The sequence below is a fragment of the Emydura macquarii genome, unplaced genomic scaffold, assembly GCF_026122565.2.
Source record: "Emydura macquarii macquarii isolate MOO-44397 ecotype Brisbane River unplaced genomic scaffold, CSIRO-AGI_Emac_v2 contig_2897, whole genome shotgun sequence".
Taxonomy (NCBI): domain Eukaryota; kingdom Metazoa; phylum Chordata; order Testudines; family Chelidae; genus Emydura; species Emydura macquarii.
This window is the reverse complement of record NW_027133034.1, coordinates 38501969-38574057: the sequence shown is the minus strand read 5'-3', so window position 1 is coordinate 38574057 and position 72089 is coordinate 38501969. Positions and strand designations below refer to the sequence as shown.

General features: G+C 38.8%; 1 long non-coding RNA gene across 2 annotated transcripts; it reads left to right on the top strand.

Annotated features, from left to right (window-relative positions):
- The first annotated feature begins 57866 nt into the window (after positions 1-57866).
- Positions 57867-65051, top strand: LOC137167172 (uncharacterized). Of its 2 annotated transcripts, none has more exons than XR_010924035.1 (3): positions 57867-57977; positions 58237-58379; positions 64882-65051. It is a non-coding gene; the product is annotated as an uncharacterized lncRNA (long non-coding RNA). The 2 variants fall into 2 exon arrangements; XR_010924037.1 differs by lacking the exon at positions 57867-57977 and adding an exon at positions 58013-58082.
- The last annotated feature ends 7038 nt before the right edge of the window (positions 65052-72089 follow it).

Below are 72089 nucleotides of genomic sequence, written 5' to 3'. Positions count from 1 at the left end.
ATTTTGGCAATGCACCTATTAAAGTTCTTTCTCTGTTTTGATGAACTCATGAGCAGGTTTAATAGCCGGAAACACTCCAAAATGTGACTTTCGTCCAGAACCTAGAAGTGATGCATGCTATCCCCACTGTATTCCTAGCCCAGAAAGTATTTATGCTGCCCTTGACTTAGAAGTCCTCTGCACCGCTTGAGGCATCCAATCTGAAGAATGGTTGGCAGTGTTGCCCCTGGCTACTCTCCCTTGGGATTTTTATGGGGAGAGGGCAGACAGACAACTTTACCTTGAAAATCATCTCTACTAGATGGATGTTGAGTGGCTAACCTGGCTACACTCTGTATGTACAGTGACACCCACTCTGAGTCATGCTAGCTCTCTTCCATTCCTTTTGTGCAAGGGATGTTGCTCTGCTTTGCACCACTGTAACCTTTCCCCACACTGACCTTCTGCCTTGGGAGTCCTTAGTTGAATTTTTACACTGGCATAATCAGCATAAATTCTAGGTGAATGTGGCTAATAGCATAACTGATGTCCTCAGTGTTTAAAATCAGATTGTTTTAAATGGCTAAATTCGTAGAAGCTAGCAATGACAAAATCATATTATGTCATCTGGTTAGTCTCCCTGATAATGTGGGATTGCCTTTTACAGTGCTGTCATTGTCTCAGCTAGTACAAAATCTGTGGTGGGAGACAGAGAGACTTATTTTGGGGTGGAAAATGGAAAAGAGGATACTGTTTCAGAGGGTAGGGCTGAAATGAGGAACTAAGAACCTCTGGATGGAGAGGCAACTAGGAAAAATTCATAGCTATAGTATATAGAAAAAAGTCATGGGTCAAACAAGACATGAGCCAATCATCACCTGGATCATTTTACTTGTACATCATATCCCTTTCCCCCAGGATTTATGTACTTCGTTATCTTTTTCCTATATGTCTATTTGGCATATTTTGCATGGTGGTGTAACAGTCATAAAAATAATAATACAGTAAGTTTTCTGTTGCTTCGGTCAATTCTAGCTTTTAAATGACAAAAGCTGTGTTCAGTTTCCAAGAATTCTAAGAAGAAAACAGAACTCGTATATTTTAGCTTTGCTGTCTAACTATTTCAGCTGAATGATAGAAATTCAGATCTGATAATAAAGTGCATCTCACACTGGCACAAAAGTCAGTTTATGCAGGATATAGCTGGTTTAAGAAACCTCTGAACTGTCAAATACCATCTGAATTAATGAGACCATACAGGTCTAAGGTCTCTAAAAAGACCCATCTAGATCAGGGTCCATTAATCCTTTGGTGGCTGCTCAGTACTGTAAAGGTGACAACACATGTGGGTTTTGTTTAAACCTAATTTCATAGAGTTCATCAACTATTTTCTTAATCAATAGTGATCGCACATATCTTGAGTATGGCAAATACTTTTATCTAAAATATTAATCTACAATTAGATGTTTTCTGAAATGAAATTTTGGGAATTAAAAATCCAAGCCAGAAATATAATATGAATAGAGAACAAATGTATTCAGAGGAGGGAAATCTACAACATGCCTTGTAGATTTAAGTCAAATATAAATTTCTTCAAATATTTGAATTACTGACAGAATTGATATTATTTCTGTATTCCCCATGCATTTCCAGTTACATATTGAAGAAGGCAGTACTTTTTCACTTGTGTGAAATAATATCAAACATCTGACAGTTCTAGTGAGTGAGAAAGAATATAGCTATTATATAGACATGAGCACAAACCAAAGCTCCAGGTCTGAACCTTCCTAAGCTTTGGAGAAGTTCAGAGACATTATGGATCAGATTTTTTGTCTGTAATGGGCTGAAACAAAACCAAGATCCAAACACTGCTGAATGAGGGAATTTTTTTTTTCTGATTACATAAACTTTGAAGCCAAGATCATCTCTGCTGTATACACAGCAGAGAGGAGGAAAAAAGGGGAGCATGTTAATGTGGAAAACCAGTAAAAAGAAAAAATGAAGGAATCAACACTAGCTTGTGTTAAATATCAAATGTCATATAACACTAAATAAATAATTCCATAAAATAAATTAATCACTTGCTAAAATGCCATCTCAATTCTTTGTCATCCTTTTGCTTAATATTAGCGTAATTTTTAAAATTATGCTACAAGTTAATGTATTTCAGTTGAACAATGAATATTACTCAATTAATAGAATTTTTTAAATGTTTGTTTTTCTTTGCATGGTGCAATTGATCACAAAATCTATTAGGTACCTAACCTTTAATTTGCTGCACATTAACATTAAACGCTCAGAATAAGAGGTTAGTTTGAAGTGATTATTATGATTGTAATAAGACCTGACACTTGTGACACTTCAAACACGCAACCACCAACAGTTCCATTACAACAAAAGAGCTCCCAGCACAACACATTTTAATAGTCAGAAGAGTTGTGAATTCACAGCTTTGCACAGCAGGTGTGGCAACACATCTTTGCACCCCTAAATACACATGCTCATCTAATCTGACAGATTAGACAATGGCACAAAAACCCCATCCCTGATGTTTAAACAAAGACTTCATCTGTGAAAAGTCAAAGCTCTGCGCTGAATGTGTTGCCACTAATAATTTTTCCAAGCTGAAAGCAATATATATTTTATTAATGAAAAACAAACTGAGGAAGGAACATTGGCTTTTCTCACATTTTAAAAACTTTGTTTTCTTTTCCCCTTTAACATTTACCTTAATATCATCCTGTAAATTATTTTGTTAATTAGTTGCATCTTGTGTATGCTGCATACAACAAAGGCAAGGAAGCTAGGAGACTACACTAGAGGGGATTAAAAATCCATCAACCAAGTGAAATATAATTTTCCTATTTTTAGTGCTTTATTTTTTTCCCTCCAAAATGCTCCATATTTAGAGAGAAGCATTAATGTTTATAGGGAATTCTTTTATAGTCACCCCCACTTATGAGCTTGAAAAATGTATTTTGGGAGTGTGTGTGGAAATAGAAAACCTAATTTTCTATTTAGCATAACAGCAACTGAGCATCAAAAAGTGAGGCTAGAGATGTGCATATTTACCATGAGGGAATGAACTGGGCATTAATGGACTCTTGAGGTAAATTTGGAGACAGCTGCACTTATCATGAATCAGGAAAGGGAAATAGCAGCCCTGGTGTGCTGTAGGTCAGTCACAAATGTCGACTTCAGAGAGCTATAAATCTCTAGCATTACTTCAGCAGCCGACTCTTAGAACATCCTTCTAGCAGTTTCCTATAATTTAAAGATTATGTAAGGTGTATAGTGAGTGTGTTCGATGAAAATATTAATTTAGAGATAAATCCTGTAAATGCTCTAAAGCAGCAGCTTCTGCCGAGCAGGATCGTCTTTTGGTACACTTCAAATAGGAATTGCTGCTAGTTTTGTCAACAGTAGGAGGTCGTGGAATTCTGCCAAATACAACAAGGCCATTTTCAGTAAAATGCTTTCAGTTCTAAGGAGACAAAATATCTTCCTGTACTGTTTTATTACTGATATTTAAACTTTGATATATTATCTTATACTGACAATTCCTTGAGTCAGAAATCTTAATCATGAAATGAATTAGAGTAAAAAAGCAATTAATCTCAGTTAACTCCTTCTGGCAGGTCCAAAAACATATTTGTGTTGTTGATTCTGAGTGTTTTAAAGGCATTATCCAGTCTTCCAGATTTTTTTCTCCCACTGTGAGACTGCTGGTTTTCAAAATCCAATGTTTACATGTTGAAATTTTAAGCTTTTAAGAAAAGTGACAAAACTTCTCAGACTAATTAACATTTTAATTACTATGAAATATGAGGGAATACCGTTGTTTTCATTTTCTTTTCATTCAATAGAAATTGAACTTTTATATCTTGAAAATTGAGCCTTGTTGTGAATAGATGTGCACAATACTTGGTCTCTAACTAGTTGGTCTGAAGAACTTTTAAAAATATTGAAACAGAAAAAAAAAGATTTCAAAAGAAGTTCTGTTATTTTTTCACAAGATAAAATGAAAGCTATGCTTTTACTAACTTGGACTCACTTGTGCCAGCTATATTCTATATATATATATTCTGCATTGATTTCAATAGGACTTTTTATAAAATTGCTACTCATCTTGAGTAAAGGGGCACAATTGGCCCTCAGTGAGGTAATAGGAAGCTTTTTGCATTTTCATAAAAAGAAAACGTTAAAACCCTCATTTCCGCAATTCCAAACAAATATACTGATGATCATATGGTATATTTGACTTGTAATTTTCTTGGAAGTCCACACAGATTTAGGTGCATCTACTGTACTTTTTAACAAACCAGGTCAAATGTGTTTCAGAACGTCACTGTTCCAATGAACTACTGCCCCCAAAATGGTACTTTATAGAGTAATATTACAGTTTTGGGGAAAACTAATAGGCTGTAGCTGTGATGACTGCTAGAAGTGCTACCTTCTAGAGGTAGTGGTAGATGAATTGACCTTTAACATTAGAGCTCCTTCATGTTCAATATAAACAATTGAATCAACCAGCTATCGAGTGAGAACTCATGGAACTCTGTGTAGGTTGAGTATTTTATTTCCTAACCATGTTTAGTTACTGTATTTTCATTTTAGATTAATCCTTTTTATTTCTGTAGGAGTTCAACCTTCAGTGCTTCTAATCAAGCATCGATAGAGGGAAATGTATACTATATACAGCTATCTGTCTGATCTCAAAATTTCAAGGAACATTTTAAAAAGTAACTGAGTTGTGTGATTTTAAAAAGCAGATTAAAAATTTACATTCTGACTAAAGCGTGTCTGTTTAAAACAAAACATAACACCTGGGTACTGCTAGAGAGGAAGATATTTGAGGGAAAATATTTTTTCTGTATATTATCAGTGTCTTTGACCACGCTTTACACAAAATCAGTTTCACTGTTCATTTGTTACCTGTACATCATCAGTCAGACCCCTATGCTGCAATGAGCTCCACAAAAGCAGCCCCTCAGCGGAGCCAAGGGAGCAATATAATTGTAAACCTAAACATTTGTAGGGAGTGTCAGGACAGTAATTTTGTGTATACAGGCACTTTTAATTAAAACAAAAAACAAAACAAAAACAAAAATCCTGGCTGGATACCCCGTTAGCAATGTCCCTATAAGCAATGAAATTTGATCAACCAAAATTATGATTGTTCTATAAATCATTTTATTTAATGCTTATTCACTAGTATTTTAGTTTGCTTTATTTTTGTTTTTAAGCCATTTTATATGAATATCTCATTGGGTTTAAGTCCCTGTAGACCCCTAAGGGCCATTGCAGACTATAGCACACCAGCTTAGATTCAGTGTGGTTATCGCCAACATGTCAGCAGAGTATTTGAAGCTGATACAGTTTGGGGAGAAGCTGATCTTCTCGGAGAAGTCTGATTTTTGGAAAGGATGCCATTTTTGCTCATTGCAGCCGAGAACTAAAGACATGAAAATGTTGCTATGTTAAGGAAAAAAGAGTCCAGCATTTTCTTCCTAAAATTATTGTTGGTAAGATCAGTTACTTTAGTATTCTACAGGTTCCTTCAAGGTCCTAGAGACTGTAGTGTTTAGCTGTTTAAAATTAAAGAAACTATTTAAAAAATGTTTACCCATTATTTTTCTTAGACTTAAGAAACCCTGCCATGTTTTGAATCAATCCACAGCCACTCAGTAGCATCCCTTAATTCTTCTTATTTAAAGTCTGTGTATGTACACATTTATAGTATATTACACACACACACACTCTTAATAATAAATAATTTATAATAAATAAATTATATATATACATACAAGTAATATACTTTTTATTATCCCCTGGCACATCCAATGTACATCTTCCAACATGTTCCATCTGAAACAAATAAGGCAGGGACCTATGTTACTATATAACCCTGATTCATCCCCTGAGCAAGTCCATCTTGTGCACTGAAAGTGTCAGGATTCCTGTGGAAAAAAATACTATGTGATCATGTAATTAAAGGCTGTATTGTAGTGCACACGCACAAGGGAGCTAACTTAATATTGCACAGGCACCCACATGTTTCATTAGCAGAGTTGGAGCCTTCACATCCACCTCATAGATCTCTGCCACTGGAGCAGCGGATGATAGCAGTAATAGATTGTCTTTCTGTGTGTGGAGCTGTGCTAAAAGGAGATTTTTGCAGGGCTGGTGCACCCCATCCCCTTTTTGGGGGGTGGGGTAAGGGCTATTGCAGTCCTGCATCTGAATCTGTTCGTGTCCCCCCTTAGCTTCGGCGGGAGTGTGGCCTAATGGCCAGAGTCAATCTGACTACCCCAAGTTTTCAGATAGGGTTGAGTACCAAATAGTCTGGAAAGCTCAAGCCCTCAGGTAGGGCGGAGTAGTGAGCAGTCTAAGGGGCTCCAGCCCTCAAGTAGGGCACAGCAGTAGGCAGTTTGAAGGGCTCTGACCATCTGGGCAGGGCAAAGCGATATGTTGTCTTTTGCCTGGCCTCCTGACTCAGGCAGACTGCGGACAAGGGCAGGCCTCTTGGCCTAAGGTGGGTAGATGGCCATCCCAGAGGTGGGGTTGCTGCAGGGTGTAAGGGGCTCAGGCCCACCCTACTCCACCGGATTCCAACCCAGGACCCTGACAGTGGCAGAACCCTCTGCCACTGGGTTAGTGAGGATCTGAACGCAGCACACTGACAGTGTCCGTCCAGCCCTATGGGTCATCTCCCTGGGCCACTTCCTAGCCCATCTCCTTATGTGGTGGTCGGCATCCCTGGCATCTTCATGTTCCTCAGCTTGGATGGCTACCAGCAGCCTCTCAGACACCTTCAGTCATGGTCTTCACCTGGTTCTTGGCACATTTGGCTTCCTGAGTCTCGAAGTTTGGTGGCTAGAGCCAGCATTCTGCATCTTCCCTCTTCAGAAGTAAGCCCTGACTGAGCTGAGCTGGTCTCTTTTATACTTGAGTCCCAACCAGAGCATGCCCAACAGGGCCTTGGGGGTGTGGCCTCGTCAGTCCATAGTGTGGGGTTAATCCCGGCTGGACCAGTGTAGGGCTGATGCACCCTGTCACAGGGGTTGAGAGACTTTGCCAGTGAGTTTCACAGATATTTACTGACAGCAGAGGAATGCTGAGATTCAGGAATCTTAGGTTCCATTCCAGGATCTGGAGGAGGAATGGACTCTAGTAGTCATAAAACCTTCTGCTTGTTGCCTTCCAAGCTTATTCCTTTCTGTCCCATCCCTTCTAATCTGACCCAGTCCTGTCTCTTCCCTACTTCTGGCTCCTTGTCTTAGTCTCATTCTACTTTCCTACCCAGTCTCCAATCCTCTCCTCCCTGTCCCAGTCTCCTTGTCAGTCCTAGAACCCTGCTTCAGGCTCTCCGTCCAGCTCTCTCCTTACCCAGCCACTCCCAGTTCTCTTTTCACTGACTTCTTGTCCCCTGTTTCCAGTCTTTTTGCTCAGCCAGTCCCAATTCTCCCCCACAGCTGGCTCCTTGTCATATCTGTCTCCCTTCCTTTCCCACCCTCCTCCTTCCTGTTCCCCACCCACTGGTTCCTAGTCCCAGTCTCCTTGCTCAGCTACTTTCAGTCTCCCTCTCACCAACTCCTCATCCAATCTCAGTGCCCCCTCTCCCTCACCAACTGATTCTAACTTCCACTGGTTCCCAATCACCTTGCCTAATCACTACCAAGTCCCTCTCCCCTGGTGTCAATCTCCTTTCCCAACCTTATAACCTTCCATCCCCCAACTGCAAGGCTCCAGTCAGTCCCAATCTCTGCCCTCTCTAGCTTCCAGCCTCTGCTTCCCCAATTTCTAGCCATAGTTTCTCTCTTTCTGCCCCGCCCCCTCCCCCCCCCCCCCCAGTCCTAGTCTCAGCAAACTCCCTTTCCTAATCTACTACTCCCACATCCATCCCTGTCTAGTTCTTGTCCCCTCTGCATTCGAGTCAGGTGGATACATCTTCCATGCTGCCTGGGTCCAACCGGTGGTCATTGTGAGCACAGGTGAGATGGGCTCCCTGCTTTCATTTCTGGTGGTTGGCCCTAGCTTGGCTTGGAACTACTGGGAGCTGCAATTACAGGGGAAGTCTAGCTTTGCCCAGGTAACTCTGGGCACAAGCGTGTTCACTCACTGAGGGGGTAGCACACAGGCAGTCTGCTCAGGACTGAGAGCTGTGAGGGGATGGAGTGTGCTCAGTGTGCGTGAAATCCTCAGAGATTTTAATTGCTAAGGAGTCTCTACCGATCACGTGCATGAGTTTTTCAATGATTTAATACTTGGCTGAAATTTGGCAGGTTTTCACAAAAACAGCAAAAGATGCCTCCTCAATACAAACATTACCTTCCTATCAAATTCCTTATCCCAGTTCCAAAGAGCTAGCCTTTCTCAAAGAAAAGGTAGCCATAATACTTTAACATTGCAAAACAATGTAAGTGTCCCTAACCTCATTATTAGAAACATTTGAACCATCTTGGCTGAAGCTTTCCCTAAACATTCAATCTGAGGCAGACACCTGGCATGGAAAATTTTAGTCTGAATGGTAAAAATGTGCAAAGTTATGGGCAACTGAAAAAAGGTCTGATATTGGGAAGTGTCTGGCAGCCTTATGGGGTAGGCAATGTCACCAGCCCTGCCTATTATATATAAATGTGTGAATACATGTATTCATGAATAAGATACAGGATAGAGGTAGATATTAAGCAGATTACTAACATATGCCGGTGGTATCTGTAGCTCATTTCTCTTATAAAATTTTATACTCTTTGCAATTGTATCATCTCCAAAATTTTTGCTGACTATATAAAGACTAATAGTAAACTTTTCTAAAGTGCCTAAGTCTCTCCAAAGGGACTCAGAGCTTGTCTACAGTACAGGTTATGTCAGTATAACTCAGGGGTGTGGATAAGCCATCCCCTGGGCGATGTAAATTACACTAACCTATGCACCGGTGTGGATAGCACTATGTTAGGAAGAGAGCTTCTCCTGTCAACATAGCTACCACCTACCACCTGATGTCAGCATAGAGCATCTTCACGAGACCTGCTCCAGCAGCACAGCTGTAGCACTTCTAGTGTAGATTAGCCCTTTGACTCCTAAATGACCTAGAAGTTTATGAGAATCTTACTCCAAATAAGCATTCTGACAGGGAGGACAAAATCCTCCTGCTCACCATGCCCAAGTAGCAATGCTGGTCTCCAATTCAAGGAGTGGAGATAGGAATCTATTCCCTCTCCCAGACTGTAAAGGTGTTATAAAACCCCTCGGTAACTGCTAATGCACCAGTCCTGCTCCAAAAAGGACAATAGCTAATAGATCCTTGTATTGTCAGATTCACCTGCCTGTAATGTTTGTATCAGTTCCTATAGTGCAATGCTTCCATCTTTATACTGCCAACCTCTGGTTATCCACAGTGAATACAGTATTATTAGTGTAATGTCAATGTGACTATCAAATAAAGTTGTGGAAATGCTCCCAGAACATCACAGTTGATGGCTGTCTGCTCTCAGCTGTCTTTTACTTATGTCAAGTAAACACTGCACTGCCCCTTTGATCCACCCATTCTATTCCTACAGTCCTCAAATTCTGCTACTGGGGGAGTCCTGGTGGTTCTGGGACTTGTAGTTTGCAGACTATATGGACCCAATATTAGTAACCTCAAGTATTCAAAAATAATGAGTCAGGCTCCAAAATATCATGAGATTTAAAAAAAAGATGATAAATGCTGAGTCTTCGTAGTTTAAGGTTCACATTTTCCAGCATTTTTCCACAAGCAAAAGGGCTAGAAGCTTACTTTTTAAAAAAATAAAAGCTAAAAGTCTCAATAAATACAAGACTCCAGAAGCAGGGACTTTAAGAAAAATATCAAATATCCCAAGGCTCCCAGTGAAGTTGTGAGAATTGACAACATTGTGGACTCCCCAAATCTTGTTCTCCTCACACTGCAGAACAAGCATCCTACCATAATTGTGGCTCTAAAGGGTCAGAATGGGTAAATTAAGCAAATTATTAGGCACATGCAATATACTTTAGACCACAACTGAGGGGAAAACCCAGGTAGTTTAAAGTGAGCTCTAGAGCAAAGAGGTGGTTAGTGCTGCTCTTAAGTCTCACTAGTCTTCAGACATAGATGGCTGGATGTGTATGTTGGAAATTGTGTGGAGGAATGGCTGGGTGCTTCTCTGCTGGCAGCATAGAAGTAACCAAAGGTCGTTGGGAAGGGCTTAGGGTGGTGTGATGTTAGCCAGATGTCTCTGGGACAATGTAAGGTTGACTCAAAAGATATAGAGGTTAAATTGAAGTTTGAATAAGCATCCAAATGTTTATGTTCATTTGAATCAAAGTACCAGGCCTTTTGAAGTTCATCCAGAAACAACTGAGATTCATTTCACATAGGCTACTGGACAGCCTTCAGATGGCAATAACACACTGTCAATACTGATCTGGTGAGGATTTGAACCCCTGACCTAGAGGTGAAAGGTTCTATATTTCTATATGAGTCCCAGGCTCTGCTAATGTTGCTGAAACCATTTAAATTATGGTGATGTGGAGTAATAATGGAGGTAGAGCCATATTCCTGATGCAGAAAGTAAGTCTAGCCCTAAAGTTTATAGCTGACACAAGAGGTTTGAACTTTTATATTATCGTAATAATAATCCACCCTTTAATAAAACACTTCACACAAAAGTGGACTGACTTGTATATATTTTTTCTGTTTACAATCATGTTATCAGTTCTTGGAATGTGTTGAGGGTAACTTATTTCAGAAGATGGAGGGAATAACCAGGAGTAACTGTTTTAGATTTGATTCTGACCAACAGGGAGGAAACTCATTGCAAATCTAAAGGTAGAAGGCAATTTGGGTGAAAGTGATTATGAAATGATATATTCATTATTCTCAGGAAAGGAAAGAGTGAGAGCTGCAGAATAAAGGCAATGGAATTGAAAAGAGAAAACATTAACAAACTCAGAGACCTGATAGGTAAGTTTCCTTGGGAAGAAAATCTAAGGGGAAAAACAAGTGCAGGAGAGCTGGCAGTTTCTTAAGGAGACAATACTATAGGCACAACAGCGAACTATCCTGATTTGAAGAAAAGATAGAAAGAATAATAAGAGGCCAATATGGCTCCATCAGGAGCTCTTTAATGACCTGAAAATCAAAAAAGGAATTCTGTAGAAAGTGGAAACATGGACAAATTGCTAATGATGACTACAAAAGAATAGTGCAATCACATAAGGACAAAATCAGAAAGGTTAAGGCACACAATGTCTTAAATCTAGCCAGGGACATAAAAGTCAGTCAAAAGTTTCATAACTATGTTAGGAACAAGAAAAAGATGAAGGGAAGGGTAGGTCCACTACCTCACAGGGAAGGAGCACTAATAACAGATGACATCAAGAAGCCTGAGCTGTTTAATGCCTATTTTGCTTCAGTCTTCACTAAAAAGCTTAATTGTAACTAGATGCTTAACACTATATTAACAACAAGGGGGAAGGAATGCAAGCCAGAATAGGGAAAGAACAGGTTAAAGAATATTTAGCTAAATTAGATGTATTCAAGTTATCAGGGCCTGACAAAAGTCACCCTAGGGTACTTAAGGAACTTACTGAAGCAGTCTTGGAACTATTAGCAATTATCTCCAAGAACTCATGGAAGATGAATGAGGTCCCAGAGGACTGGAGAGGAGCAAACATAATACCTATCTTTAAAACAGGAAACAAAGGGGATGTAGGGAACTATAGACCAGTTAGCCCAACTTTAATTCCTGGAAAGATAATGGAACAAATTGTAGATAATCAAATTGTAAGCGTCTAAATAATAATAGGATAATAAGTAATAGCCCACATAGATTTGTCAAGAACAACCAACCTAAGTGGTTGGTTTGCCAAACCAATTTAATTTCCTTCTTTGACAGGGTTACTGCCCTAGTGGATGGGGAGAAGCAGCAGACATGATACATTTATGAAGGAAAAGTAAAATGCACAAATACAAAATGGGGAATAGCTGGCGAGGCAGTAGTGCAGCTGAAAAGGAACTGGGAATTATAGTGGATGAGAAACTGAATATGAGTCAACAATGTGATGCAGTTTTGAAAAAGGCTAATATCATTATGGAGTATGTTAACAGGATCGTTATATGTAAGACATGGGGGGTAATTGCCTACTCTAATGATGAGGCCTGAGCTAGAGTATTGTGTCCAGTTTGGGTGCAACACTTTAGGAAAGTTGTGGACTAATTGGAGAGAATCCGGAGGACAGTGTCAAAAATTATAAAAGGATTATAAAAGCTGACCTATGAGCAAAAGCTAAAAAATCTGAGTATATTTAGTCCTGAGAAAAGAAGACTGAGAAGGGGACCTGATAAATCTTCAAATATGTTAAGTAAGGGCTGTTATAAAAATAACTGTGAACAATTGTTCTCCATGTCCATTGAAGGTAGGACAAGAAGTAATCAGCTTAATGTGCAGCAAGGAAGATTTACATTAGATATTAGGAAAATATTTTTAAGGATAGTCAAGCACTGGAACAAGCTTCTGAGGGAGGTTGTCGAATCCCCATCATTGGAGGTGTTTAAGAACAGGTTGGACAAACACCTGTCAGGGATGGCGTAGATCCTGCCTCAGCATAGGAGGCTGGACCAGATGAAATCCTGAGATCCCTTCCAGCCCTACATTTCTATGATTCTATGATAGTGATAACCAATGATTACTGAGGTCAATGGAAGCTGCTAGCTGCTAAGTACTTTTGAAAATCTGTCAAGTCCCTAAATATGGATTTAGGAGTTTAGCAGGAGATTCTCAGAGGTATATATGACAGGTAGGTGCCCAACTCCATAAACTGTTAATGGGAGTTGGGTGCCTAACTATCTGTTGTGCCTTTGAAAATCTTCCTTTTAATTTCAGGCATCTTTTAATATTGGCCTCGGTGAGTGAGAGTGACAAATTATGTTACTCTAATGAAATAAAAAGGCTTGATACTGTATGTAGGCATAGTTTTCCCTGTAAGTTGAACCAATAGACCGTCCACTTGATGAGTGGGAAATGCTGTCCAGGCATCCCTGAGTAAAGTAAGGATTTAGATATGGATTGGTACATTCCCATCTGAGGCAATGAGACATTGAGTATTTCTTTTTGAGGCTACCCTATTGATGTGATATGTGCACAGCTGTACTGAATATATATAGAAATACACTTTTATGATATATACTAGAAATGATTCACAGCTTGAGCCTATGGTTATCACCAACTTTTACTCTTAATACAAAAAATGATAGCGGGCATTTGCTAGGATAACTCTAGGATTTTCAGCATATGTTGACACCAGGTACTCAGGGTCATAGATCTTGTAGTGGCTATGGGTATTTTAAATGAAATGGCTATAAGTATTTTAAATGAATCTATCATGATAAGAACGAGGTGCGGATAATCCTCCTCTTAGTTCTCCAGAGAAAGGAAGGAAGATTAGGTGCTGGAAGATAAAAACTATGAAGTTCCTCTTGGCCCTTTTCCCACTGAGTGTGAACATCTTTGTATCTCTGGAATAAGAAGTCATGTCATGACTCTTAAACATGGCTGCTTATAATTTTTATTAAGTGTCTCTTTAGATTTGTAACAAATCTCTATCCATTAGCATGCACAATAACTTTAGGTTGGTTATACTAATGTGGTATCTGTACATTCCACATTTATATCATGTTTCCTATGTTGTATTATTTGTGCTTTTTAAATAATGGTTATGAAGCTAGCTCTCTTCAACTGCACCATATTGAAGGTTGTATTGTCTCTGAGCAGCTCTTGTAGACAAATTCCCCAAGGGAAAATGAGTCCATTAAATACTCATTTGTTCTGACTGTATTCGCTCAGCAGACTAGCATTCCTGAGCCACCAACATTACAGCACAGAGATCTAATGTCTCATTCCAAGGCTAATCAGGGAGACTGTATCACAGGGGTATAATCTTGGGTATTCCTTAGCACTTCCGGCTGCCTCACTGGATGAGGGCTGAATGGGCACAGTATCAAAGCATCTGTGAAAGAAGTCTGTGACAGCTGGGCTGTGGCTATCACTTGCATTTGGATGATATTTATAAGAGCATTTCTTTGACATTTTCTGTCTGACAGAGCATGTTAGTTGTAAAACCTCACTGAGACAAAAAGTCTGCCCAAATTCAGTGAGTGCCAAAAAGTCTTGTAGAGAAAAGTGGAATGATTTATCACAGTGCCTATGCCAATATAGACCCTGAAGAGGGCACTTGCTGCAGAAAAACTCTCAGGAGTGGAGGTTGCTCTGCACAAAGAGCAATCCTTATGTTATGGGAACTATTGGGATCAGCACAGCCCAAGAAGTGGGAGGCATTACCCAGGAAGGATGTTGGCAGCCATGTTTTGATTCCCACAGCAGTTCCTGTCTGTGCTACTGCTCTGGAGATCAAATGAGAAGCTGCTCTTCCTCACCTACAGGAAGCACAGAGAAGGGCAGTAACTGTAAAACAACCTTCTTTCTCTTGTGTTGAATTCCTTCTGAAGTGCAAGGTCCTTGCTGGCACAGGAAGGAGTAAATTAGCTTAGTTAATCTCACTGCAGTAAAGAACTGCTGCCACATCTCCATCTACAATGAGAGTCTCATTTGGCTCTCATATGAAGGACACAAAAACATATGTAATGGCTGATATGATGTGTTTAGTAGATTACAGTAAACATATCAGAGAGGAAGCCATGACAGCTTCATTTCATCTCCAACTAACTTCAATTTAAGGAAAACACCTTCTAGATTGTTTAGTGAGTGTGGCATTCTATATCAAATTCTACACCCTGTGAAAGCGAATTAATAATTTGAAATATTAAACATAAAATCATGTAATGCCATGTTCTAATAGCAATAGTTCCTTCTGTTATGGGCTCTGTAATAAAAATAATTGACCTTGATGCCATAATATATCCTTGCTTTTAGAATGAGATGCAAAACTCATGTCATGGTCCATCATCTCTTCACAGAACCACAGTAGTGAGGACAATTGCTCACACTTTATCTAGAAGGCTGCTATTGTTGGTTTGGGGGGTCTTAAGCAATGAGCAAAAAAGAAAAAAAATGTGACAGTGAGCAGAATAGCATAGAAATCCTTTACCTCCATCTCTATTAAAGGGTAATTTAAGTCTTCACACACTATGCAGTTGCTGGGGGCAACAATAATTCTAAGCATGCCTAAGTGGTAGATATTTTCCATAGTGACCCTTAGGTGCTTCAATTTTTGGACACTCGAGACATTTTTTGGAGTCTGATTTTTAAAGGGCAATTGCTTAGCACTTTCTGAAAATCAGGCCTCTTTAAAGTGTCTCAGATAGGGCATGTTAAACTTGAGGTATCAGAAATCAGTATTCACTTTTGAAATCTTGGCCTAACACACTTGTAAATAACCATGGAAGGAACACTAGGAAATATATGAGCAAAACTATTGAGGGAAGGAAGCAAAAATGTTTGAAGGGGCAATTGTATTGCTTATGTCTGAAACAGTATTGGAGATGGAAAGAGAAAACTAGATCATGTAAGAGGTAATCACTCCCTCTCTTGTGGCAAGGCTGCTGACCCAAAGCTCTAACTACAATACCAAATTCCTGAATAAAGTTGCATGTGTTTGAAGCCTCTTCAGTGCAAATAATCCCCAAAAGTGCATAGACATGTTAATTTGTGCCCAATTGTGAGCCTTGTTAAAGTTAGAGAGGGAAATGGCTTTTTTACAAACATGTTACTGCATTCAGAGAAAGTGTTTCCATGTGTGTCTGTTCACTGATATTGACTGGATCCTCATACATGCTCCTTTCAAATCTTTGAGTCAGCATCACTCCACTGATGCAGAGGAAAGTGAAGCCAAGGCAGAAAGATCCAAAGGCTGCCAGCCAGAGTGAGGAAGAGTCAGCTGACCGTCAGTAGAAGTAAGAACCTCCATAGAGAGTAGCAACTTGGAAGGGAGAGAACCTTAGAAAAAGAAGGTCATAGGAGGCAGAAGACAGAAAATGAGATCTTAGGGAAGAAATCCAAATGGGGAAAAGCATTCCAGAAGAAGGGATTCTAGATGCAGGAGTGAAACAGAGGACACCTCATGTAGGTAAAGGAAAGAGATGTTCTCAGAAGGGAGGAGGAGACTCCAGAGGAGGGCCTACAAAGGGGAACAAGAATGGGAGACAACCCAGATGAAGAAGTAGAAGAGATAGGGAGACTTTGGAAAGCAGAGGAAGAGAATGGACCTTGAGTGCAGGAAAGAGAGAGAAAAAGAGAGGGATGAACATTGGGAGAGTGTATCAAGGACAGAGGTGACAGGAGAGCAGGCCTGACATCTCCTCAGTACCAAAGACATCAGGATTGATTACATCTACCAGCTTTTTTCCTAAAGACACTGGAGGGGTAGCAAGCTATCAGCCCCCACTTAAGATGGCAACAGATGATGAGAGAGAGAGGAGTGAAGAGAGGTTTATAAAATCTGAGGAGATTTGTCCATAATCTTGATAAGATGGGATACTCATCTAAACTTTAATGCAGCTTTTCATCATTGTTTTACATCTTTGTTTGCTTGCCATGTTGATTTTGGGTTTAAGTGCATTTATTCAGGTGATGTTGCAATGTTGCATTGGTAAGTCACAATATCGACATGTACTGATGCAACAGCACAATATAATACGTGGGGTGGTGTTTTGTTTGTTTACAGTATTAACCACTCAATATTGGGGATGTGGAATGAGATACAAAAGGACTCCTAAAAAAGGATCAGGGGAGGAGGAAGATTTAAAAATTCCCTGTACACACTCCCCCTAGCACCATATAAATATGGTTTTTGATTCAAGTAGCGTCCTGGGTAAGAAGTGTGAAGTTCTTTACAGATCGTCACTATGTGTTTGTTTAATAAATAGTGCATATATCATGTTATTCGTTGTGATGGTGTTACAGTTGCATGGGTCCATGTACATTAAAGTTATAATACGTATGTTGAGCTCATATTGCTTTTCATGATTGCATCTAGGCTAAAATACATAAATATTTTGTGACACTTAAAGCCTATGAGGTTTACTGCTGACTAGATAAAAAAGTACAGTTTTCCCAGGATTCTAAAGTTCCTAAAAGATTTTTTATCCCTGCCATTCAGAAATTATATCTTGTTTGTATTTTGGTGTAAAGTTTCAAAAATATTCGGTATGCAATGGTGTGAGCAAAATGTGCACTTGGTTACCGCCAGTGCGTGGACAAATTGGGTAAATCAGTGCAAATGTGCCCATCTGATCAGCATGTGCAGTTAAGTCCTTTGTGTGCACAGGCACAGTAATAGTGTGCATAAAATAAGCATGTTTGCCCACATATTTTGTACATACTTACATGGCCAAAGTTTTTGAAAATCTGACTTTTCTGTGTGAAATTCTTTGACATCATGTGAGCAAGTACCCACAAAATCAGGCACACTGGAAAAATCCAGGGAGTACGTGTTGAAAAAAATCAGTAGTTAAGTTGCTCAGTTTTTGTAAGGAAATGTAGTACTTTCAAGCTCAGGTTTGGGTCCTGCTATCTTATCACTAAAAACACAGAACTAAAAGAACTGCCCAGCCTGAAACAATAAAGTGTTTTGTGTTTTTTAAGGAAATATTTTTTAAATGCCTTTCCGCGTTAGCCAACTCTGAAGAAATTCTAGAGATCTGTTCAAATCCAGCTGCCACTACTATGTTTTATGGCTAGACTAACTTTGTGACTTTGAAAGCGTTTCTTCACATTGCTTTTATATGACACCAATTTCACCTGTGCATCAGAGGTGTCTGTGAGATGTATTTTGTTGGTTAAAAATATTACATTAAACTGCCGTCCTCCATACAATTTTCAGATAGGAATCAGTCAAGTATTGTGTGGTGATGTGCAAATTTTCAGTCAATTTGAACTAATTTGGTTCTTCAGAAGGTTAAGGTAGTTTAATGGTTGAAAGCACATTGCTGTGCAGCAAACTGCAAAAGTCAAAGGGTTAGAGGATTACAATTTCATTTCCTGTTAGCCATTGCCATGTCTGTTTTCTGTCCAAACTGCTTCTTGTTCCCATTTAACCCATGTTTTTAAAGACAAGAGGGGTTGAGAACTTGTGGGCCCCAGGCTTCATTTTAACAAGCCGTCTCTAGCACTTCGGTGCGTAATTTGTCATAAATGTCATAGGTCAGGGTATGTTACAAACCTACAGCCAGCAGACGGTCATTATGACAGCAGTTATGTTTCAAAAGCAAAAGATGCTTTGTGATATTTACTTTAGTGTGTGAATGTTACACGTCTGTAGCATATTTTCAAGTTCTCTTTTAAAATGAGCCTATACTTTTAAAATGGAACTAATAACTGCCCAAGAGCCAAACCCTGTTCTCTTTATTCATGGGAGTAGTCCTGTAGGATTCTATGGGGCTACTTTCATGAGTAAAGTGAGTGGGATTTGCCATGTATCTTTGCCTGGGGCAAAAATTATTTCGCTTATAAACAGCAACAATAATAATCCTGAACCTGTGTGCCAAATAACAGCCACACTTTCAGTAATCAGAGTTCAGTTAATGTCAGTGTGTTCTTCTTTGCTCTTGTGCACCTGTCCGTTTACTCTTTTCAAGGAAACCTGAAGCAGAAGTTCCAAAATACAACGAGATGAGCTTGTTTTTGCAGCATAGCATTTCCAACCAGTATCAGGATATATTGAAATTCCTCATTATTTAATTTCATCTGATACAATAGAATCCATGTACCTTAACTCGGGTTGAGGCTCGTTTATGAGGGGTGATATGTGAATACTTGAGCTGTTAGGAGAAGTACAAATATCAATTACTTAAGGCCCATCTCCAGCCCCAAAGTGTTTTACAATCTACAAAGATGAATTGTGTGAAGGGCAGAGGGGAGAGGGATACAATCAAATACTTACAATATTTTATGTACATACCTACACTTGGAATTGCACCTTTATTATAAACAGGTAAAGGAAGTGCCAGCTACTCCCTCAACAGAGCTATAATTAACCATTTGATATTTTTGTAGGTCTTGAGGTAAGGATAGTGTCCTCTTGGATTAGTTCAGTGAAAGCATTCCGTGTGTAAGAGGCAGCGTGGGAGGATGTGTGTGAACTTCTGTGTGACATGCTGACAAATGGCCGGGTGAGTCTGGCATTGTTCACAGAATGAAGGAGGTAGGTGAGCAAAACAGTAAAAGACAAGCCTGTTGGCACAACATTTCTAGCCTGGTTTCTTGACCAAAAAGGTTTGGATATGTGGAGATAAACTTCACAAATAATTGTGAACTTTCATATGCTTATCTGAATCAACCCATTAATTTTACCTTTGTGTTTTAACTTTGTGCCTTATAAATATAATGGCATTCTTGAAACCTTTAAGCTTAGGAATAATAAATTAACAAGGTGGAACTGTCAGTCAGAGAAACTATTTAGTTCGGTTAAAGATATGCTATATTTCGTAGAAAGGAGCAAAGTGACTGAGCCAAGTGTTCATAATGAGCATTAAGATTCTGTGAAGATCACCCAGCATGCTTACATTTTGCACAGGTTTGTCATCTGCACACCCAAGAAAGATCAGAGCCTAAATTAATAATATATATAAACTATGAAGATTTCGGCCATGCTTCCATTTCCTTCCCCCAAAATTAAAAATCAAAATATTGTAGATGCTAGCACCACCCTCAAGTCCTAATAGACATCTGGAGGCCATTCCTCCTCTGACACTCCCATAAATGAAACATGAAATTCCTGAAGTATTAATGTCTCCAAATTTCATGAAAAAGGAAGAGGAGGAGGAGGAGGAAATAAAAAACAAATAAAAATGTGTTGTGCAAACCTCAAAGAGATTAAATTCACATGTGTTATGTTCTTCCAGGCCTGTGCAACCTGGTGTAGCTGTTTGTGAGTGGACTAGAATTCCTATCAGTCACTAGGACAGGTTTCATCTGAAGATATTTATTTAAACACTTACTTTATAATTAAAGCCGGTCCCAGTGATTGATAAGTATTGAATCCCACTCCCTCTCAAATAGTTACTGCTAGTCACTGGATTGTGTGGGCTTTGATAGATGCAGGAGAGAAGCTTTGGAGTGGGGGTGGCAGAATGAAATCCTGGGTGGAGGATTACATGGAGGATGTTTATTTTGTTTTAATTTGGAGGACAGTCACCAAGAAAATTCTGAAGCTCATTAGGGTTTCTAGATAGCAGGTAGGGCTGAAGCAGTCCTCCCAACAAAGTATATGGCTTACCAGATCTTCACAGATTTTAAGGCCAGAAGGGACCATTAGGATCATCTAGTCATAACAAAGAGCATAGAACCTCACTGAGTGATTTCTTCAGCAAGCCTATACGTCTGTTGGAGCTATAGAATATCTTTTAGGGCTTGTCTACATGGTGGGATAATGTGCTCTACAGGGTGTGATTTCTAAAATGTGCTAATGTGCTGAGCATTAATTGGTCCATGTAGTCTCTGCTGGTGTGCACTAAATGTTCCCTCATGCACTTTAACATAGTACTGTGTGAAGCAGCACTACATTAAAGTACACCTGCGGGGTCTACATGGACCAGTTAATATGTAACATAGTGTGCTTTAGAAATCACACCCCCATAAAGTGCATTGTCCCACTGTATAGACATGGTCTTTGAAAGACATCCAGTGTTGATGACCTCACATAGAATGAACATTTTTTGATAGGCTAGTTTCTTCTGCCTCATATTTATCATTGTTTTGCTACTGTATTCAGATTCAGAAGCTAGCCCATTATTAGTTTTCTAAAGAAAAACTGAGGAAATGTCTCATGTTTTTACACGAATATGAAGTCCTAAACAACAAATACATCTGCAGTCTCTGTGCTCTGATTGCTGTGTATTGTCTACTGCCTTTACTGTAGCTCAGTAAGGCTGAGATGGGGGAAAAAAGATGTTAACATAAGCAAATTAAGAAATATGCTTTAAATATATATATAAATTGTGGATTTCACAAAATACTCAGTTCTCAACGATATCACAAAAAGTCAGATGTTTAATAACTAATGTAGTTGGCTTGGACCCAAAGTACTAACTGGATCAGATACTGAAACACAATGAATAGGCAGTGGCTTATTGTGTGTGTGTGAGGGAGGCGGGTCCTACCATTTTACAATTTGCTTCTCTCAGCTGGCACCAAGCTTCCACAACGATGATACATTGCATAGAACTATATTAGGTAAAAGAATGCTGGTACTGGATGCAGGATATAGATGATTGTACATAAGTATAACAGTAATTAACAAATTTCGACAAAAATTATGCAGTAAAACATCTTGTTCTCTCAGTGTGAGAAAAGCCAGCCCAAACATACCCAGTACTTACTTGATCCAAATATTGACCTATTTCCCCATTGCCTTGAGATCCATCAGCCTCTTGTGACCACAAAACTATGTTCCAGTCTCACAGGGGACTATCAGCATGACTTTTTCTGAGGAACAGCTACTACTGTAGTCTGGGGAGAAGAGAGAAGATTTAGTTTCTGATCCAAAGCCCACTAAAGCCATTGGGAGCCTTTCTATTTTCTTCAGTGGGATTTGGATCAGGCCCTTAAACAGGAAAAGAGAAGTCGAGAACTGAAAACTTCACAGCACCCTGTTTTGCCAAACTCCTATTTCCTTAACAATTGGCTTGGAGTGATGGGATTCACCTCAGTTTATACCCCTACCATGGTAGGTGAGAAGGCTATATGCTAGGAATAAAAACACATTTCCCTCAACATAATCATGAGAAAGTAAACAAACACAATACACTTAAATTTCCAGAAGGGGAATGACAGAAGCATGTTGATAGGGAACTGACTCAGAGTTGATAAACACAGTTTTAGGATTTAGTTTAGGTTTTGCTTAGGGGGTTTTGTGTGTGCATGTTCTTTACCTGTTATATTGTGAATTCCTGTTGGATTTATTATTTCTATTGGTATTTATGCAACTAATTCATTAGCTTCAGAATGCTGAGAAAGTTAGGAAGAGAATTCAAGCATCACTTTGAGGTGTGCAGAAACTTTTTTAAAATAAATTCTTTTGTATTATAATCTCTATACATGTCTTGCAGTTACACTGATCCTAAAATTAGATTTAAAAAATTACCCAATGAGAAATATTGCTGATGTTATAATCTCCAGGTCTCATTTTGTTATATTTAGTGACAGGAACATTACACACTGCGCACCAGGTTCAGCTGCAGATCTGTGCACAAATTGCTTCAAACATGGCTATGCAATTTGGAACAATCACCTGCCCACTCTAAACCTCTCTTCTTATTTCTTTCCACTCTGCTCAGATCAGGTGAGATTAAATTTATGACAGAAACAAATTCAACAGGAAACTTAAAAAACAAAAACAAACAAAATATAATCCCACTTTGCTGAATCATAAACATTACAAATAACTATTGTGAAGCTATTTTTTCCCCAGTCATTCCTTGGTGGCATAGTATCCACATAGTAGCTTTCTTGCACACTAATCTTCAAAAGTAGTATTCTGCAGTCTAATAGGCAATTAGTATAGTGCATATAAAAAAAGGCCCGGAAAGAGGAGGTGGCCACTAATTAATAATATAAGGACATAAATAGCTATAAATATTTAAGCTTTATAGTTCAGATTTGTTTGTAGAAGTAGCTATTAGCTGGTTTCTGAGATGGTAAATTCCTGCATAGTACAATGCAGTACTATAGGCAGCACCACTGTGAGTGGAAACAAAGAGCCCCAGGCAGCCCCACCCTCGACCATTCTCTCCTGTGACAACACCCCTTGTACACAAAGCCCCTTTCAATTATATTCTTTGTTTGTAATGTTTACTTTTTTCATTCAAATCTCTCTCTCCCTCTCTGTCCCAGTCTTTCAGACAACCAGCTAGCTGGACCCTGCACAGAGAGAGAGAAAGAGAATGAGATATAACATATGCCTATCTTTAGAAAAGCAAAGCAAAACCAAACCAGAAACCATCCCAACTTCAGCCCCTTAAATACTGTGTTTAAATAATTTCCAGTTTTGACAAGAAGTTTACAATTTTGACCCCTCTTATTACCCACATCTCAGTATTTCCCATCTCCCAGCACCGAAACGGGCAGCCTTATCAATTTGCACAGTGAAGATCGTCTTCTTAAATCTGTTTTCTTTCCAGTGTGATAAAATGGTTGTGTTTAGAGATGAGTCACACTTCTCACCGGGCCCAAAGATGCCAGAAGTAATTATCCACTGTGTTCTGTTGTCCAGGGGTTCCAGGATGTGTCTGCTTATAGCAATTGTTCAGTTTGTTTTATTCATTTATTTATTTGCTTATTTTTATTATTGCCAAAAGTAGTTTATTTCCCTTCATATTTGGGATATAATACAAAGTGCATGTCACATTATACTGCAAAATGTGACAGTCCTGCTCTAACTTGACAAAATATGACAAAGGTATGGTGCTGCAAAAGATTTTTCATGTATAGATTTTCCAGATGCAGGTTTACAACTGTAGAAAAGAGAAAAAACAAATACACACTGTATTCAAAAAAGCTATTCTTCGTATCAGTAGGAAAAAATATTCAAGACCCAGGCATGAATGGTTTGATCTGGAAGTGAGAATTGTCATCATGCAGATGTTACCCTGTAAACCTGGGAAAACAGGCTTTTGGGCAGCTTTATGGGGCTTGACCAATAGTTATACGATAGGGTGGGTCTGATGCATACCAGTAAATTACATGTGAAGGAATTGCTTCTAAAATTATAAATATAAATACAATACATTTATCCTTGGAGAATTCTACTTAAAATTGTCATTTTAATCCTAATTATAAAAGGTTTGCACACAAATATTAATATTTTCAGTGTGAAATATTCCTTCTTTATTGCAAACATACTTTCTCTATTTGCTTTAACTGTAAAACCAAACCTTGAGATCAGAAGATTCAGTTTTCAAAGATATCTTCTCAAGCCAGTGGACAAAATTTGGCATAGCTCTAGAATTAGATAAATGAAAAACTCATCATTATGCATTTGAGATGTTAAAATTGTGCTCAGTGCCTTAAACAGATCTTTGTGCTTTTCTTAAATAACAAAATAACACAAGCTGAGGATAACTAAATTCCATTCTTCCTAAGCAATCAAACCAAAAAGGATACTTTGTGTGTGTTTATATATCACATAGCATATAATTATATATGCTGTGCGCTTTGCTATGTATTTACGACTCAAGGCAATGTTTAATTAAGATATTACTATTTTATTGTTATATTTTCTTATAAATAATCAAGAGAGAAGAGCTTTCCCCCTTTAAATTTATGTATCCTCTGTTATAAAAAAAAAAAAAAAAAAAAACCACCCTCGGTCAATAATATCTCCACAAAATTACATATACTCTCAATATGGAACATCTGCATTCAAGCCATTATGGACCTTAAAAGCGGTAATAAATTTAGTCACTGGTAAATGAAAAGGTTTCACAGATGACTTAATTTGCTGTGGGAACCTGAGTTTCCTCTGATGTGTAGCCTCCCTATTTTGCAGCCTGTGACCTTCTGCACTATCCACCTGCTGGAAGCCATGTTTGATTCTCTGACCAGGGAGATGCCTGCTTGACAGCAGAATGGTATCATAGGACAGAGTGATGGAATTTTTCTTTCTCTGTCATCATTAAGGGGGTTCCCCCTATGGTGAAGGGAATGAAAAGTACGATTTAATGTTCTCTGGAGAGTGGCAGGGGAAAAAAAGGCTCAAAGCTTCACATGCTGCTTTCTGAGTGGGCCATTTCAGTCCTTGTGGCGAATGGGATGTCCCTGTGGAATTTACCATAGACTGGCCTGAAAAGAAAAGGATTAAGACCCTTTAAAGGATGGAAATGTAACAAAAGGAGCACTTTTATGATGTAGCAGCATAAAATAAGGGGCTCTATTGTGCAACTGATTGCTAAAGATCTTTGAATTGAGCAGCCTACGTCGTAGGCCCTGTTCCCCTGAGGGTTTAGAGGCTTGTGCAAAATGATATGTCTACACTAGAAAAAGAATATGGCTCTAATTTAGGGGAAAATAAGAGATTATTGGTTTGTTTCTACATCATTTTTTCCACACCTACCAAAAAGTGGCCTGTAGGGAGATTATACTCTAGTGAAAGTTGCTGCTAATTAAAACAAGTAATTAGTGTTCCTCCAGGCTTTGCGGTTTCACTCACTTTTGCCCGCCAGACAACATTAGTTTAAAAGCAATCCAATTGCTAGCAATAACACACTGTAAAAAAGTCATTTAACAAGTATATAAGTGTAAGGTTACAGTTCAGGCTTTGATTTATCTCTTCTGGGCTATTTAGAAATGCTATAGCAAAGTTAAAGGGGGGGAAAGTTAAAACGTTTCTTTTTCTTTACAATGTTTTTAATTAAAAAGTCATGTCACTGCAGTTACAAAGATGGTACAGAAGCTGTAGGAGAGAGTGTTCCAAAACAACATTAGGAAACTAAAATTGGATTTAATACAGTTTTCTGAGAGAACCCTCACTTAGCATTTTGTAAACAGATCATTTCATTAAGTCCTTTTGTTTCCTCTCCTGCCACTGCTGAAATGAGGACTTTTTATTGACACTGACTTTCATTGAAATGAATAGGAGCAGTAGAGTTTAACATATTATTACTTCATGTTGTCATAAGACAAAAATGATTATGTGTATATATTGTTGTTCTACCAAAAGCCTTTTACAATCTAAGGAGATGAATATCAAAATTCAGATGCTGCACTATTTTTAAAAAGTGATGATGTAGGTATTAACAAAATGTACCTATTAGTGGAATATCAGTTATGCCTCTTGTACATTAGGTTTCTTTGCTCTATCCTTCCAAAACTGCCTGCTGCTGACCATGTGTATCAAAACATTTTCTAAATCAATGCCGCAGAGAAAGGTGTCTATTTATACTGTAGTTCATATACAAAAATGTTTCGGTTTAGAATGGACAAACCAAAAGGGTTAGTTATTTTTCAGAAATGGGCATATATAATGCATAGCCAGAAAATCAGGGGCAATGATCAGAGTATATGCAGGTGATTTCTTCCTTTAAAAAGAAAGCACTGTTTTTTCTAATGCTCAACCAATTGATGCTGATTTTATTTTCAGTTTAGTTTATCTGGTATTTCTGTTGATGAATGAAGCAGAAAGGGGAAAATATGATTTTTGATAAGCTAGAAAAGCATTTTACACTGATAAACAGAACAAGATTGTTTAGCAGTCACATTGAAAGGGCTGTACTTCAACAATAAAGTGTCATTTAAAATGGGACTTTTTCCCCCCATCAGATACCACTAGAAAAATCTGTACAACTGGATATACTATTTTTGCAGATAGTTTTAAATACACAAAAAATGCAGTTTATGATCACAAGCAAAAAGGAGGAAATATCCATGTGTTTCTATAATCATCTCCCCATTCTTTTTCCTTCTGCCAAAAGTTTTATAATGCGGTCTGAAGAACATCATCAATCAGGTTTTATTTATGAGGAGTGAGGTAGCATTTCAAATAGGGTGTTTGATCGTAATAAATAACAAATATTTTAGGAAAAGGCATGCACTGAATGGAAGGGTTTTAGTTTTACACATTCAGCACAATATTATCTGAAAGAAATGTGATTGTTTTGGTTGACATCTCATTCTAAGAATAAACCTAGTGGATAAAATTATATTCTGGTTTGGCTCTTTTCCCTCCTTTAGTGATAGGCACATGGATAAGTCACCATTCCCTTCAATTAATAAATATGACTCTGAAGGGTTTTTTTCTTTTAGAAAAGCTTAAATGTTTTTGTTTCATTTAGTATTTTAACTGATGTATGTACAGATTGCTTGTTTGCTTCCAGACCTCCTCTTGATGTTCAGAGCTATTCACAAATAGCTTTTTGCATACTAAAAAGCTTCCCTTTAAAAAAAATCAACATTCAAACATTTTTGTTTGTTATTGAATTTAGGAGACAGATATCTAAGTACACTTTGATCCTGGAATCTGAATTCATTCTCAATGCCAATGTGCTATGGACTACAGCTATAGCAGAGCAGACCACAGGGCAGCAGAGGGCAGAATCTGCTATGACTTGTATGGCCATAGTAAACTCTTTATAGATTAGCACAGAACCATAAGGGACAGTATAATAGCTCTAATTTTATGTAGTAAGCCATATTTGCACAACAATTCCATTATAATACAAAAGGCAATCTCCAGAAGTAATTTAGGAACAGCAACTGTATTAATGCTGAGTCCAAGAAAAAGAGAACAATTTCTCTATGCAATCCAGTTTCAGTGCCTAGATGTCTTCTGTAAGTGATTTTAATGGTTATTTGATTCTATTTTAAACAAGTTGACCTTAAGATTCACCCATAACTTAAATGTGTGTTCCTTATGCAATTCTGTTTATTTCAAGTTACCGTTTTTTCACTTATGTTGACTTGGAAATGGCTGCATACTCAAGTTTATTTCTACCCAGGGCACTTTTCTCAGCCATTTCCAGTATACCATTAGTATCAAAATGGAGAATCTGGACATCTTGCTGCGTATACTCTACAACAGAGGGACCAATATATATACAAATATAAAGGGACCAACCAATATATCTGAAAAATATTTTAAAAACCCATAAACTATCCAAATAATTCATTTTAGTGTCTTCCTGCTGATGAGCTGAAAGTATTAGTTCACCAACATATATTTTTAAAAGTGGTTCTTCAGCAATAAAATTGTCACCTTCTTCCTTCATTCTATAAACAGACGGTGCTCTACTTTTGTACCCTTTTCCCACATAACACCCAGTGTTGAAGACAATCAGCCTCTGTGACCCTCACAGCTTAGCACACATTCCAAAGAAACAATGTTCATATGATGTGACATGGAAGAAATGAATGTTTGGCCACTTCTTCACACACTGTTACACTTCTTCTCTTTTAAGTTTCTTCATCAACAGAACTGTATGCACTGGCTTTAGGAAGGCCTTCTCTCTCTAAAACTCTAACCCAAGATGTTTTTATAGTATTTCAATGAGCTTTCACAAAAATACTTTGACAGAGAACTGAGCCAATAAGATTAGTCTCAAATGTTAATACCAATTTTTGAGGGCATCTAAGCCCTTTTTGAAAAAGCTGTCCTCATTATTCCCTCTTGATTCTCACCCTTCTCCTTACCACTTTCATAAAGAGAACATATGTATACTGTTGTTCCTAAAGATTCTGGCTCTATGGAAGTCAGTGGCAAAACCTCCCTTCCATTTTTCATGGAACATTCAAACCCAGCAAATTAAATATAAAAGTGGACTGGAAAGTTTATGTGTGGTGGCCACAAAGTGTGTGTGCAGATAACAAAAGTAGTGATGTTTTCTAGTTTCATTTTTCTAGTTGATTAGTAGAGCTGAGTGAAACTTTTCAATTTGGTGGCTGAACTGAAAAATACTGCCCCCTCAGTTACCCTCCCCCACCAAAATCAGGTCCTTTTGAACTGAAATTGAATGTTTTGTTTGTTTTCTCTCTCTGAAACAAGAGGGGCAGGGGAAGCAGTTTGGGGTGAAAACAAAATGCTCATATGTTGATTCAAAATGACATTTTGTTTAAAAGATGTCAGTTTGAATCAAAATGGTGTTTTAAACAAATTGTTTCAACATTTGCAAAGTTCTTGTTTTCAGGATTTTTTCAGTTGAAACTACTGAATTTGCAAATAGTATTGGTTCCCTGAAAAATGCATTTATTAGTTAATTTACTATTTAGCAAAAAAAAAAAAAAATCCCAGTTTGAATTATGACTTTATTTCAGGCTGCATTCAATTTTTAAATGTAATCTAGTAGATAGACCACATGTCTGGGAGTCTGGGGTTCTATTTATTCCTGGCTTTGTCTCAGGCTCAGGGTTTGTCTTCTTTTGAGCTGGAAGGTATAATTTACAGCTGGAGGAGACATAGCCATGCTAGATGTCATTGAGGTAGCATGCTAAAAATTGAGTGTAGCTGTGAGTGGCAGAAAGGACTACCCACCTTGAGTATGAACCTAGCTTTTTGGACTGCATACTAGGAGCGGCTAGACCTGCCTCCCACTTGCATCAACAAGCTACACTCTATTTTTAGTGTGCTTGTTTAATCAGAGCAAACGCAGGTATGTCCCCTTGAGTTGGGAATTACCTTCCATCTTGATATGTAGACATGATCGCAGTGTGTGAGGTTGAGTAAATCACATAACTTCTCTGTACCTCAGTTTCCCTCTCTGTACAATGGGGATAATCACTTATTGGGGTTTTATGAGGGTTATTTTATTACAGTTTGGAAATCACTCTGTGACCAGAAGGGAAGCACAAATTAAGTGCAAAGTATTTTGATAAGCTTTACTCCAAGAGCTACATACAGAAAGGGCCAAAATATTTAAAAGTGGATTTCAGGTGTTCAACTTGACACACCTTAGGCCTGGTTTTCAAAGATGCTCAACACTCACAATTCCAGCTGACATTTATGGAAGCTATGGATTCTCTGTACCTCTAAAAATCAGGCTCAAAGTGTTTTAGGCGGAGCACTCAGAAACAAGGTGCCCAAAATCAATGACCACTTTTGAAAATTTGGGCATAAATGGCCAACGGGGGATCCCTTCTTCATCTTCTGAGCCCTCTTCTGGAAAACAATAATATCCTGAAACAGGGCTACAGTAGTTATAATTTCTCATGAGTCTGTTTCTTCTTCTAGTTACTTGCCAGTCCTCAAGCCTCAGTAATGCACACTGTACCTGTACCCCTTCATGATATTTGTCTGGATTAGTGAGCTTCTGCTAAACAGTGAAGTCTTAAGTGTCCGTAATAACTTGTTGTTCTTAGTGGTCAACTCCCTGCTATGACTGGGATTGATTCAAAGCAGCCTGACTCAAGTCTAATTTTACCAGAACAATTCCACACATGATTCACTGAGTGTTTGTGTTCACTTTACCATACCAAGTGTTAAATTATTGGCTGGGTCTGATTCTCAGCTGGTGTAAAGCAGCACAGTTCCATTGTAGTTAATTCACTACCTTTGGGACATCACCTCTGTTGTTAGAAAGACCTAGCACTAACTTACCAGCAGTTAAAACTCTGTTTGGAAAACTTCCCGAATCACAGGATGAAAACAAAAGCTGTGTAACATTTTGTTAGTAGGTCATCTTTAAAAACATCAGGTCAGATGTCGTTGCTGAAGTCAAAGAAGCTCTCCCAAGTTACTAAAGCTCAGGACGTGGCCCTATGTTTTTTAAATGATGTGCTAACCAAAACTATCCAGCAAGTGCTATCTTTATGTAGTGTTGGGAAATTTCCAAAACTAACTGTATGTGAAGGTAACTAAAGTGGTGGTCTTTATACTATGTACACGTGTGTTTTTGTACTGGTCTGTAGGATACCAATGGCAGGTTCAACTTCCTAATTGAGGACATGTCTATGCTATGAAGTTTGGTCTACCCAAGTTACAGCTGCTGAAGTTTGTATATTGTTCAGGTGCATACACCCTTGGCTGCTTGGGTCAGCGCTGCATATACTCACAGTGAGTGCTCATGTTTATGTAAAGAGTAGTGCACCATAGGTAAATATCCCAGTGTGCCCTGTGCCACCATCTGGCACAATGCCTTTCGGGACATTTTCACAATGCTTTGTGGAATGGTAGTAAATCACCCAGGGTTTCTTGGGAGTTAGGGGTCAAGTTAACGCTATGCCACTTTCTACATCCTATAATTTTCATGCCATTTGTTTGGTCCCATTTGTTTGGTCCCATAGTACTGAGTGGTGCTTTTCAGACTCCACCATCTCTCTGACAGAAGCATGCAGTCTGGAAAGCTCAACACAGTTCTCATGTGCATTCCTAATACAGGATGCATGTCCTCTAGTATTTGCACAACTTGAGGGAGTACTGCTACAACTGGGATTGTGGTAAGAATGATGTGAAGCTCTTTGAGCACAATAACTGGATGTTGATAGACACAGTCAAAAAGATGCCAGGTTGTTGCTGGCATTCCCGGAGTATCTCCACACAGTGGAGTTCCATTTCTGGACCCAAGAAATGGAGCACAGATTGGTGGAATTGCATCGTGATGCAGGTTTGGGATAATGAGCAGTGGCTGCAGAACTTTCGGATACAAAAGGTCACATTCTTGGGGCTGAGTGCCAAGTTCACCCAGGTCCTCTGCCACAGGGTCACCAAAATGACAGTTGAGAAGCAAGTGATGATCACATTCACGGAAAGTTGAAACACTGGATTGCTATTGGTGAGTGGGCAATCATTTTGTAGATGGAAAATCCACAGTGGGGGTCATTATGTTCCAAGTATGTAGGGCCATTAAACATCTTCTGGTACATGGGACTGTGACTCTTGTTAATGTACAGGAAATAGTGAATGGATTTGCAGTAGTGGAGTTCCCAAATTGCAGTGGGGCAATAGCTGGCATGCATATCCCTTTTTTGGCATGCGCCTACCTTGCATCAACATCAACAGAAAGTTGAGTTCATCAACAGAAAGGGCTACTTTTCTATGGTTACACAAATGATAGTGGATCACCAGAGATACTTTACTGATATCAGTGTGGGCTGGTCAGGGAAGATGCTTGATACTCACATCTTTCAGAACGCAGGACTTCTAAAAAAGCTGCAAGGAGGGACATTCTTTCCCAACTGTCAGATAACCATTAGCAATGTTGAAATGCCAATAGTGATTCTGAGAGATCCAGCCTACCCCTTGATTCCCTGGCTCAGTAGCCACCTTGACAGAGCCAAGGAAAGATTCGATCATCAGCTCAGCAGGTGCAGAATGACTGTTGAATGTGCTTTTGGTAGATTAAAGGGATGCTGGTATTCTTTACTCATTAGATCAGATCTCAGCGACAACAACATCCCAATGGTTATAGCTGCATGCTGTGTACTGCATAATATCTGTGAGGTGTATGGGGAAAAACGGACACCAGGGTGGATGAGTGAGGTTGAGCAGCTGTGTGCTGCATTTGATCAGCCAGATATAAGAGCTATTAGAAAAGCCAACCGTGGAGCCATACAGCAGAGGGAGGCTTCAAAGGAACATTTTAACAGTCAAGTTCCATGCTGCTTTCATAAAATAGTATCTGTCTTGTGTACATTAGATTATATATTATATGGGTTTTTGCCTCCCCCTATGTATTCTGCAATGCTTGGTGTGAACTAATAAAGATACCCTGAATTTCCAATAACTTTATTGTGTGCAAAACAGCAGTTAATAAAATTTAAGTGCAAACAAAAACATACAAAGTTTAAAGAAAAACTGTTGACGATGAGCCAGAATTTACAATACCAAGTGAAAACACAAGTAAACAGTAAACGTATATGTCCATGTATTTAAATGGTCATTCAGTGTAGTTCACTGTGCCTACTAGTTTCATAGATTGGTGTATGTATAGCTATGGTTCTTCTCCTTGTCCCCCAACATGGAGTGATGGGGTAAGTACTTATACCACAGTGCTATATGATACACTGGGGGTATACAGAGCACTGACCATGGAGTCCTCCAGTTATTGGAAAGGCTGCTAAGTCTGGGATCTTTGGGCCTGTAAGTCACTCACGCTTTGCAGTACTTGTGTGTGTTACCTCAGAAACCTGATTATGTGCTTTTTCCTGTCCTGCAGCAACTACTTTCTCTCCATTTTAAGTTCTTCTCCTGACTTGCATTCTGAAGGCCCTCCAAATCCTTTGATCACAATCCCAAATCATTTGTGGCTTGGAGGATCTTGCAAAACATATCCTCCCTAGTCCCTTTCTTTCTCCTGATAAGGGTCAGATATTCACTGGGCATAGAGGGGGGGATCCCTGAAGGCCATCACACCAGAAGCTACTGACAAAACCAGACAGATACACCATTAAATTTACAGTCACAATGAAGAGGGAAAGATAAGTCTCAAAACTCCCATATATTATTTCCATAAAAACCCTTAATAAGATATACTTATTGACACTCAGTCTTTTGAGCGCCACACTACAGCACTGCTGTCCATCTCAAACCCATAGTGCATACGCCCTGGCTGTTAGGAGGGGGTTGTTCAGTTGCATTCACTATTACATTTAGCCCCCTCCTCCAAGGGTACAGGTATAGGGAAATGGCAGTGAATATATTGGCACTATATTCACAGGCAGTGGTGATTTTGGTTGATATCCCACTCCTGAGGGTGATAAAGGCACTGACAATCCAATTGCTACTGGCCTCCCAAAGCCACCTGGGCCTGTATGTTGCTAGCTTCTTTACTTCAGCGATGCTAGCTGAACTCATTGCAGAGTGGCATGAGAATGTTTCCTATCTCAGGAGAGGAAACAAGGCTGCCATTCCTAGAAATCTTTGGGAGAGAACTGTAGAATGTTCTCAATGAACTCAATGAAACTGAAAAGAACTCAATGAAAGTTTAATTGAGATCTCAGATAAAACAAAGTACCCCTCTTGGTCCTCACTGCCTAGCCAAACAAGCCAAAGAAATGAAAAGTGGATGCTGATGCTACCTCTGTATGTTCTTCCTCTGACTTCTCACAGGATACTGACCTGACGTGAATTGTGTAACTGAACTGCCATTCAACCCTTTTGAGAATTTATTCCCTAACATTTTTTCCCCTAACATTATACAACTAAAGCAATGAAAAGTCAATATCTTTGAAATCAACTTGCATATAGGCCTGGTTCCATTTTTAAATGGGAACCAAAGGAGGGAGAGAAGAAGGAGGGAGGGAAGGAGGGAAATGGATTGGAGGGAAAAGAAAATTGGTGTGGGGGAGGGGAAGAATAAAACAAATCCACGCTTACCCAAACTCTCTTCATCAGTAGGCTTATCTGGGCTCACTGGATGGGACTGATTAGACACCTGTGGAGATTCAAATAATTCCTGGCTGTCAGCATGGCTTGAGTCCCTTGCAGCATCTCCCACCATCTCCTCCTCACTGTTCATTGTAGGACTCTCTATCTCGGGCTCCTTCAAGGTATCCACAGCTGTCTGTGGGGTGCTTGTGGGGTCACCACCGCATATGACATACAGTTCATGTAAAAGCAACAGGTCTTCAGGACAACACCAGATTTCTTGTTGCACTCCATTGCTTTGTGGTATGCCTGGTGTAGTTCCTTCACTTCCACATGACACTGCTCCTGAATTCCATTGTGCCCCTTTGCTAGCATTCCTCAGGCATTCTTCTCATATATGTTGATGTCTCTATAGCTGGGTCATAGCTGTGCTTTCATAGCATTTTCTCCTCACAGGCTGAGGATCCAATATTTCTTGCCTGCTCCAGGCACAGTCACATCTAGCAGTTGTGTATTTGTATGTAGCTGGCATGGTCGCTTGGGCAGCACACAATAAAGGTGAGCTGCTACATGTGCTAAGTGGGCTCACCAAGATGGGCAATCAGGAAAAGTCATTTAAAAAAATGCATGGGGGTTTTGAGGGGCAGGCTTCCAGTCTCCATCACCACTAGGCAGTGGAATTCAAAATTGCGAACGGAGCAGGCCCCATTGCGGGGGTAGGGGCATTGTAGGACAGCTGCTGAAGGACTGCTAGGGTCAATACAAGTAATATATTGTGTACACTCACACTGTGTCAACCTGCAGAAGGTCACCCATGACTCCATATCACTTGGGGAGATGGTGTTACTGCATCACCATAACAGGCTGCTTATGTCGGAGGGAGACAAAATGTGGGTAGACACATGCATAACTAAGTCAACATAACTGGACTTACGTTGACCTAACTTTGTAGTGTATACCAGACCTAAGAAAGTATTAAAATATGTTTCTGCTGCTCATACTGGGACATGGCATTTAAATGTGTTCTGCTTGCCTCACAATATGTGTCATTTCAATAATATTTGATCATTGCCATCTAACAAGTGCTCAGTGAGATGGGTCTGTGGTCTCAAATCCAGTCCAATTCATAGTAAAAAGTTGCTAGCATTATACAAACTACCATCACAATTAACACCATTTGGTTCATTTGTTGGCAGTCTCAGCAAACCAAGTAGTTTTTTTCAAGTGCTCCTTAGTCAGAAAAGGAAAAGTTGGTGCTTCTCCTCCCTCTCATACTCTTCATTTGCTGCCCAGCCAGTCGTGGAGTGGTGAACTCAGACTGATGTGGGCATCTTCTTGTCAGGATATGAAAGTAACTGGAAGGCTGAAAGAAAGAACCTGGTGGGAACAGCCAGGCGGGGTGATCGGTTGGTGCCCTGGGTGAAGGCTCATTCAGGATTCTGGTTTGAAGCTCATTGAAATTTGAGAAAAAAATTATCACACATTTAGCAATCTTTGCATTGTAAAAACCAGGATGACTAGACAATACCAAATCTACACGGTTTTGCATTTTTGCTGCAGTAAAGAAACTGCAAGATGTGTGCCATACAATTGTGTATATGCATAGTGAAAAATATCTTCTCTAAATTTTGGCCCTTTGCTACATATCTTGAGGGTTTGGGGCACACATTGTGGGTGCAATTTGATCCCATTTGTTGCAAAGGGATCATCACCGGCGTAACTGAGGGCAGAACTGGGTCTTCAGTGTATAGGTGGTTGAGTGCCATTCTGAGAGGGCCCAGGATGTTAAGGGCACAAAGACAATTACTTCCTCACATCTGTTGGTGGTCTTGCCAATGTAGAGGGATCCTCCAATGTCACACAACTATTGTTATGGCTCCTATACCATTTACTAAATCCATAGCTGCAGTCTAGGGCATGACTGAGCACAAGGAGTGTTTACAAGGGCTTCCCTGCTTCCAGTTAATCTCCAGCTGAACAACTAGCCGGTCCTGGGATCAATGGAGCAACAAAGGCAGCTTGACCTCCCATGCTCAACTGCATTGTGCTGTGAGCTCCTCAATTGCAACCAAGAATTGGGGCCATTCCTATTTACAATGTCAGATATGATCCATTGCAATGAATTGAAACATTATTTACTGGTACCTGTCGTATTTGTGTAAGGGCATCTAGACTTAATTTTACATTACTTTGTTTGAGTTAAAATTACTATCACCAAGTACAGGATGTTACATGGCCAAGGTGGAACATATTATCAGTGCATTTTCACAAAATCCACTACTGCATCTGGTACCCTTGCTGGCCACACCTCTACGAAAGAGTCAATGACTGAATGAGCATAGAGAATGAACTACTTCTTCCACCGGGAGGTGGTTCTTCCTGAACAAGGATGAAGCAAATCAAAAAAGAGGGAGGGGAACCTTACATTTTCACTGCCTGTACATTACTTGTTCTGTGGATAAATAAAACAGAGATCTTGAGTCTCTGGAGTGTCAATCCAGCTCTTTTCACAGGCACTAAATTCACTTTCAGAATTTAAAAGAGATGCAAAAAAAAAAAAAAAAAAAAAAGTGGGGGGTGCAATTATTAAACATGAGATGGCTGGCAAATATCTACTTTAAATTCAACACCCAAGTTTTTCTCGGCCTTAAATATGAACCCTGTAAAGGGATCAGGTAACAGAAAGGTAACTAAACAAAAAGGAAGCTCCATTAAGCATTTTATAACCATTCATGGAGCAAAATCATTTCTCAAAATTGTCTGCAAATTACAGCATACTTCAGTTAGGAACATACCTATCAGGGACGTAATCCCCTCTAGCATTGTTGAAAGAATGCCCTGTGCATCTGAGAGCAAAACCAGAGTTAATTTTAGATATGTGTAGGCTCCCAAATGCTATGTACCTGCTACTAGGTTGAGAAGTAGAAGAATGTGTAAGGAATTCTAAACCTTAAGGACTGGCAAATTTTAATATTTCCTTTTCAAATCAAATTTCCAGCCCCAAAGTGATCTTAGTACTCAGGCATGGGTACACTATCACAATGGCACATTAAGTAAAGGAAATTGAAAAAGTGAATTTAACTCTTTCCTCCTTATGGGCTAGACAGTATCAGATAGGCATAACCTTGGATAAGGGCTGATGCAGAGCCACAGTAAAAGTTAGGTAGAGTGTGAGAGACACGCTTCCTTCCCACTGCTCCTTTCAGTCCACCAGCCATCTCTACATGCTGAAGTGAGCATGGAATATGGGTTATGGCACCACTTTCTCCCTGCCCTTTCCTGGCTCCTTTGGAATTTTGTGCACTCTTGGAGAGCGTACAGAGGGAGCAATTTGTCCTGGGTTTTGCAGAGGGCACACAAAGGTGAGAGAAAGGAAAGTTCTTTGCACATCACTCCTTCCCCTGTACCCATACAAGGGCCATATAAAAACCTTATTCTAAACTGTTGAAGTCTCAGTTTACTTCTCTGAAGAGCTGTATTAGAAAAGCACCAAAAAAGTGCATTTTTACAACTAATTATCCAGCCAGCACCTAGTGCCAGAATCTGGACGGAGATCTACTGAGAGGCAGGTCTGGAAGCTGACAGTTGGAGGAGGAGTAGCTTCTAGAACCTACTAACACAGATGGATGTGTGTTTGCCCTCTAAACTATTTGAAAATCTTTCTGTGTTAAATGAAAGGTAAACATGTTAAGGAAATCCAAATGGGGGCTTCATAATTCTTCAGTACACAACAGGCAATATTTGGCATGAGGATGTGATTGATTTTCACTGGTAAAAGCTGTTTTGATTGATTCTCTGAAGAATCATGTGGGTAAGAGGCACAAGAAGGAAAACTGTGAATTTCCAGCGAGAGAACTGTTACAATAAAGTGCTGTTTGTAGCTGAGGATTTTCATGTTAATGTAAATTGGATAGCTTTGGTGCTTATATGTATTGGCTTGATCAGCATTTACTTGCTAACAAAATTAGAGAGGATGAAAAACATAATAGAATTATTGCAACTCATTATATCTAGGAATGAAGCCACATACCCTGCGAAAAGCTCTAACTGGTTTTAAAAATCTGCAGCGGCTCATCCGTTTAACAACACAGGTTACTATGAGTATATCACTCCTATGCTCCACTTTCTGCACTGGCTCTCCGTTAAATACAGAGCCTGATTCAAGGTCTCTGTCCCGATACTCAAATTCTTGCATGGGATTGGCTCTTGCTATTTTAAAGAATGGGTTTCTTTCTATTACCTTTCATGAGAGCTGCTCATTGCAATTGTTGGCTAATAGGGGGATGTTTGAGAGTGGAGGAGAAAGCCAAATATAGCAGAAGCTAGCCCTAAACTATGGAATTCTTTCCTGCAGGAAATAAGATTGGCCACAGAACTGACCACTTCAGAATTAAACACAAAAGCCCTTTTTTTGGACCGAGATGCGCTTTCTCACAATAATTTCTTCTCATAGATACACAACACAGATGCAGACAGTCACGCGCAACAAAACAGGAAAATAAATTGCCTACCAACAAATCAAACGATTTATCTTGTGATGTGTGAGGGAAGAAAAAAAGATATTGCTCTTGTTATACAGCCTTAATATCTATTTTTAAATACATAGAAGAAGTTCCGGCACATTAATGGGAGTCATATGTCAGATATATTTTACTTTAGTAGGAAGAAAAGTTCACAGAGCATTAGCAGATGTCATCACCTCCAAAAAACAAGCCAGAAATGGCTTTAGGATTTAATTTAAGTTATAAGAAGTTATTATGAACCCGGAGCCCACTATAATGTAATAAGGAATCTACACATGAGAAATTAATGTGAAATGGAAATGTTTTTTGAATACCTAGTGAATTTAAAGAAAATGGGAAGAAAATGTAATTTTGATTATAGATAAAGAAATATATAGTTAAAGTCTTGCCTGACAGATCACGTGAAGCCATTAGCTCCTAGACCGTCAGTGTAAACTGCATGTACAACAGATTTAACATTATTATATCATTATATGTGCTGTGATCAGATATCTGGATGATATAGTCATTACAGGTGTAAATGAGAGGGATAATTTGAAAGACCTGAAGTCTGTTGAAATATTTAACAAGATATGACTTCTGGGTGAAAAAGGAGAAATGTGCCTTTGTCCAGTCACAAGTGATTTATTTGGGAGATGATTTGATGTGGAAGGCTGAAAGCCTCTCCAAAAGAAATATGTAATGTAACTATTCTTAGGAATCTGAGAGGAACATAAGAACATGGAAACTGCCATTTTAGATCATGCCAAGGGTCTATTGATTCCTGTATGCTGTCTCTGACAGTGGCCAGTTCCCAGTGCCTATTACCTCCATAATGCACAATAACTTGCCCATGGAGGAAGCTTCTTCCTAATCTCATGCAGTTTTTGGCTCACTTTTGCCCTGAAACGTAAGGGTTCTATATCCTTTTATCCATTTTAATCTTATTATTTATTAACTGGAGATGCTTTTATTATTCATACACAGGTATGATCCTCTTTGGGAATCTTTGACCTTCAGTTCCTTGAGGCTGTGAGTTTTCCTGACTCATTGGACATTTTATAAAAAGTATTCCTATTAGCAGTTTTAAATTTGTTGTCTCTAGTTTCATTTGGCATCTTGGTCTTTTGAGAAAGTAATGCCTACCATTCATTAGTTCATATCCCTTTGTCAATCTCTTCTTATTCATCTCCTGTCTAAACAAAATAGCACTATTTTTTTTGTTAAATCTCTATTCATATCGTAGTCTTTCCACGTCTCTAATAATCTTCACTGTCCTCCTCTTGACTCTTACTGTTCACAGCATTTCCCTCTTTTATGCTGGCTCAGCTTCACTGGTCAGCATGAACCAAGGACCTGTCCACTCTCCACTCACCTTAATGGAGTAGCAGCCCACCAGTGGCTACTGTTCCCCTCCATTTATTATTCCCTTTGCAAGGTCTGGCACCGTGGTTAACCTGTGCAGGAAAGTAAGGGGCATCCTCATCAAGAGTGAGCGTAAAGCAATTAAAAAACATTTAAGTTAGATCTTATCCTTTACAGAGCAAATGTGATTGAACTTTGCATATTTGGAATCTGGGTGTGTAAGTTAAACACCTCACTTTATTCTGACATGGAGGATTTGATTTCCCTCATTTGCCAGTGCTGAGCCTATTTGACCATCCGCGACTTCTGCATAGAATAAAAACTGTTGAAAATGATGCTTCCCAGTTATGAATTTTGTCGGCCTCAACTCCCCAAAAACCACCACCATCTAAAAGCTTTATTTGTACAGTAGGAAATAAATTCTGTAGTTGCAATTTTTCTGTGATATCCCAGTAAATGGACATAGGCCAAGATGAAGTCAGAAAGCTTTGTCCATTTTGGCTACAAGTACATGAAACCAGACAAAATTCAGATATTCTTGCAACCAATATTCTAGCTTGCATATGTCTAAATAAATTCTGGATAGAGAACTGTGCTGACATGCTGCTGGAATGAACAACTTCGGAAAGCTGGTAAAGATTACAGTTATGTTTTCTTTCTGAAATACTTTTCTGTTTTAAATAATGGAAGCATATTGCTAAGAAAATATAAGATGTAGAGCTGTACAGATGACAACTTCCATTTTCCAGAGGCACTCAAGATTTCAAAATTTGTTTTCACTCAGATTCAGAACAAAACTCCAAAATTTCAAAATTTTCAACAAAAGACATTTTTTTTTAAATGGATTAATTGGAACATTTTGTTTTGATAAATTTAAAATGCTTTGCTTCAATGTAATTATAATACAAACAAAAATATGAAACAGTCATTCTGAAAAAAAATTACACTGTTTCATTCTGAAAATGTCAAAAGATGACATTTTTACAGTGTCTGAACTTTTCTTTAACCTTTTTCTCCCCTTCCCCCCAAAAAAAGTTGGCAAAATCTACATGATTTCCCAAAGTGTTCTGATTTTCACATTAGTGTATTCTCTGACAGAAAACTGTTCCATGGAAACTTTTCCCATCAGCTCTTGTCAAGTATGTATTTCAGGATTCAGTTTCCAACAGTCACTTTTTGAACAGAGAGCCTTTATAAACAAAAATTTGTGTGAATTCTGCTAAATGTAAATTATGGTAAAACAGTTGAAACTACAGTATATACAAAATATGTGTGTATTTAAATGACGCCGGTAGATGAGTCAGTTTAGAAAAGCTATTCAAATTAGAAGACTACTAGAAAACCATCACATAATTTTGCATTGCATATATGTGTTAGTACTTTCACTCTTTCAGAATATTATATATTCCATTTTTTGCTTTTAGAACCATTAGCTTAACTCTCAAAAACAAGTACCTTTAAAAATAAAATCAACAGACTTGCAGGGTGACATGTTGATATATCTTTATCTGAAGTACTAGGTTTGGTTTTACATGTTTTTACTGCTCAATAAATTCTGGGTTGTGTCTAGTGGAGGGTTCAAGATTACATTTGACAAAAGAGACTGAACTTTTAACCTTTCAAGATCCCAGATTTTAAAACTATAACAAAACTGATATTCTTTTTGGCTTTTGTTTCATCTAAGTAAATTCTAAGCCTCACTGAGCATGCAGATCTATATACCCAATCAATCTTAAATGACGAGGGGGATCCCTTCAAGATTTACTAAGGAAAGAGATGTGGGAGAAGTCCCTGCTCCACTTTGATTTCTAACTGGCCCCTAAATATAGAACTTCTGTGCCTTGGTTTCCAATGGGAATTCATTCATTCATGTTCAAGCCCTAAAGTATCCAAGGGGTATTAGTAGGTCATCCTCTGACTAATAAATTTACATTGTCAACTAGTTACTGTCTAAGGCTTTGTCTCCACTAGCTCTTTTGTCAGTAAAACTTTTGTCGGCCATTGGTGTGAAAAAACACAACCCTGACCGACATACATTTTACCGACAAAAGCATCAGTGTGGACAGCACTATGTTGGCAGAAGACGCTCTCCCACTGACATAGCTACCGTCACTCATTGGGGATGGTTTAATTATGCCAGCAGGAGAGGTCTCTCCTGGCAGCATAGAGCAGCTACACGGGATACCTTACAGCAGCTGCCGTTGGTACAGCTGTGCCACTGTAAGATCTGTAGTGTAGACATAGCCTTAGATCAGGCATCACTTCAAACTGATTGCACAATAGCATCTCCATTGTTATTTTATGATTCATCTTATAATGTCGACAGGAAAAGAAGCCACGTAAGAACAGATTTCTAGAACTCTATTCACCTTTTTGTCTTGGTGCCCTTATGCTTAAGCTCTATAAATGGGTATCAATCCAGATCTATTTCTGCGAGAAGCTACAAAGTGGTATCTCTCTTTCTTACTCGGAGGAATAATGTGATGAGCAATGAACACTAGAGGGGGAGCTTAACCGTTCAGGAGAGTTAAATCTCCAGACCCTCTGGGAGAGGATCAGAATGATACTAAAGCTACTGACTTAAACAAGCAAAGTTAAGGCTTGGGCAGCCATGGTTCAGAAGTCAAGAGGTCAAGAAGAGTAGAGAGCCAATTTATTGTCATTTTCCAAAAAGGCAGCAAATCATAAGTAGAATTGAGAAGTTTAGGCTTTGCTTCTCTGATGATGTGTATATTTCAAAAACCTCTCTGGAGGCAGTTTAACATGAAGAGCAGGATTACAGGGATTTTTTTTCCCAAGGACTGTCTGTCATTTAAATGTCTGAGGAATGATGGAATGAATTATCATAAAACTTTGACAAATTTGATGGCTCAACCAAAGGGGGAAAACAGACATTCTACTTATTGGGTTCTAATAAAACATGACATTTAAAATGAGTTTACATGGCAGTTAGACCTTTGCTTTTTTTCCCTCTGAGTCAGAAACATTTGTATGTGGAGAGCAGTTATTTATATCTTCTGCTTGTCTGCAATAGGAAAATACACTTCTTTTCATCCTCATTGTGTTTTAATGACTTTGCACTTGTTTTACCTATTGCACATTCATAGACTCTTAATTCAAAAATCTCACCTGTTTATTCTAGAATTTGTGCAAATTCTTTAGTACAAAAATGTTAATATTTATTTACTGCATGTTCTTTTACAAAATTTGATATAATTGTCACACAAACATTGTTTTTATTTTTCACTGAAAAAGATTTGATTTTTTTCACACTTGGTGATTGAAATGCTCAAAATTTTACAACAAAATCATAAATCTTTTTTACTACTACTGTATTTTTGTTCTAAATGAAATAACATTAATGGCCAAACTCTAGCCAGCTGTTTGTGTGCATGCAATGTGGCATAGGCATATACATGCCCTTTACAAGTGCAAATCCTTTCAGGCACCCTTTAAATTCTTCTCATCCCCACACTCACAGGTATTAAAACACGCACCCACAAAACTCAGTACTGGAAAAATGCGGTTTGCTCGTGCACATTCTAACTCGTGTATGGAGATGCTAGAATCATTTAAATGCGTGTGAATGGGTTTGCAACTGGAACGTGTCATGCATATATGTGCCAATGCAATTTTGTGCATGCAAAACTATAGGCCGAGAGATGAAAATCAAGCTTCTAATTCCTAAAATCAGATTACTCCAGGCTGCTCTGGATATATCTACAGTGTAGCTCCCAGCATGGTGGACAGACACACACAAGCTCTGCTTTAGCTAGCGCACTAAAAATAGCAGTATGGATAAGACAGCATGAGCAGTCGCACAGGCTAGCCACGGGAGTACAAGCCTGCCTGACTCCCCTTGTGGTCTCACAGCATCCACATTGCTATTTTTAGTGAACTTGTTTGAGCAGCGCTAGTGTGTGTCTGTCTCCCTGGGCTAGGGGCATTCTCCCAGCCACAGTGTAGAAATACCTTCTGTGGGTTAACAAGTCCCTCTCCCTCCACCTTCCTTTTGCACTCCTGCATAACGGCTGCACTCCCTGACACTCCCCGCCCCCATGCAGCTGCCAGTGAAGTTCAAAAGAGATGCAGTGGAGAGTATGCTGCATTCCCTGGAGAGGGTAGTACTGATGCTCTAGCCTTATGCACCAGAGAAATTCTTGCTGGATGAAAAATTCCTCCTGGCACTGTCCCTGCGGCAGTGCAGCTAGACATTGCCTCCAACAGGGACATGCCTTCATGGCATAAATAGAGCCCAAACATATATTTTAAAAAAATCCCATCGCTAGATACAATCATGTTGTGGTATGTAACCTAACTGTGGTATTAATCTATCATTTAAATCAACTCCACTCAATGTGCAGCGACAGTCAAAAAAGCAAACAGAATGTTGGGAATCATTAGGAAAGGGATAGATAATAAGACAAAAAAATCATATTGCCTCAGTATAAATCCATGGTACGCCCATATCTTGAATCCTGCATGCATATCTGGTCACCCCATCTCAAAAAACATACACTGAAATTGGAAAGAGTGCAGAAAAGGGCAACTAAAATGATTAGGGGTATGGAACAGCTTCCGTATGAAGAGTGATCAGTAAGATTGAGACTTTTCAGTTTGGAAAAGAAATGACTAAAGGGGGATATGATAGAGGTCTATAAAATCATGACTGGTGTGGAGAAAGTAAATAAGGAAGTGTTATTTACTCCTTTTCATAACACAAAAACTAGGGGTCATCAAATGAAATGAATAAGCAGCAGGTTAAAACAAGCAAAAGGAGGTATTTCTTCACACAGTACATGGTCAACCTCTGGAACTCTTTGCCAGAGGCCGTTGTGAAGGCCAAGACTATAATAGGGTTAAAAAAAAACTAGATAAGTTTATGGAGAATAGTCCAACAATGGCTATAGCCAGGATGGGCAGGGATGCAAAACCATGCTCTGAATTGTCCCTACCCTCTGTTTGCCAGAAGCTGGAAATGGGTGACAGGGGATGGATCACTTGATGATTACCTCTTCTGTTCATTCCCTCTGGAGCACCTGGCACTGGCCACTGTCAGAAGACAAGATAATGAGCTAGTTGGACCTGACACAGTATGGCCGTTCTTATGTTTGTTCCTTCCTCAGTTTGTTTACTACTTTGTATGTGGTGCTAACTTTATATTTACTAGAGAATAGTATGTTGATATTATACCTGCAAGGTAAAAAGATTAGCTGGAATTAGGCAAGCATGGTTTTGGATGTGGTATCTAACATGGGTGCAGATTTCTTTCTTCAAGACTCTCTACAGTGGATTTTCCATCTTTCCTCCATTCTTTATTTGAGAGCTAGGAATTTTAGTATTATAGCCTCCCTCCTATGAAGGCTCTGCCTCTTGGTGACCAGTTAGCCAGACATGGCTTTCTGGGAATGTTAATATGGATCTTTTCAGATTTACAATATTGCTTATATAGGTCTTAAATTTTATCTAAATTAATAGTCATTGGCTTACTTAAAATTGGGTTTTTTCCTCCAGTTGGCTATTAGAACTCCTTAGTAACTTTGTCATACATATAAACTTGTTGCTTTTATATATTTAAAGTTGTGTAACTTGTTAGAAATAATGTACGAGATTTTGAGATGTCTTGCATCTTCCTTTGAAACCTATGTAATTGACCACTGTTGGAGACAGAATGCCATTAGACTGATCCAGTCTGGGAATTCCTGTGTTTCAAATGTTTCAGAAAAGGAGCATATCAGATGGATGTCTATAACAGGGATAAGAAAAAGTGTTCATGTGGTGCAAATATACGTTCTCTATTGTGCACATCTAGTATATCAAGGTACTACTATGACAGCACTATCCATCTGAATAGACCCATTCATTTTATAAAACATTCAAGAGAAATTAATTTGGTCGGAAGAGCAGGCCCACAACATGAACACAGACAGTCAGCATGTAGAGCCATAAGCCATCTAATATATCTTCAGTGGTTCCCAGTCAGTGGGATGGTGACCCATTTTTGAGTTGCCAGCAGATTCAAGGATGGACATTTTGTAAGGGGGGAAAAAGTATTTAATTACTAAGGCTAAATTTTAAATATCAACAAATAAATAATACTGGCTGAAAACTGAACACTGGGAAGAAGGGGAGAGGCTCATAGGACAGAGAAATCAGCATTATTTAATTAAAATATATTAGGCCATACTTTCCTCTGTTATATCTCTGAATCCCTATTGATTTCAATGGAGTGGCACCACAGTAATTAAGATGAGAATTTGACCTGTTCTTTTTAAGCACTGCCAGTTTCATTTTGGATAGGATCTTCTTACTTCTGTATCACTATCCCTTCTCTCCTCTCCTAGTTTTTGTTTCTCCCTGCTGCTTGAAGAAGGAAATCACCACATATAGCAGTGATCTTTTTTTCTCTCTCTCTCTCTCACTCACTTATGCTGCTGATGTATCATTTTATAATCCATTGGAATGAACTGGGCAAATAATGCCTCCCCTGCACTAGGTGTTCCTAATAATACGATTTTGGGAATATGAATTTTTTTTCTACCATGAAATTGTAAAACTGGACTAGTGTGTAGGCAAATGTAGTGGAAGGGTATGAGAAAGATTAAGTGCTACTTGACACTGGAAAAAATATGCAAAGGAAGATAAATCAATTATTATAAAGCAAAACATTTCACAAACTCAGTATGACCCCAAGTGTTGTAAATCTGGATTTATGACTGAACCTAGAACCTAGAAAGTACTTTTTGGAGAAGTTCTGGTTAATGAAGCAGTCAAAATGAGAAAACTATTTAGAGAGCAAATATGGTGAAGTTAAAATGGGTCAAATGACTGTTTCCAGAGAATCAGTCTTAAATAAGAAAGAAGGTACTTAGCCATCTTTTTCTGATTTAGGAAACAAACACAATGAAGCCTTCTTATTTAGCAAAATGCCTCATTTTATTGGAGAATTTTCACTACTTGCTGCTATTCACCTTTTTATGTAAATGCTTGGAATTCTGCTGCAAATAAATTGAAGAGTATTCCACTTCACATAACATGCAGTAAGCAGAACAAGTTGATGAGAGATCAGAGATTTTATGTGTCAAGTTTATTTAACTACAGTGTAGCAAGATGACTACAGTAGTATACACATCATGATTGTCTTCTGTGTATTCATAATTCTGGATTATACAATTGTCATACAATAGCTGGTTTTGTGATGGATGAGTCAGAAGGAACCACTTATGTAGTCCAATAGAACTTAATACAGATAACTCTATTACAGTAGTCACGGTCAAATCAACATTTACTGTAGAAAACAATGCAGAATATAAACTGTGATGACTCCAGTATTAGTATTTGGTAACTGTTAGCAAGTACTGACTTTCTAACAGACACAATTATAAATCCAAATTAAATGGCTATGCATAGCAAGAGCCAGATTTTTTAAGGTGGCATCACAAATTGCACCTATAATATTTCATATCCAAAGTTTTGTGCTCTCACACAGTATAAAAATCTGGGTCTGTGTCAAGCTAGGCTGGAACTACACAGGGGTGGCAGCTCCCAGCTCTGGTCCTAGCTGCTGGTGTAGGGGGGATGGGCTCTTGCAAAGGTTTTCATACCCTTTGAAGTCCCAGGCTGTAGAAAAGCAAGCCAGTTTGGTGCTGCAGTAGAGAAGTGTATCCCAAACTAGTGCAGAAGGATTATCCTTTAAATCAGTGGTTCTCGACCAGAGATCTTCCAAGGGTACATCAACTCATTCAGATATTTGCCTACTTTTACAACAGGCTACATGAAAAGCTCTAGTGAAGTCAGTACAAACTAAAATTTCATACAGACAATAACTTTTTTACTGCTCTATATACTATACACTGAAATTTAAATACAATATTTATATTCCAATCGATTTATTTTAGAATTATATGGTAAAAATGAGAAAGCGAGCAATTTTTCATAAAAGTGTGCTGTAACAATTTTGTAGTTTTATATCTGATTTTGTAAGCAAGTAGTGTTTAAGTGAGGTGAAACTTGGAGCATGCAAGACAAATCAGACTCCTTAAAGGGATATAGTAGTCTGGGAAGGTTGAGAACCACTGCTTTAAAAGGACCCTTTCCTGGCCTCCCCAAAAAGGGCTGTAGAGGGAGGGGTGGAGCTTGCACAGTGATTGTGCTATGCTGCTACATATACTCTGTATCTTTAGCATAAATGCTTTGCACTCTGTAGCTTTAGAGGCCATTAACCTTCTTAAAGGTGAAAGTTAAAACAATCCTTACTAACTAATGTCCAGTTTTCCACCCATGTTCCTAAGGATGTCCCTGGATCTGGCTTCCTCTGTGTACACTTGTCTATAAAAATTTACAGAATAGGAGGAATTTTGTGTATTAAAGTCACAAATACTGCCGATGGTGAGAGAGTCCCCCAGTGTCAAAAAACTAAATAGTCCACTGTGTCTTCATTTCATAAGCATATAGCAGAGTTGGTCTGTACTGGCTTTTAATGTTTACTAATTTCAAAAATAGTTCATAAATTAGTTAATCTTCTGAAGTTTCAGCAATAGCGGGATGTTAGGCCCTTCCCAAACTTTGGGGCTAAATTCATCACTGGCATATGTGGGTACAACTCTATTGAAATCAGTGACTTCTTTCTGTTACACCATTGCTGAATTGGATTGTTGGACTTAATATTATTATGATAGTGCCAAGAGTGCCCAGCTGAACCTGGGGCCCCATTGTGCAACTAGGCACTATTCAAAGGCATTTTAAGATATATTCTCTTCTCCGGAGAGTTTCCAATCATAATATACAAGACAGATAAAGGGTTAGCAAAAGGAAGGATTATTGCCCCTAGTTTACCATTCGGAAACTGACATGCAAAGACTTTCAAAGGCACTTCATGGATTTAGGAGTCAAAGACTTGCTGAAAGTCTGTTGGACTCATGAACTGAAATCTCCTCCAAAAGAGCTTGCCTACAGTCACACAAAGTCAGCACACAGCCAAGATTTGAACCTAGATTTTCTGAGTAGCAGGTTAGAACTTTAATCACAAGACCATTCTTCCTCCTTTAGGCTGTGAACTATGTCCTACCTTTCCTTCACTGAGCTGTTAGATGGAGGCTCCGCCAGTTCAAGTAGCAAGTTTATTCCTATAAGTTAAACTGTATGTTTCTGTAATGTTGCTATGCACATTAAACAAAGTCATTATTATTATTTATGATTAATGCTTAAATAGTGCAAGAGACTCAAAGTACTTTGCAAATGTTAACTAATGAATAACAGCCTTCTTCCCCATGGAGTAAGAGTACAATTTTTAAAAGTGCCAAAGTCCCATTTCTACATGTGAGTTAGGGGCCTAAATTCCTCAGGTGCTTTTTTTAAAATTTTGCCCTGGTTAACTGTCCTATTCATTTTACAACAGGGTAAACTGACGTACAGAAAAGTTAAATGACTTGTTCCAATTCATATGAAAAGTCACTGATATAACTGATCAGACTTCTGTACTCCCAGCCCTCTTCTGTCTACTAGACCACATTCCCAGATTACACTTTTCATTAAAGACCTGTAATAGCCAACTAAACAACAGGACATGTGAGGAATCTAGACGCTATGAATGCTTTGTCAGTGGATGTAGTCTGTACAGCTCAGCCGCCTAAGAGGTTAAATAATGTCTAGAAATAATTCATGACCAATAATAAAATGCTTATAAGGCGAACCTGTACAAAAAGATGATGAGCCAAATTGTCCGTGCAGTGATTTAATAGAATGGTTTTAGAAATCCCAAACAACAAAACTGCTGTCAATGTTTTAAAAACTGGTGAGGTATAAAACATTGAGGAGAAGGATTGCAGAATGCTTTTGGGAACTCACAATTGGAAGGATACTTATTTTCACAAAGGCAAATACAATCATCAACATTAGGAATGCTTTCTAGAGGAAAAGAAATCTGAAATATTTACTAAAAAGTCCTAATTGGCCATTAATAACTATAGAAAGGTCCATAATGGCTTATTATTTGAAGCTCTTTATAAGTTATCAGTGGATAAGATCTATTCAGGAAAAGATATTTGTTTGACTTGATAGCAAAAAGTAACAGAGCAGCTATCTGGGAAGTGAAAATAAGCTCTGATCCTAATAGCTCTTCAGACAAGAACAGGGAAGCAATCAAAAAGTAGAATGGTACTTATTGTGATTATGGGTAAATCTTGGTAGAGAAGTAATGGAACTCTCCAATCTCCCACTGATATATTAAGAAATCACGTTAATCCGTCCATAGTTAAGGTTGAAGTTAGTTTCCCATTAAAAGCCTGATTTTTAACTCACATCTCTTACTTTCCTTAAAAGGAAACCAATTTTCCTAAAACTTTCCATGCTGCATCACATTCAAAGGTAGAGTTTTTTTGGGAGGAGAAGTCTGGTGAAAATCAGAAAATGTACAGCATTATGAAGGTGTTCCTTTCACTCTTTAAAATGTTTGTAATGTTCAATGACTTGACCAGGAACACCAAATGTTGTTGTTAGCCTTGCTGAGGAGATGTGCTTTCTAGTATACATTGAATGGGTTAATGGGTACTGAGAGATCTAATACAAACTTGAGGACATGATGGTAATATCCAGTCTTAGAATGGAACTCTGGGGAGGCATAAGAAGTGACTGAATAGAATGGAGACAGGACACTGGCAGAGTTTGGAGGGAGTAGATGAAGGGAACATCCAGGGGACATGTAAGTAGGATAAGGGTTATATGAGAAGGTATGGAGGAGGGGTGCCATGGACTGGGTGAGAACAGAAAATTGTCTGTGGGTGTGGAAGTGGACTGGGAAAGGCAGCTCTCTTTCCCAAGTTAAACTTTAGGTGTTCTTAATTGTAGATAAAAACCTCCCTGTCTTCCTCTTCCATTCCTTTCACTTTCCACTACCACATATTCCACCCCAGCAAAAATTCTGCCTTTTCCCTTCCCAACTTCCTGTGTATGAATGCACACACTAAAGTACTGGGAGATTACAAATCATATTTCTTATTCACATATTTCCAGTGCATAATAAAGCTAAAATATTGTACAACATTACGCACTACAGAAAAAATTATGGGAGAGATCCTGGCTTCACTGAAGTCAATGGCAAAACTTTCATGAAGCCAGGATTTCACACAAGATATTTTAGTAGCTTTCATAGTTGCTGCACAATATGATGTATACAGTTAAAATACGGTCTTGAAAAGTCTCATATACTTATCAAAATGTACCACAGCATATCATAACACCACCTGATGACTCAGATCTGTGTTTACTGGGATTGCTTCATCTATAACTGTGTTGAAACAGATCCATCTCATTCATAAAAATGTTCTTCTATTCCAACAGTAAATAACTCCTAATTGTGAACCCCTTACTCAAACTGGTGAACAATACTCAGTGAGATAGTCCCAGTGTAGTCAGTGAAACTAATCCTGTGAGTAACTGCTCATCAGAGTAAATAAAAGGTTCACAATCTTGTACTACTATGGACAAACTTATGGGACTCTGTCATAATGTAATGTGCATTGGGGTTTTTTTTTTTTTTCAAAATCTTTACTACATAGCTAATTAACCACATATAAAATCAATGCTTTACATTGATATGCCTTTCATCCAGAAAAACCCTAAACTGCCTAAAAGATTGTGGGTCAGGTCCTGGCTTGTACTTGACCTTTTCACACCAGTTCAGTGATGCAAAGGGGCAATAAAGCTGCCCTAACTGGATGGCAGGGATTCCCCTGGCCTATGGGAATTCCCAGGTGGTGTAAAATCAGTATAGCCAGTTATATGCCTCATCCACTCAGCCCAACTGGCCTAGGGAGCTTTCCAGGGTCTTGGCTTGGCTTGGAGGATGCATGACCTTCAACAATCCCTGGCTAGCATATCGCCCCTTGAGCTGTTGCGGGATAGGGTGGCCCTTAGGGCACTCTAATTTGTACTAGGGATTGAATTGAATCCTATTAGACTCAAGGACTGAGGGCACACAAAGGTGACAGCTACCTTTGCTCTCCCTCCACCTAAAAAAATCTTCCTGGTGTCCACCCTGAGGAGAGCTTGGCCAGAGCTAGTGACTGGAGTCTGTGTTTATTTGCATTGCTTCACCCACAGCTATACTGAAACCAGCTCTGGATGAAATGTAGCTGACATTCTACAACAGCAACTCTACATAATAGTTTTTTTAGGAGGTTAGTGAATTTCTTTACAGGAAACTGCAGGGCAATTGAGGGGGGGAGGGCTAGTGGGAGGATTTTAGTTTGGCAGAATGTAACTGCCTAACATGGAATTTAATCATGACACCTTGACTAACACCCTTAGTGCAATCACACCTTTAATGACCACAAATGGTCAGGACCTTGGTTTCATATCTCATCCAAAAAAAAAGGCAAATAGATGTTTTGCTTGTCTGCATCTCCTGCTGTGAAATGCAGAATGTCATTTTGCCTTCATTATCAGTTTAGATGTGCTAACTATAGATTGTGAATACTTCATCTCTTACTTATAAACCAGCTCTGTCAATGTATAATGCTTGTTAGTGGAAACCCAAATTAGTGAGCCTGCTTTATTAAATCACATGGGAGTCTGATGAGGAAAAAAATAGCAGAGAAAAAGACCCAGGAGTTATTGGTAAAATAGGTGGTTTATAATGTGTTAAATGTGTTTATTTGCACTTCCAAAGTTCAGATTTCCTCATACATTTTCATACTGATAGAGATAAAATGCTAAAGTCTTAAATCCTTCTATGCCATGCTGAGTTGCTAAGGGCTGTTGAGTTTTTGTTATTTCTCCTCTTGAGTTAGCTCTGATTATGCCTGCTGAGTGAAAAATTTGTATTTGCCGACAGAAATAGGAAACACACCACGTGCACTTACACTCAGCAAATGCTCCAATACATCACAAAGGTTTGCTCAACCCACCTTCAGAAGCCAAATGGAGCATGTTATTTTGTGTTTAGATCTGATTCTGAAGTCTATCAGTCAGGAGTGTTTCCCAACCTCTGATTAAAGCAAGGCCTACAAAGCTGCAAACGTTCTTGCAGTCTCATTAAAGGACTGGATAGAGTGACCCGGGCCTCCTAACATAAAGCTGTGAGTGAATTTCAAGTATGAGAGTGCATCAATCAAATTCAAGCAAGGCTTTTTATGTCGTTTTTGTTTTGCCTTTTTTTTTTTTTTTTGGCCTTTAAGTTCCTATAGGAATGCCCTTTTGGGCTGTACAGTCAAGGGGCATTCTACAGAAACAAACAAAACAAAACACCTCTCAGAATCAGTAAGGTTTTACTTCCCCTTTAAAAAGCATGAGAATTTACTGAGAAAAATAGCCTCATTTGATGGTTCTGTATAATTTGTGCTAAACTGAACGATACACCTAAAACATCATGAAACTGCATCCTGTATGTTTTATGTAAAACTGGTTGAAAGAGACGGTTTTCCAAAACAAAGAGTTTGTGCGACTTTTCACTTTGTCCCTTTCTCCCTCCCTGCTCATTTGGCAGTGGGTGGGGTGGGGTGGGAATGAAACAGGTCTGTGAGGAGACTGCAAGACTTATTATAGAAATGCTGAGGCACGGCATAGTGCAGCTTGTGAGTAATTCTAGCCCTAAGTAGCATTTAAGGCACCGAAGACCTTTTAGCAATACATCTTAAAACAAAAACATGAAAAGGAGGACAAATATTGTTACATTTTGCCTTCTAATACCATTAAAGAAGAATATGACAATGCAGTTAACTGTGTTGATTAAATTATAGATACTTTTGCTTTGAACAAAGCGCAGAATCCAAAAATAAGTGAAATAAAGTGATGACTCTCCATGGAAATTAAATCAAAATCAGCTATGGGAATTTGAAAAACAAAAGAATTAACATAGAAAAACAAGCTCTGGAGTGCAAAATGAGCAAACTTTCTGAAATCCTACAGATTTCTTTTAAAAGTATATAAGGTACTTAAGGTACCTTAAGGTATTTTTAGCTTATCCTACAAGAAACTAAGATATAGATTGGTATAAGATATACATTTCACCATTGCTCACATATATTGCTTTTCCATGGGAATTCCCTTTGTCTTCGTGCCATGTGTTCTTTCTTGAATACAGAATATGAATGACCCAATCACAGTTCTTTGCCCGCCCATACATATTATATTTATATATGTGTGTATGTTGAAGTAATATTTAATGTGAGGCCACAATTCCATCACTATTTTTTATAGCATGTGTATTTTCCAGAACTTCAGATGTTCAGAAGAATTATGCAGATTTTATAAATGAGTACTAGAGCATTTATGCCACTTGATGGTGCCCATATGTGTTTCCCCTGTAGTGTTTGATGGCGAATCTGTCTAAATGACTACTTTTTTTAAAATTAGCACATTATGTTTTTATGCAATGAATTACCTGGTAAAACATTTATATATTTCAGAGTATTTTTTCTTCCAACCTGATGTTGAACTTCTCTTTTGTAGTTTTCTGAAATATATTAAGTTAATTTGCTTTTAATCTATTGAAAGTCCAAAAACCGGAGGTCTAAGGAAACAAAGATTTTCTTCCGTCCTCACATTCCGCGCATACAGCATGTACTTTATTTTTGTCTTGGAAATAAATATTTGTTAATGTCTGGTGAGGCTGATTTCCCAGGGAGGTGATAACATTTTTTTTGTAAAAATGGAAGTCTTTGCTGTCTGATGAAATCATAATGGGTGAAATTCTTTGCTGATGTAATGGGTGCAATTCCATTATCAACTTGCTCCAGTAGAAAACTTGATCCACTGTTTCAGTAAAGTTCCAAATAGCCTAACGCTATTAAATGTTGCGCTTTGGGGTTTGTTTTCTCCAGTGCCTTGTTTGTATTTAATGATAAACAACATTTTACATCTCCCACTAAGTAAAGCCTAGATTAAATCTGAAAAGTCTGTTATGGAGAGGTACTTCATATGTTGTGTCCTTCACCACTATGGTTTTCATATCTGAATTTCTAGCAACACCATGTTCCTTGCTGGTGAAATATTTTAAGCTACTTATATAGCTAGCTGTGGATTTGGACTATTTTTGTAGAAGTCCCCAAAACATTTGGACTACACCTGCAGCTGTAGTGGCCAGTCAGAGTACAAAGTGTGCATTCAGAAGAATGTAGGTGAACTTCAAAAGATCCAGGGGTTTTGTTTTGTTTTGAAAAAATCTAAGAATTGTGATGCTAATTTCAAGGTTATCCAAGCTAAACTAGATGTTTTGTGTAGAAATCACACCATTAACCTTGCAAGATCAAGTTTTATTTTGAGTTCTCCAGTATTTCTTTATTGCAGCCACTCCAGCAACATAGTAAGATGCTTTTTAAGAGCTTCTACTTCGATGCTGATTCAGCAAGGACGTAAGGTTTAAAAAAGAGAGCAAGAAGAAAAGGCTCTCTAAACCAGAAAAAACTTTTCTGTTCTTCTTTGGTTCATTCCACCCTGATTCAAAGCTTTAGGAGCCCTCATATGGAGTTTAGAGAGTCCTCATTTGTTCTAAAGACTCATTGGATGTCATAGTTGTCAACTGGATGGATCATCCAATCAATACTCCCCAACCAAGATTTTAAAAAATGGGTGCCTGCAGTTAGGATCCTAAAGCCATATTTGTACGTGTAAATAAGGAGCCGGATTTTTAAAAATGCTGAGTGCTCAAGTCCTTTGTTTTTAGCATCATGTCTTCTAGCCTTTTTCAGAATGAGTTTACATGACATAATGGTAAAAACATCAGAGCTCTGTTTATACTACAACTTTCACCATTCCTACTACTAAACTGGTAGTGAATTTCAGGTTCTAATTTTTCTAGTGTAGGCAAGGCCCATGTGACAAAATAGAGATTCCTAGAACAGCATCTGTATTACTGTAGGAGAAGAGCAACCTTAAAGAGCACTTTTGAGACACAAACTAGAAGGCTTTTTTTCCCTCAAAGAAAAATTTATTGAAAGAATGGAGTACACCATAAACCACATTTTAAAAGCTTTTTTAATATAGGAAAAATGTAAGTGGTGTTTGTGAAAAGTTCTCATATGCAGGTAGCAAGCAATGGAGGGTAAAAGACTTGTGAGTGAACACAGAATTCAAAAAGTGATTTATTCCTTTTGGTTAGATTCTGATACCTTTACCCACATTTTGAAAAGTGTGTAGTAGTTTGACTTTTGCAGCAGTTTCCATGGAGTAAGACACTGCTTGGTATAGGGGATTATAATCAGGCTGTGTGTGATTTCTTGCTTTCTATAATATTTTTTTAAAATGCAGGCCCCAGAATATTTCTTATGTAACCCAATGGTGTGGAATGGTAGTTATGTGAGCCTGTACTTTTTCAGTTTAGGAACATTCAATTCATGATCAACAATTTCATCCTGTGATTGTGTGTTTTTGTGATCCATTACAAAACAGTAAAACGCAATGGATACGTCCCAGGAGTGGGCAGTATATGCAGTAAGTAATAAAGGGGTTAATTTTTTTGTACTCAGAAACTTTCGTCTACAGTGTCTGAAAAGTGCTATACACATGCAGTATTTATTCATAAGCACATGGTCTCTTGCAAATAGGAGAGTAAGTATGGCATGCCTGAAATCTCAGCTGTAACTCAGGCAACATCTAGACACAATACAGTATTTTGAGCATTGCTAGGAATAAGCAGTAGTAATGCTGAACATCATTAAGGTCTATCTATCAACCTCTTCTCCACCGTAGAATGTACTGTGAAAAGTTCAAGCTGTTACAGAGCCAGCAGGAACTACCAACATTGTTTTGGCTTGATGTCACCTGTGCCTGTGAAATTCCAGGCAAAACAATGTAGTCTAGCTTTCTTCATTGTAGAAAAAGCTAAAGGCGGCAGGGGAAAGGTAAGACTAACCAGCAATGAGAATAGAGCATGCCCAGTGAGATGGATCACTTTGTAGCAAGTGTAGATGATTTCCACACCTCCCATTCTTGCCTTCCTTACATCACAGAAACAAAATCTAGCATCCACCTGTGTGCAAGCTATGTGTAATTGTGTTGTAAAATCTGCATAATATGCCATCAGCCAGTGACACTGCTTTGGGTCATTTAAGAGGTAGGTTAATAGTATGCTTAAACAACAAGAGGTCTGTGGTGGATTTGGGGTTTTTTTTAAATCTAATTTTTAATGTCATTTCATTTTCATACAGAAGATGCTGCTGCTAGTATAGATATTCAGTTCGCTCCTGACACTGATAGTGCAAGACTTGGCAATAATACTGCAGACTGTCAAACTGGTTTAAAAAAAAAAAAAGAATACTAGGTTGTTTCTCCTCATTAGATTATGTTTGGTTTTAGATAAGAAGATGTTTGTGCTCCGATACTCTGCACCAATGCACTATATTTGGCATTTTGATGAGTTAAATCAAGCAACAAGTGATCAAGAATATCCTGCATCTCTAATCCTTATCCTGTACTGTTTTGATGGGGAAGAAGAGAGGTACTACTTACTTAATTTCAGTTTCAACATTGCATTCTCTAGCCTTGATTTAAGACATCTCTCAAAAGGGAATTTAACATTGGGACCCTCTGACAGCTCTCTGTTCTGTTTTTTTAATTAAAAAAAATGCTATAATTTGTTATTTTGTATTACCCTATTTTTTCCTCTAAAATATTCTAATTTGAATTAAATTCACTTGAGCTTGCAAGAAAAAGACTGGCAAACTTGGCAAGGCTCCTACTCCTCCACTCTTCCCTCAGAATAAGTCCTATCGCCGGTTCTCCCCCATGGGGTGAAGGGTAGACACCTCTCTCATACCTGACATCCCTGTCCTGCTGTAAGTGTCATCGCAGCGCCACTCTGGAGTATGGGGTGCGGTCTCCACATTAATTCTGCAGCCCACCAAACAGTCTGAGCTCGCCCCATGGCTCCTTGCAAGGCAACAGGTAAATAGTCTGTGTGAAGGAGGCTGGATTCCTACTCCCCTGTGTATATGAGAGGTCTTTGCTAAAGCATGCTGGGTTCTAATGAAAATAAAAGTAAATTAAAGATGGCCCCTCTACCTCTCCAGGTGTCAGAGGCTGTTCATCTGTGTTGTGGGTAAGCAGCCCATGCTCTGTATGGTTAGGGAACTCTGAGCTCTTGCTTTGCTTCCCTTTGCAATGGGCTTGCATCCTCCCTTTTAAGGAGCTACCTCTCTCCAGCTGCAACAGGCCTCACATTTACACTGGATTGGGGCTGATTGTGCCCAGAAGAGCTCTTTAACCAAGGTGGGAAACTGTCTGACCTCACACTCTTCTGTGAAAACAACACCTGGGCATGGACGATTTAATCCCACTCTATTTCCCTTAGCTGTCATCTGACCATTCACCTGTTGCTTTCCAAGTAGAATTTCCCAATTCTTTCTAGGGGGCTGGGAATTATACGGACTGAGATCTATCAAATAAGTAATTAGATAGGGTTTGCTTCTTGTGTTAGCAAGTATATTGTCAATAACTTTTTTGCAGGAGAGAGGCTAATAATAACTACAAGAATTTTCCCTAGAGATGCAGGTTGATATTGTGGTGGAGGGGGTTATGGTTTTTTTTGTTTAACAAATTTCTCTACAGCCATCTTTATAGCTGAAGTAAATTATGCTTTCAAACAGGAAGAGATTACATTTATGATAATAGTATTTAAGATGTTGAAATACTTGTTGATCAACAGGTGCAGCAAAGTATCTGACGCAAAGCACAACCAACAGAGAATCCTCTCAATTTCCTGAACAATTGACAACATTTTAGAAAGAAAATTTGTGAGAGATGAACAAACAGTTGACTAGAAAAGCAACAGTAGAAAGACAACATGAGGTGAGTGTTCTTGAAATTTCTTGCAAAATGGTTGACAGAAAAATTATGCACAGAATTGTAAGGATATGTGTAACAACACTACTCAGGTAATCAGCAGTTTTAAATAATGACTCTGGAACATTGTGCTGTGATGTTTTGCGAGTTCACACAGACCAATGAGGGTTTCTGTCACTCAGTGCTTACTTTGTACCAGGCATGGGCAGTTCATGAACAGCCTGTTTGGGGAAGATAGCCTCCAACCCCTCCCCTTCCACCTGAAGCCCCGCCCCTTCTATCCCCTTTCCCATAAGAGCCCCCTCCCCACAGGGAGCCCGAGCGCCAGGCTGGCTGGTGGGCCCAGTCATGCCAGAGCACCCCAGCACCAGTGCCGGGGGCAGCCTGAGCATACCTGGAGCCCATGCCCCAGTACTGCCCCAAAAACCCACCCTGTCCCCAGGCTGGCCAGCCCATGCTGCAGCACACCCAAGCACCAGCCCATCCTCCCTTTCCCTCTGCCAGAGTGCCACAAAGCAGCCAGCACCAGCGTTGACATAACCCAGCCCCGGGCTGGCCGGTCCGCCCAAGCCCCTGGAGCACCCACAGCCACATGCCTGAGCCCTGGGCCCCCACAGTGCTGACCTGGCCCAGCCAGCCCGGGCCTCCTGCAGTGCCCATGCAGCCCAGCTGGCCCCGGTCCCCCACAAAGATGACACAGCCCTGGCACTGGGCCCCAGTGGCACAGCACTGACAGCCCCAGCACCCCGGACCAGCCTGTGCCACACACCAGTCCCACCCCACCCCCTGGCTGGCCTGTGGCTGGCCCGCCCCCACTGCTGGCCACCTTCACCCCAGCTCCCGCCCGCCCTCTTCAGCAGAGAGGACCTCCACTGCCAGGCCCATGTGAGCGGGATGCAGCAGGAGGGTGCGGAGCCACACCGGGCTGTCAGGGAAGGCTAAGTCTTCCCTAGCCTTACACACCTGGTAACCCATTGACAGTTGATAGCCCCGGCACCTCTGGGCTTGCTGCGTCACTTATGAAAGTAAAACAACTGGTTTGCAGTAAAACTGAGAATAAGTTTAACAAAGAACATAGTTTTAAGTGATTTTGAGCAAGCATGAAAGAGATTTGAAAAGGTTACAAGCAAAACAGAACTAACATGCTTTCTAGTGTCTTAAATTTAATTCTATCAACATATAGCTTTGCCTAACGCAGTTTCTTACTCACACCAAGTTGTCATAATTCTCCAACTAGTTTAGCAGGAGGACCTTGCTTTCATCGATACAAAGTGCTGGCTTCTTTATTCTCCTAGGTGATGGATACGTGCAGGCTTCTCTCCCTTCTCTTTATAGTCTTTGAGATGCATTCTTTTGAAAAGTAAGCCCAGAAAAAGTTATTTTCTCCTGCTGCTTATTCTGCAGGGTCCAGGCCCCATGCCCCTTCTTTCACCCTCTGGTTGATTATCTTGATCGCTTTGTTTACCTTAGATGTAAATGTATTTCTGTCCTCCTTTCCTTGCAAAGCTTGACTCTGGCAGACTGGCAACTCCACATTCTTTTGTCTCAGACAAACCTATTTATCTGATCTACTTAAATTGTTTAGTTTAATATATTTCCAGCACATACATAACTCTTTGCATGCTAACCCCGCATACATAATGAAATAATAATAATCACTAATGTGTCACCAGCTTTCATAAGATACTTTACTCAATACACTTTCATCCTATTATAATAATAATATATACAATCTGTTGAATCAATTGCTGGTGTATCTGGACCCTGATTGTCACAGTCCCCATGTCATATTAAGTTGGTCAGTGTTTGAAAGGGAGTGAGATATTTTGTCATAAGTAAACATTTTGGGCTAAATTGGGACATTAGTGTTTAGCCCTGTGTAAGAGGTGGCACATAGATCCACCACCCTAGAACAGCTCTAGGAAGGACTGATGACTTAGAGAATCACAATCTTACTAGTTTCTCCTAGCTCCAGGGCAGAAGTAACTTATTTTTTACAACATGCGGTTTACTACTTGTATTATGCTGGCTCAGCTTTGCTGGGTGGCAGTATGAAAGGTGGCATTTTGACACATGGCACATGCTTGGTTCCACCCATTCCTCACTAGTCTCCAACTAGTCCCTGTCCACTTGCTTACAGGGCCCCAATTCAGGACAACCCTTGAGCATGTGCTTACATCTCAGACAGGTCAAGTTAAGCATGTTTTTAAGTGCTGTTCTGGAAAAGGGTGGAATCTAGCATGTATTTTTGTGGTTTCTTTAACCGGAGAGTGCCAATTAGTGACCCCAAGGAGTGGTGAACAAAGGAGCTCATGCACGAGAGTGGGGGATGACTTGTGGCCATGTTAGAGCTAGTGACAAACTTGCTTTTTATTTGCATTTGGTTCTTACGATATTAAATTAATAATATCTTTGCCGCTCTCTTAATGTGGAAAAACTACTTAAAGTTGTAATGTTCAGTAGAAGGGAAGGAAGAACATAACTCAAATTTACCAGTCAAATTTAACCTAAAATCCAGTTACCTGTAACACTGGAACTTCAGAAGTATTTATTTTTATTTCCTAGATACTCATTAAATAAAGAGAGCCGTAGATTGTGACAAATCTTCTGTTGCCTTTCAGAGATACATCATCTACTGCTTGAGGCCAAGAAATGAGTAGTTTCCATAATTAGTAAGGGAAATTGAATAATTGGGCTGTGGTTTATGAGGGTTCTTTCTCTAAGAAGAGAAACCATGTAAGTCTCAGTCAAGTGGGCTTACTGAATTTATTTTTTAGCACACAATTATCTTGTGTTCATTTAAAATAAATTCGATACTTGGATATTTATTTTCTACCTTTTTCTTCTTTTCTCACAAGCAAAACCACAGGATTCTATATTCAAGAACATTTTCTGCTCATGTTTCCTGAATGGAAATGTGCCTTATACAGTGGTTAGTATGATTTCTAACTCAGATTATGTTCTGAATACAATTTTCCAAAGGCAGTGGGAGAAATAAATAGTTTTCTTCCAATAATTGGTATAAAATTGGGTATTTTAATGAAATTCTACATGCTGACAATCCACCGATTTAATTCATAGTTTGCCATCACAGCGATTCTTTAAATCTCAATTGTTAATGCTCAAATGATTTAAAAATCTAAATCAGTTTACACATATTTTCCATGTTATTCACAATAGTACCTTTATGTCCAAACATTTCCTAGTGGATATGCAATAGAGGAAAAATCCATTCCACACATACTGTATAAGAAGAAGAGGAGGGAACTGGCACCCTCAATAAAAGTTCTGATGCTTCCATATTTGCACAGGAGGTTACAGGCCTTATCTCTTATTGTACTGTAAATTCATTTGCAGAACTACCAACTCCAACAGGCAGTTGCTCTGGAAATGACTTTGAATAGAGCATACCAGGTCTCCAGGTTACAAAATAGAGGTAGCTGGCAATGCCATTGCAGAAATGTCCCAAGCATATGGTTATTATTTAATTGCAGTAGTACCCAGAGGCTCCAATCAGTGTAGATTATATATGTACAGTAGATGTACGCATGCGCACATGCACGCACACACGCGAGTGCAATGAAAAGAATCCCAGCCCCAAGAGTTTGCAATATAAGTAAAATGAGAAATAACAGGTAGATAAAACAAAGAGATGGAGACACAAGGTAGCATAATAAGATATCTAGGGAACGAACCACGATGAGTGCTACTTTTCCATGCCATTGTCAGGATAGTATTTTTGGTTGTTTCTAAGTTACTCAGCAACAGGTATGATCAAGTCCGTAGACACTATTTCTGCTCTAAGAGGTTTGCAGTCAAAGGGCCTCAGCCTGAACATGCAATCCCTGTGCATGCAAGTAATTCCCACTGAAGTCAAGGAACTACTTTATGTAAATAAGGGTTGGCAGGATCTTGATCTTGACCTGTTTTCTCTGTTCTGCTTTCTAACAGAAACTTCAGCAGTGGGTTTCCAAATAGTGGGCCCTAATTTTGCCAACCCTCATGTGTAAAGTCCCAGTGGAATTTGCACAGAGAAGTCAGGATTGTCAGGATCAGGCAGAGTGTGATTTCAACTAAACCTGAAATGTGAAAATGTCTGTATAATTTATTTCACAATTGTTGTACACGGCTTCTAACTTTCTGTTGATTCATTTTGTGTGTGAAAAGCCTTTGAGAATGGTTTTAATTTTGTGTCTGAAATTCTCACTTACCTGTAAAAATAATTTCAACAGCAAGCACCTTTACTTTATTTCATGAATCTGACATAGGATACAGCACATTAATTTTGCTTGGTTGTGTCAGTGAGAGAGGCACATCACAATATTCTCTCTGATTCATCTGTGTTTAAAACATTCAATATTTATTATCACATGAAAAAACAGCTGCCATATTTAAGTTGAAAAACAAAAACTCCTCTATCAATTAGTTAGCAGAAAATGGTGCATTACGTTAGAATTAAATAGTTATTGCCCATTTTAGATTCTGATAAAATATCTTTTTTCTGACTTCACTTGGAAAACATGGGAACTTTACATAAAATGATAAACCCTTAAGTATTAGTGTTTTAAAATTGTAGCAGTTCCAGGACTTCTGTCTAGAGGAGTCCAAGAACCCAGACTTTTCATGTACCACTCAATATAAATCTATATTTTGCACATACATAACCTTAGTGTACATAGAGTGTTGCATGTAATATTACTAAAACTACAGTCTAGCTTTTAAAAAAAACGTGTTTTCCAGTAACTATTTTGTTAGAAAATGAATCAAAATTCCTTCAGAATTCACCATCCACTCAATAGCTTAACGGAAGTGTTGTTCAGGAGAGTTTTAAAAAAATGAAGGCAAAGAAAGAAGCAGGAATGGAAAGAAAAAAAATGATGCCGCCTTGCTACAAGCTGCAGAGGGAAATTAATATTCAAAAGGTTAAGGTGTCTGTGAAATGTATGTAATGAGTAACACTCATAGTTTGTTACTATAGGTTCATTGCCTCTAATGTTGAGGACGGCACATGGATAATTTACGATTCCCATTGTCCTCTCTGCAGGGATTAATTCTGAATTATTTATGTACCTATATACGCACAGAACTGAAACATTTTAGTTAAAGTCAGCCACTCACTCATAGTCTTGAAATTATGCAGCCCTTGTTGCTAAAAATGATGTTAGCCTCTTGTGATTTAAGTCATAACATTTTATTTTCAGTCCCACTGAGAGAGCAAGAGCATATAGGAGAGGGGAAAAAAGGATATATTTTCCTGGAGAAATCTCTGAATGCATTTTTTAAAGATGTAAATAGATAATGGTAATTTTGTTGAGTCAAATTATCATCATAGCAGGCATGTAAATAAACCTTTGTTTTATTCATGATTTGTGATAATGTTTATATTGCTCTCTGAGATTATTTTTTTAAGATGGATATCTTAAAGTACAAAAGCTTTGCATTTCAATAAAGGGAATTCTGTATACTCATTAATTAATCAAAGAATGGAATTTCATTTTGGAAAATCGGTCTCAAATGTTCTGAATTCCCACCGAATCACTGCATTTGGTACAAATGATACCCTCACTGCAGTTTCCATTTGAACGCCAGTGATTCCTTGCTGCTTTAAATGGCTCTTTTGGCTGCATCAAAATTCTTTAATCATGGAAAAAATGCAGACATTAAACATTTCTTAATAAAATATTAGATTAGGGAGTGTCTTGAGATCTGGCTGAGGATAGTGTTTGATAAAAATCTAATCCAGTCAGCATGAGCAGGTCATATGCGTGTTATCTGCACCTAGATATTAATTTAGCATATTACACACGTTTTAAACCATTTTCATTTTATCTTGCAGCAGGGTATTTTTTTTTTATGGGAACTGCAAGCATGCTATCCAATTCTTGTGATGAGGCAAAAAATACTGAAATATATACACTGCAAGAAACATGATAATTAACAAAAGGAAAAAAGAAAGAAATGAAGCTTACATTAGACCAACTCCTAGCCTTTGGGGTTTCCGGTAAAAGGCCTCTCCTTCTTTCAAGAATTGTACCCTTAATAATTCTGATACATCAGAAGTAAAGAGCATAGCTTGTGATTGGGGTGTTTAGTACAAAACAGATACAGATTTAGAATTATCTGAAGTTGAAAAGAAAAAATATATATATAAGATTAATCCTCCTTCCCCTTCCCACACCCTTCTTTACAATTCAACAATTGCTAATAAATTAGAAGGAGGAGCATATTGATGTACTGCTTGACTGTAACACAAAGACGTGTAGTTAGCAAAAAGCTGCAGTGGGTAATAAACAGTATTTTAACTCGGCAGTTTAACCTCAGTGTCTGTCAGCTGTGACCTTTTACCAACCCCAATGAGAGCCTGATTTCTCACTTTTGCTACTCACTGCTGGATGAGTGAATGTAGAATTTGACAGCGAGAGGTTTTACATGAAAAGGGAAGGTACTTAAAAAGCATGTTTTGTGATGATAGGCTACATTTATTCACTGTTCATTACGCTTGGTGCAGCGGCAGCGTTGGTGGATTGATTGGGTGTGAGCAGCTTGTCTTCTGTGGAAGTGAAGAGGCGTTATTGACCTGCATGGGAGCTGGAGTGACCTCTAGATGACCCCCCCCTTTCACCTGAAATTGACCTTGAAAACAACCTAGGGTTCACCCCATTTTGAATAAATAAAAAAGTGTCTTAACAGCATGTGGATTATTAGAATTGACATATTGCACATTTCTCCTTTTTCAACTTTTATAGAGGTACGTATGTAGGGGTAGGGGGAGAGTGTTGCCTTTTAAATTTCCAGATCCTGCAGCTGCACGGCTTGGTATTTTTACAGATTTATGGAGGGAGGCAACTAGACTTTCTACTGCTTGATGCTAAATTTTACCATTCATCATTATTGATTAGAGCCTACACTCTATGACAGAGCCCAAACCTTACTATGACAATTGCTATTTCAGTAGTTATGGACCATAATGGGCCATAGGGATGATTTAAAAGAGCACAATAGCTATCTGTAATTACACATGAATAATCCATGAATTCTCTACCACAGTGCTTATAATCAGACCCTAGGCCGAGACATTTGTACTTGTTTCCCCTTCAGCGACGAGACCAGAAAGTGCCCTTACATGCAAACTCAATACAACGGGCAAATAACAATTGTCTCCTTCCAAGTCCAGTCTTGAGTTTTCTTTCTGTATTCAAAATAAATCAGTTAAAGTGAGGGTAATGGAGTATTGCATTAGTACTGATGGTTCAATCACCTAATGAACTTATAATAGAGAGAAAGCTGTGGCGGCCGTATCAGTTGCTGTTTAGTGACACTGTTTTATTGTTTGTTTATTTTATATTCATTGTTTTTAAACCCCAGTGACAGCTGCTACTTTGGCAATTCTCCTCTGTACAGAAAGCAAAGTGGAAGGGATGTGGAGATCAAATAGCTACTTTAAAACCTGTGTCGTAATTTTTCCATGGATTAGTCAACAGTGGGTGCTGTCAGAGCCATTGCTTGACTTCAACTCTCTTCCCCAAGCTTTTAAGCATCAATATGCTCAGTCACCAATATCCCCCATGTCTGAGACACCAAGTCCCTGCTTGGATGTGAATCTCCAAACTGGCAGCATGACAACCTGCTGCTTTGGCAGCATTACAATGGTTAAGAAGAATGTGGGTGAGGTTGGCCAGATTTTCCTATATGAAGTATATCCCTTTATCACTCCTGTTATATTTGGTGCTAATCTTCGCTGGCAAGGCAGACTGGGAAAACTCATTCACAGTGATGTAGCATCCTTACTGAAGGATATGATTTTTTCCTCCCAGCTTGTGCTGTGCTTATAACTGTGATTGCCCTACCATGCCCCAACTTAAGCAAAACATGTTATCTATTACAGTCTACCAATCTTTTACATCTTTGCATTGATGAACAACTGCAAGGGTCCTTGGCAGCTTTCAGGGTCTGCAAATTACAGTTATTCTAATTCAGGCTTGTATGTTTTTTTTCCCTTTGGTTCTTGGGGGCCAATACATTTCTTCACTTTAAGTTCATCTTAGTACTAAAGTATGGTTTGCACATTCTGCTAAATGGGCCTTGCTTCGAGATTAAAATGTAACACTTAAATCTTAAATAGGCGCTATTGTCAAAGGAAATAAAAAATGGCACAATTTTATCCTAACCGAGTCATGCAAATGATTTTTTCAATTATTATTTCCTCCCAACAACTGATATTTATCTATACATCAAGTAAACACAAAGCAAAACCGTGTTTTATTTAACAGTTGAGTCTTTATAGAGGCTGAGGCGGGGGGGAATGACTTGCAATTGGTGTGACATTAGAAACCCATGTAGTAGCTCAGTCAGCTTCCATCTCATCTTTGTTCCTACCTCTCTATAAAGGATAAGGCAGTTTTGCCCAGAGGAAGAAATAAAAGGGAATCCTCGTTAAAAGGTACATTAACGGAAAAAAACCCAGCTTTATTGGGGACGTGCAGAAAAGGAGTTTTGAGTAGTTAATGATCATTTACTTTTGAGGTATATTAAAAAGGTTTAATCTTACTGATCATGAGTTAAATTGGATGTTTTAATCAGTTAGTGAGTGCCAAAAATAATTATGCCAGAGTGCTTAGTCTGCAGAATGTGTACACAAAGCATATAAATCCTTTCCTTCTCCAGAGATTTCTCAGAATAACACAAAACTAGAAGACAAAAGCAATATCAAACTCATATAAATTAACATTGCAAATGATCTGAAAAATATAATAAATAACATGATCCTATCACTTTGAATATGCTATACAGGGAAGAGTGTCCAACACAAATACATTCATTAATCTCCTATATCCTCACTAAACTTTTTTTGGGAAACTTTCCTTACATTTACTTTCCACAGTTCAACTGAAGGTCATCCCGTGTATGGAGCTGGTGACTAAGTATGGAAATCTCATCTTTTCTGAAATTCTTTCCCCCCTTAGGAAGATTAGGAAAATAAGTTTGTGTCAGTATTTAGCACCCACTCTAAAAATAAAAACAATGTAGGGATGGATCCTGTGATTCAATTTTGTATCCCCACATAGACGCTTATAAAAATGTCATGTGCAAGGAATCTTTTTTTTCCCCCCATTCTGTAATAAAATCCAGATAGCTTATATATATATATATATATATATTTGGTAATTACTGTAGGTGGGATGCAAATTTGAATGACACCGGAGTTAGGTAGGTGAAATGATCTTTAATCCTTGAAGCTTTCGTAAAATAGTTTTGGAGCTAAATTGTTTGTATAATCCTTTTACTTGGAAAATGGATGTGGAACATGCCCCTCTTACCACGCACATGCAATGTTTTGGAAAGCTTTCCTGGAAGCAACCAGCCTATCATTTCTGAAATGTGAAAATTATTTTCTTATAACTCTGAATTTTTCACTCTTCATTTAATTTCTACAGGTCTTCTTTTGATTGTTTCATCCTCCTCTTTGCCCTTCTCTCAGTTGAAGAAACCTTTCTCTGACAATGATTTTTGTTGAATTAGACTAATATAGCTGTTTTAAAATATATTTCTTGCAGTTTCATTCTTTACATACCAGCCTCATCCTTCTGCTTGCCAACAGGGTGCCACTGACAATGAAGGGGAGCTGCCCCCCATTCTGAAATAGTGAATTGTTAAGTGACATATGATCCCAGGCCCCTTCTAGCTAGGATGATTGCATCACACTTCAAGATCTTAAATTTATGATAAAAAAGCCACATACAGGGCTTGATTTTCCCATCACTTAGACTCGTGTTAATCAGGAGTAAACACAACCGATGGCACTAGAGTTACATTCATGTAGAGGAGGGGACTCAGACCTTAATTCCTTGATTCTGCCAACATTCCCACATGCTTGACTGGTATGCACGTAAGTAGTAGCCCACTGAGCTTCAGAGGGCTATTCACAGCTGTAACTTTTTGTAGGCTAGGTTCCTAAAACTAATATAGAAACCACTAGTCAAGTTTACTGCAAGTTATATGGAATTGAGTGTGTTTATGCTAGTTTTTTGCTTTTGATTTCTGGTAAAGAGGAAAAAAGATTTTCAGACTAATTTTATTTCTTTAGTTCAGATGTCAAAATAATTCCAAAATGAAAACAGTTATTGTTGCCTTTCCTAATGCCTCTGGCATAATTATCATAGTGTCTTTGACTGCCTTTTGTGTCATGACCACTTTCTCCTTACCTCCAGCTACATAGTAAACAAAATATATTCAGGCACAAAAAAGATGCATTACAAATTACATTCAGAGCCTTCCTTAAGGTGATAAAGGCCAATGAATTCAGTTTCCAGTTAAAAACTGTGCTATTGTACTGAAATACAGAGGGTGCTTTTGCATTCCATATGTACCGTGATGCCTCAGTATAATTGAGTTAGAGACAGTGTGTTAGTCTTAAGCCTGAATTTTGTGGATTTTAAAATAAACATTTAATTTTATTAAAATGTTTATAAAATTTTGTTTAATAAACACAGTAATTACAACAAAAAAGTTTAATAGAAAATATTTCAATTTCCTGGTCTAGAAAAAACACATAATCTGAGTTTTCTGTAAGTTTGATTATGAGTCCAAGTGCTACACTAGCCAGTAGTGTAGTGGCTTTTGATTCTACTATTTCTTTCAAAGTTAAGACAGACTCCAGAGTGACCTGGTGAGGTCTTTATCATACAGTACATAGTTAACCATATGTAAAATAAATATCCTAGGGCCAGTCTGAAGTGAACGTCCTCTCTGAGAAAATGATAATATCATTGTCTATTCAAATATGCACATCCAGACAATGTTTGCCATTAAGAAAATAACCAGCATTAATTTTAATGATTGGTGAACCACAAAGGTTAGAAGGTTTTAAATCAGGTTGGATATGCACCAAAAATCACTTGCTATTGAGATTTTCTGTAATTTCTGGGCCCTCTCTCTCTTCTCCAGCTTGCCACTTTGTAGGATAGAAAGAAAGAATTGGGTGCTGGAGAAGGAAGGGACACCTCAGAAAGGTACAGTTGATTTTAAATAACTATTTAGGGTCTGAAACTATTACCCTTACTCACACTAAGTAACACCTCCAAATAGTCCCAATGAAATCCACCCACTGCAGATCTTTTTGTTCCATTTTTCAACTACACTTCAAAAAAAAAATCTGTATTTTTGTTTTGTGAGGTGCTTTTGTTTGGATGTTATTTTTTTTTATTTTTTCTGCTTTCACAAAATTGAATAAACAAAAAATTATTCCTTTTTAAACCTACAAAAGGAAAAGTATATATATTTGTGTGTGATTGTCTGTATTTTCTTTGCCATGTAGGATAGCAATAAGGTGGAAAGGTTTAAGAGAATATGAGTAGCTACGGAAAAAGGGGCAAGTCAATGGGGGTAAGAGTATCGGAAAGTTTTCAGTGCACATCCAACCTAACTAAATCCTTCAAACCTCTGTGGATTTTCCCATTTAGTGTGTTAATTCTGGGCATTTTTAATGGTAACCAGTATCTAGACCTCCCTATTTGAATAGACAATGTACTTACATTATTTTTGTCTCAGGAAGGACGTTGACTTCTGAATGGCACTAAAGATACATATTTCTGACTCGCTACTCCAAGAGGTAGAAAAGAGGAGCACTGGTGTAGTTGGTAGAGAGACTGAGAGAGTGAAATAAACAGTTGGGAAACTGAGAGGATAGGTTTGCGGTCTTGGAAAATGGGTCGGAAAGAAAATATACGGGAGTGAACCTGAGTGAGGGAACATGCTAGGGGAAGAGATAGAGGAACAGATGAGGAAATTAATAAAAGAGTGAGTATCTGAATGAAATTAAGAAATTGAAAATAATCTGAAACGAATCTGGGAGATGGGAAGAGTAAACAAGTGAAAGGAATAAATAAATGAAAAGAAACAATGAAAATTTAGGTTATTTCTAAACATTCCTGATATATTTTTATACTTTACTGGCAGTATAATGGGAGCTGAAGCCTGAAAGGGTCCTGGTCCAAAAGTAGCCTGACGGTTGAGGGAAGAATTTTTCTCTCACTCTTTCCCAGCCTTGCAGTATGATCTTAAGGGTGTCTGAGACTCAAGTTTAAGCTTTTGATACGGTCTCCCACAGTATTCTTATCAGTAACTTAAGTTCTGGGTTGGATGCATGGACTATAAGATGGATAGAAAGCTGGCTAGATCATCGGGCTCAATGGGTAATGATCAATGGCTCAATGTCTAGCTGGCAGCTGATAACAAGCAGAGTGCCCCAGGGGTTGGTGCTGGGGCCGGTTTTGTTCAACATCTTCATTAATGATCTGGAGGATGGAATGGATTACACCCTCAGCAAGTTTGCAGATGACACTAAATTGGGGGGAGTGGTAGATATGCTGGAGGACAGGGATAGGATACAGAATGACTTAGACAAATTAGAGGATTGGGCCAAAAGAAATCTGATGAGGTTCAACAAAGACAAGTGCAGAGTCCTACACTTAGGATGGAAGAATCCCATGCAATGCTACAGATCGGGGACCGACTGGCTAGGCAGCAGTTCTGCAAAAAAGGACCTGGGGGTTACAGTGGACAAGAAGCTGGATATGAGTTAACAGTGTGCCCTTATTGCCAAGAAGGCTAATGGCATATTGAGCTGCATTAGTAGGAGCATTCCCAGCGGATCAAGGGAAGTAATTATTCCCCTCTATTAGGCACTGGTGAGTCCTGATTTGGAGTACTGTGTCCAGTTTTGGGCCCCTCACTACAGAAAGGTTGTGGACAAATTGGAAAGAGTCCAGCGGAGGACAACGAAAATGATTAGGGGTCAGGAGCACATGACTTATAAGGAGAGTCTGAGGGAAATAGGCTTGTTTAGTCTGCAGAAGAGAAGAATGAGGGGGGATTTGATAACAGCCTTTAACTATCTGAAAGGGGGTTCTAGGGAGGATGGAACTAGGGTGTTCTCAGTGGTGGCAGATGACAGAACCAGGAGCAATGATCTTAAGTTGTAGTGGGGGAGGTCTAGGTTGAATATTAGGAAAATCTTTTTCACTAGGAGGGTGGTGAAGCACTGGAATGCGTTACCTAGGGAGATGGTAGAATCTCCATCCTTAGAGGTTTCTAAGATGCGGCTTGACAAAGCCCTGGCTAGGATGATTTAGTTGGGGTTGGTCCTTCTTTGAGCAGGGAGTTGGACTAAATGATCTCCTGAGGTCCCTTCCAGCCCTAATCTTCTATGATTCAAGTGTGTGGTAGAAGGGGCATATCAGCACTTTTTTTCCCATTCGAGTACTGACTTGATCAGTCCTGAACCTTTCACTAAGTTCCAAGGTTTTGAATCAAACCCTACTTATAGAGTAAAGTTGTAGATGCATAAGAACTTAAAATTTAGCCTGTGCAGCATGCCTGCCCCACATTTTAGAGACTTAGCAAAAGCATTAGAAACAAACACACAAAACACCTTTGTGGTATATAAACATTCAAATAATTCTTTATACAGCTTACTATATCTTAATATCTCAACCAATTATTTCAATCTCTTAGCTTTTGCCAATCCCATATCCAATCTCAGCTATTCACTGCATCCAAAGCAATTTCTGTTTACAAGGACACAGAACTCTCTTTGTTAGGAGCTTCTCTCTTCTACCCCGTAGAAGGTGTGATTTGGTGCCTGTTGTATGATGTGAAGATTTGCTCATTTAACAGGGATGACTTCAGAGTCAGTTAAGGAAGGATGTCCTTGGTGTT